General features: G+C 41.9%; 1 protein-coding gene across 1 annotated transcript; it reads left to right on the top strand.

Annotated features, from left to right (window-relative positions):
* The first annotated feature begins 230 nt into the window (after nucleotides 1–230).
* Nucleotides 231–55,609, top strand: LOC139761754 (uncharacterized). Its single transcript, XM_071686188.1, has 4 exons — nucleotides 231–369; nucleotides 15,540–15,665; nucleotides 24,073–24,210; nucleotides 55,480–55,609. Coding segments are annotated over exons 1-4 (309 nt in total). The 5' UTR covers nucleotides 231–367; the 3' UTR covers nucleotides 55,523–55,609.
* Nucleotides 55,610–60,948: the final 5,339 nt, after the last annotated feature.

The following is a 60,948-nucleotide window of genomic DNA, read 5'->3' as shown; positions in this document are numbered from 1 at the left end:
TATCCATATAATATAACTTTGCCAAGTGCATGTCCAAACTTGTGTTTTATCCAGTTTTGTAGTTTTCATTTTGTTTGTTATCATTTTAGGTGTAAGGGCTGCGGTAGTTACAGTTTTATGATAGTTTACCAGATAATTATATAGTTTTCTATAAAAATATAAAGAGTCAAACCAAAGTATAAACTAGCGATGTTATGATCTAAATCTACATAGGTATTCAGTAAAGGTAACTTTTATATTACTATTCATACAGTTCCATAACTCGAATAATTTTTGATATTAATGATAAATGTTGTTTAGATCTCGCTTGATCAAGTGGTGATCAACTACGTTTGTAAACAAACTAGTATGGAGACAAGCAGCTAAGATGTAAGTTATATATCCTTATATATTGATGTAATCCTTAGGTCTTACATACTAATTATAAACTACAATTTGATATTAAGTTATATATCCTCATATATTGATGTCGTCCTTAGGTCTTAGATAATAATGATAAATTACAATTTGATATTAAGTTATATATCCTCATATATTGATGTCATCCTTAGGTCTTATATAATGATAATAAACTACAATTTAATATTATTATTAAGTTATATCTCATATATTGATGTATTCCTTGTGTCTTGTTTCATAAAAAACTACAATTTATTATTATTATTATTATTATTATAAGTCAGACATTACTATGTGTAGTAAAACCTTGGATAATACAACCGCCCTCAATGCATTATTGTTTCTCCTGATGTATTGTTGTAGTAATAGATCTTATCGTCAAGTAGACTGTTGTATTGTTGTAGTAATAGATCTTATCGTCAAGTAGACTATGAATAACAAAAGTTTGTTTGTCTAAACTTAATTATTATCTGGAGATCATCATCTCCAGACCCCAAGATTCAACACCACACTATTTTCTACCCACTTAGAAATTAATGTTATACAGAACAACGTCATCAAAATTCGTGTTATTTAGAACGTAAGTGGGAACACTGCTAGAGGCCCATGCAGGTTCTGTCCACCCTACAATCAACGGCCTGAACCCATAAATACATCCAACCTTCCTATAAAGCCTCACGTACTTCCACTACTATACCCGTCAACTTGTTCCATTACCATCTTCCGGGACCAATATTTACCCACATCAGCCATGAATATTTTTTCTTAATTTAAATCTGTTATTTCTTGTCCTCTTCGGTGGCACCATCATAAGAACTTTATTCATGTTACTTTTATGCCCTTCACCCAGTCATATCCCCCCCTGGCCCTCCTCCTCTTAGGTGAGTGTAGATTCAGGCTTTTTAACCTTTCTTCATGAGTGAGTCTCTAATTCCAGGGATCATTTTTGTCATTCACCTTTGTACTCTCTCTAAACAATGTATATCATCTGTATAGTATAAATCCCTTTCACATTGTTTTATCAATAGTAAATTGTCCAGTTTGTAATCAGTGTTCCTGTCTTTACCCACACTAAGTGTTGTGCATTTATCTACGCTGAATTCCATTTTCCATGTACGCGCCCATTCTGATAATCTGTTTAAGTCTCTTTGCAAATTCTATGAATTTTCATCTGAGTCAATTATGGGCCCTGTTTTTGTATCATTGCCAAATTTACTTAAGTTGCTGGTTGTTTCCATATCCAAATTGTTAATATATATAACCAAAGTGGTCCCAAGACTGACTCCTGAGGAACACGACTAGGCTACATTACCCCAGTCCAATGTAACTCCATTGATGCATACCCTCTGTTTTCTGTCAGTGAGCCATATCCTAATCCAGTTAAATAAACTACTCCAGATGCCATGTGCCACTATTTTTCTAAGCAGATGCTCTTGAGGTACTCTGTCCAAAGCCTTACTTAAGTATATAACTTACCCTGATCAACAGTTACAAATGCTTTATTAAAGAAGGAGAGAAGGTTACTGTGATATGACTTCCCTTATGTAAACCCATGTTGAGAATCCCTAGTGAGATGATGATTCTTCAAGTGTTCCCGGCTTTGGTCTGCAATAATTGATTTGAGAAATTTCCCCACAATATGATGTCAAGCTGACAGGATGATAATTAAAAGCAATGGATTTATCCCCTTTCATTAAGATGGGAACAGTATTTGCTGTTCTCCATTGCTTAGGAACTACGCCTGACTCCAGAGACTGTTTGAGCACTTCAAGTATTTTGTTTCTCTGGGAATAAGTTGATACAGTAGCAGTTAAACCAGTGATGTAATCCTCACTTGGGTCAAGTTGATACACTTGCAATTAAACCAATGATGTAATCCTCACTTGGGTCAAGTTGATACACTTGCAATTAAAGCAAAGATGTAATCCTCACTTGGGTCAGGTTGATACACTTGCAATTAAACCAATGATGTAATCCTCACTTGGGTCAAGTTGATACACTTGCAATTAAACCAATGATGTAATCCTCACTTGGGTCAAGTTGATACACTTGCAATTAAAGCAAAGATGTAATCCTCACTTGGGTCAGGTTGATACACTTGCAATTAAACCAATGATGTAATCCTCACTTGGGTCAGGTTGATACACTTGCAATTAAACCAATGATGTAATCCTCACTTGGGTCAAGTTGATACACTTGCAGTTAAGCCAATGATGTAATCCTCACTTGGGTCAAGTTGATACACTTGCAATTAAACCAGTGATGTAATCCTCACTTGGGTCAAGTTGATACACTTGCAATTAAACCAGTGATGTAATCCTCACTTGGGTCAAGTTGATACACTTGCAATTAAACCAGTGATGTAATCCTCACTTGGGTCAAGTTGATACACTTGCAATTAAACCAGTGATGTAATCCTCACTTGGGTCAGGTTGATACACTTGCAATTAAACCAATGATGTAATCCTCACTTAGGTCAGGTTGATACACTTGCAATTAAACCAATGATGTAATCCTCACTTCGGTCAGGTTGATACACTTGCAATTAAACCAGTGATGTAATCCTCACTTGGGTCAAGTTGATACACTTGCAAATTTAACCACCAATGATGTAATCCTCACTTGGGTCAAGTTGATACACTTGCAATTAAACCAATGATGTAATCCTCACTTGGGTCAGGTTGATACACTTGCCAATTAAACCAATGATGTAATCTCACTTGGGTCAGGTTGATACACTTGCAATTAAACCAGTGATGTAATCCTCACTTGGGTCAAGTTGATACACTTGCAGTTAAACCAATGATGTAATCCTCACTTGGGTCAGGTTGATACACTTGCAATTAAACCAATGATGTAATCCTCACTTGGGTCAAGTTGATACACTTGCAATTAAACCAATGATGTAATCCTCACTTGGGTCAGGTTGATACACTTGCAATTAAACCAATGATGTAATCCTCACTTGGGTCAGGTTGATACACTTGCAGTTAAACCAATGATGTAATTCCTCACTTGGGTCATGTTGATACACTTGCAATTAAACCAATGATGTAATCCTCACTTGGGTCAGGTCTGATACACTTGCAATTAAACCAGTGATGTAATCCTCACTTGGGTCAGTTGATACACTTGCAGTTAAACCAATGAGTAATCCTCCACTTGGGTCAGGTTGATACACTTGCATTAAACCAATGATGTCAAATCCTCACTTAGGGTCAGAATAATGATACACTTGTCAATTAAACCATGATGTAATCTCACTTGGGTCAAGTTGATACACTTGCAATTAAACCAATGATGTAATCCTCACTTGGGTCAGGTTGATACACTTGCAATTAAACCAATGATGTAATCCTCACTTGGGTCAGGTTGATACACTTGCAATTAAACCAATGATGTAATCCTCACTTGGGTCAGGTTGATACACTTGCAATTAAACCAATGATGTAATCCTATATTGGATCAAGTCAGCTTAATCTGCCACAAAGACAATGAGGGATGAAGCCATCTACTGACCATTTCATTTACTTAAGGGAAAGTTAACATAACAATTGTAGTTTGTCGGTGTAATAATGTCATTCATGAAATGTCAGAAGAATCATTTCAGCAAAATTATGGTAACTTCTGTACTTGGTAAACTCGTTGGAAACCATCAGTTGTGATAATTGTGTAACCCATGTATAAAGTTCTCAGTTTAGTGGCCTATGTATGATAGTACAACCATGTACAAGATCACCATATATACAGTTCTCAGCTTGGTGACCTATGTATGATGATACAACCATGTACAAGATCACCATATATACAGTTCTCAGTTTAGTGGCCTATGTATGATAGTACAACCATGTACAAGATCACCATATATACAGTTCTCAGCTTGGTGACCTATGTATGATAGTACAACCATATACAGGATCACCATGTATACAGTTCTCAGCTTGGTGCCCCATGTATGATAGTACAACCATGTACAAGATCACCATATATACAGTTCTCAGTTTAGTGGCCTATGTATGATAGTACAACCATGTACAAGATCACCATATATACAGTTCTCAGCTTGTTGACCTATGTATGATAGTACAACCATGTACAAGATCACCATATATACAGTTCTCAGCTTGGTGACCTATGTATGATAGTACAACCATGTACAAGATCACCATATATACAGTTCTCAGCTTGGTGCCCCATGTATGATAGTACAACCATGTACAAGATCACCATGTATACAGTTCTCAGCTTGGTGCCCCATGTATGATAGTACAACCATGTACAAGATCACCATGTATACAGTTCTCAGCTTGGTGCCCCATGTATGATGATACAACCATATACAAGATCACCATATATACAGTTCTCAGCTTGGTGCCCCATGTATGATAGTACAACCATGTACAAGATCACCATATATACAGTTCTCAGCTTGGTGACCTATGTATGATAGTACAACCATGTACAAGATCACCATATATACAGTTCTCAGCTTGGTGACCTATGTATGATAGTACAACCATGTACAAGATCACCATATATACAGTTCTCAGCTTGGTGACCCATGTATGATAGTACAACCATGTACAAGATCACCATATATACAGTTCTCAGCTTGGTGCCCCATGTATGATAATACAACCATGTACAAGATCACCATATATACAGTTCTCAGCTTGGTGCCCCATGTATGATAGTACAACCATGTACAAGATCACCATATATACAGTTCTCAGCTTGGTGACCTATGTATGATAGTACAACCATGTACAAGATCACCATATATACAGTTCTCAGCTTGGTGCCCCATGTCTGATAGTACAACCATGTACAGGATCACCATATATACAGTTCTCAGCTTGGTGACCTATGTATGATAGTACAACCATATACAGGATCACCATGTATACAGTTCTCAGCTTGGTGCCCCATGTATGATAATACAACCATGTACAAGATCACCATGTATACAGTCATTAGCTTGGTGCCCCATTTATGATGATACAACCATGTACAGGATCACCATGTATACAGTTTGCAGCTTGGTGTCCCATGTATGATGATACAACCATGTACAAGATCACCATGTGTACAGTTCTTAGCCTGGTGCCCCATTTATGATGTTACAACCATATACAAGATCACCATGTATACAGTTATCAGTTTGGTGCCCCATGTATGATAGTACAACCATGTACAAGATCACCATGTATACAGTTCTCAGCTTGTTGCCCCATGTATGATGGTACAACCATATAAAAAATCACCATGTATGCAGTTATCAGCTTGGTGCCCCATGTATGATAATACAACCATGTCCAGGATCACCATGTATACAGTTCTCAGCTTGTTGCCCCATGTATGATAATACAACCATGTACAAGTTCACCATGTATACAATTCTCAGCTTGGTGTCCCATGTATGGTAATACGTCTATGTGCAATATCACCACGTATACAGTTATCAGCTTGATGCTCCATGTATGATAATACAAATCTATGTGCAGGATCACCATGTATACAGTTCTCATCTTGGTGCCCTATGTATGATAATGCATCCATATACAGGATCACCATGTATACATTTCTCAGCTTGGTGCCCCATGTATGATAATACAACCATGTACTGGATCACCATGTATACAGTTATCAGCTTGGTGCCCCATGTATGATAATACATCTATTTACAGGATCACCATGTATACAGTTATCAGCTTGGTGCTCAAAGTATGATAATACATGTGTACAGGATCACCATAGTTACAGTTCCCAGCTTGGTGCCCTATGTATGACAGTATTGGTAGAATTTTAGAATATGATTGTGCATTTTGGAGAAGATTGAATTAAAGAAAATTGAGACTAATGTACTCCTTATATCGTGTATAGTTGATATAGAAGTTGGTTTAGAACTGCCTGACTCCATTAATTTAATGAATGGCTTTGAAGTAAAGGGAATTTGTAAAGTTAAAGCATTTATGATACCACAATTGAGATTATAATACATTTCTGGTACATTCTTTAAATAATAAATGAGTGGGAGAGATTCCTATACGTCCCAATGGCCCCATGTGACCGTCCTGCAGATAAAAAACTTTCTCCTGTGCATGTTTCGATTCTCATTAGCTTTTTGAAGTCTGTATGTCAGCACATGAATGAATCTATAATAGTATGAGATCTTGCCAGACAAGTCTAGGAATGCATATAATCCTTAATTATTTATGCATCCCATTCAGTCTGCCAAGCATTGTAAAGCTTGAATCCGTCTTAATCAGAATTTTACAAATACATTGGGTGAGTTCAGATGTGTGTATAGATTTTGGGATCTAATTGATGCTCATGAGATCCGTCCCACACAGGATCAAACTCTTACATCTCTAAAGATATCTGAAAACTTGCTGCTCACCTTTCAAACCTAACAAATCACGAGGCAGTGAAATGGTTATGATGATGAAACCAATATTGGATGCCAAAAGACAACAAGCATTAAAATAGAGAGGTGAGTTTGAATGGAGAAAAACTGGAGGAAGTGAAGTGCTTTAGATATCTGGGAGTGGATCTGTCAGCGGATGGAACCATGGAAGCGGAAGTGGATCATAGGGTGGGGGAGGGGGCGAAAATTTTGGGAGCCTTGAAAAATGTGTGGAAGTCGAGAACATTATCTCGGAAAGCAAAAATGGGTATGTTTGAGGGAATAGTGGTTCCAACAATGCTGTATGGTTGCGAGGCGTGGGCTATGGATAGAGATGTGCGCAGGAGGATGGATGTGCTGGAAATGAGATGTTTGAGGACAATGTGTGGTGTGAGGTGGTTTGATCGAGTAAGTAACGTAAGGGTAAGAGAGATGTGTGGAAATAAAAAGAGCGTGGTTGAGAGAGCAGAAGAGGGTGTTTTGAAATGGTTTGGGCACATGGAGAGAATGAGTGAGGAGAGATTGACCAAGAGGATATATGTGTCGGAGGTGGAGGGAACGAGGAGAAGAGGGAGACCAAATTGGAGGTGGAAAGATGGAGTGAAAAAGATTTTGTGTGATCGGGGCCTGAACATGCAGGAGGGTGAAAGGAGGGCAAGAATTAGAGTGAATTGGAGTCATGTGGTATACAGGGGTTGACGTGCTGTCAGTGGATTGAAGCAAGGCATGTGAAGCGTCTGGGGTAAACCATGGAAAGCTGTGTAGGTATGTATATTTGCGTGTGTGGACGTGTGTATGTACATGTGTATGGGGGGGGGGGGTTGGGCCATTTCTTTCGTCTGTTTCCTTGCGCTACCTCGCAAACGCGGGAGACAGCGACAAAGTATAAAAAAAAAAAAAAAAAAAAAAAAAAATGTTTATGTTTGTATATTTTTATTTTCTTTATTATTTTGCTTTGTCGCTGTCTCCCGCGTTAGCGAGGTAGCGCAAGGAAACAGACGAAAGAATGGCCCAACCCACCCACATACACATGTATATACATACACGTCCACACATGCAAATATACATACCTATACATCTCAGTGTACACACATATATATACACACACAGACATATACATATATACACATGTACATAATTCATACTGTCTGCCTTTATTTATTCCCATCGCCACCTTGCCACACATGGAATAACAATCCCCTCCCCCCTCATGTGTGCGAGGTAGCGCTAGGAAAAGACAACAAAGGCCCCATTTGTTCACACTCAGTCTCTAACTATCATGTAATAATGCACTGAAAATACAGCTCCCTTTCCACATCCAGGCCCCACAGAACTTTCCATGGTTTACCCCAAACGCTTCACATGCCCTGGTTCAATCCATTGACAGCACATAGACCCCGGTATACCACATCGTTCCAATTCACTCTATTCCTTGCTCACCTTTCACCCTCCTGCATGTTCAGGCCCCGATCACTCAGAATCTTTTTCACTCCATCTTACCACCTCCAATTTGGTCTCCCACTTCTCCTCGTTCCCTCCACCTCTGACACATATATCCTCTTGGTCAATCTTTCCTTACTCATCCTCTCCATGTGACCAAACCATTTCAAAACACCCTCTTCTGTTCTCTCAACCAGTTTCTTTTTATTTCCACACATCTCTTTTACCCTATTATTACTTACTCAATCAAACCACCTCACACCACATATTGTCCTCAAACATCTCATTTCCAGCACATCCACCCTCCTGCGCACAACTCTATCCATAGCCCACGCCTCGCAACCATACAACATTGTTGGAACCACTATTCCTTCAAACATAGCCATTTTTGCTTTCCGAGATAATGTTCTCGGCTTCCAAAAATTCTTCAAGGCTCCCAGAATTTTTGCCCCCTCCCCCACCCTATGATTCACTTCCGCTTCCATGGTTCCATCCACTCCCAGATATCTAAAACACTTTACTTCCTCCAGTTTTTCTCCATTCAAACTTACCTCCCAATTGACTTGACCCTCAACACTACTGTACCTAATAACCTTGCTGTTATTCACATTTACTCTTAACTTTCTTCTTTCACACATTTTACCAAACTCAGTCACCAGTTTCTGCAGTTTTCCACATGAATCAGCCACCAGCGCTGTATCATCAGTAAACAACAACTGACTCACTTCCCAAGCTCTCTCATCCCCAACAGACTTCATACTTGCCCCTCTTTCCAAAACTCTTGCATTCACCTCCCTAACAACCCCATCCATAAACAAATTAAACAACTATGGAGACATCACACACCCCTGCCGCAAACCTACATTCACTGAGAACCAATCACTTTCCTATCTTCCTACTTGTACACATGCCTTACATCCTCGATAAAAACTTTTCACTGCTTCTAACAACTTGCCTCCCACACCATATATTCTTAATACCTTCCACAGAGCATCTCTATCAACTCTATCATATGCCTTCTCCAGATCCATAAATTCTACATACAAATCCATTTGCTTTTCTAAGTATTTCTCACATACATTCTTCAAAGCAAACACCTGATCCACACATCCTCTACCACTTCTGAAACCACACTGCTCTTCCCCAATCTGATGCTCTGTACATGCCTTCACCCTCTCAATCAATACCCTCCCATAGAATTTACCAGGAATACTCAACAAACTTATACCTCTGTAATTTGAGCACTCACTTTTATCCCCTTTGCCTTTGTACAATGGCACTATGCAAGCATTCCGCCAATCCTCAGGCACCTCACCATGAATCATACATACATTAAATAACCTTACCAACCAGTCAACAATACAGTCACCTCCTTTTATAATAGATTCCACTGCAGTACCATCCAGACCTGCTGCCTTGCCAGCTTTCATCTTCCGCAAAGCTTTTACTACCTCTTCTCTGTTTACCAAATCATTTTCCCTAACCCTCTCACTTTGCACACCACTTCGACCAAAACACCCTATATCTGCCACTCTATCATCAAACACATTCAACAAACCTTCAAAATACTCACTCCATCTCCTTCTCACATCACCACTACTTGTTATCACCTCCCCATTAGCCCCCTTCACTGAAGTTCCCATTTGCTCCCTTGTCTTACGCACTTTATTTACCTCCTTCCAAAACATCTTTTTATTCTCCCTAAAATTTAATGATACTCTCCCACCCCAACTCTCATTTGCCCACTTTTTCACCTCTTGCACCTTTCTCTTGACCTGCCTCTTTCTTTTATACATCTCCCACTCATTTGCATTTTTTCCCTGCAAAAATCGTCCAAATGCCTCTCTCTTATCTTTCACTAATAATCTTACTTCTTCATCCCACCACTCACTACCTTTTCTAATCAACCCACCTCCCACGCTTCTCATGCCACAAGCATCTTTTGCACAAGCCATCACTGCTTCCCTAAATACATCCCATTCCTCCCCCACTCCCCTTACCTCCTTTGTTCTCACCTTTTTCCATTCTGTACTCAGTCTCTCCTGGTACTTCCTCACACAAGTCTCCTTCCCGAGCTCACTTACTCTCACTACTCCCTTCACCCCAACATTCTCTCTTCCTTTCTGAAAACCCCTACAAATCTTCACCTTCGCCTCCACAAGATAATGATCAGACATCCCTCCAGTTGCACCTCTCAGCACATTAACATCCAAAAGTCTCTCTTTTGCACTCCTGTCAATCAACACATAATCCAATAACGCTCTCTGGCCATCTCTCCTACTTACATACGTATACTTATGGATATCTCGCTTTTTAAACCAGGTATTCCCAATCACCAATCCTTTTTCAGCACATAAATCTACAAGCTCTTCACCATTTCCATTTACAACACTGAACACCCCATGTATACCAATTATTCCCTCAACTGCCACATTACTCACCTTTGCATTCAAATCACACATCACTATAACCCGGTCTCGTGCATCAAAACCACTAACACACTCATTCAGCTGCTCCCAGAACACTTGCTTCTCATGATGTGTTCTAATAAAAAGTGTGGTTGAGAGCAGAAGAGGGTGTGTTGGAATGGTTTGGACATATGGAGAGACTGAGAAAGGAAAGATTGATGATGAAGATATATGGGGGAAAGGGAAAATGTGGGATAAGATAATAACTTAGTGGTAAAAGTCTAGAATAGAGACACACCACTCTTGTAGGTTCAATATCTTACATTTTCACTTATGATTTCTTTGTCGCTAATGTAAGGAATGATATAAGAGTTTGGAATTTTGTTTCAATACCTTTCAAAATCACCTTTCGACATTTATGTGTTAACGGTAGGGTCATGCTGGAAAGGTAAAATGTGGGGTAAAATAACAGTGCTATAATACTGTAATAAATGGAAATCAAAGATTAGGCTTTTTTCACAATTGCTTTTCATTATTAAGTGTTTTTATGAAAAAATAAACTGTACTCCACTTCTCTCTGCCATACTCTTTCATTTGGTTGGAAATGTAAACAGCAATTTCAGATGTCTAAAGAGACAACAGTCTGAGCCTGTGCAGGGAAGATCTCATGAGCACTAATTCATGCCTTAAATTCATGAAGACACCTAAACTCACCAAACTTAGATTCGCTGTTTATGAGGCGTGGTGGCATTTACTGGAATGTATAAGTAATAAAAGGATGATATATAATTCTGCATGCAAGATTTCTTGTTTTGTTACAGCATCATTCACTTTCCATACTGAAATACTATCAGTATAATACTCTACAGAGTCTGTATAAGTGCCAGGTGAATGTTATTGGGCACCCATCTTCAGCATGCTATGAGGATGTTTGTTAATCATTTGCAAGATTTCATCAAAAGTATTATGAATGCATCACTAAATCTGTCCATTATTTTCATTGTTTTTACCCCACAAATTCCCTGTGCTTAAAAACCCAGTTAAGAGTGAATGTGAATAAGAGCAAGGTTATTAGGTACAGTAGGATTGTAGGTCAAGTCAATTGAGAGTTAAGTTTGAATGGAGAAAAACTCGAGGAAGTAAAGTGTTTTAGATATCTGGGAGTGGATCTGGCAGCGGATGGAACCATGGAAGCAGAAGTGAATCATAGGGTGGGGGAGGGGGCGAAAATTCTGGGAGCCTTGAAGAATGTGTGGAAGTCGAGAACATTATCTTGGAAAGCAAAAATGGGTATGGTTGAAGGAATAGTGGTTCCAACAATGTTGTATGGTTGCGAGGCGTGGGCTATGGATAGAGTTGTGCGCAGGAGGATGGATGTGCTGGAAATGAGATGTTTGAGGACATTATGTGGTGTGAGGTGTTTTGATCGAGTAAGTAATGTAAGGGTAGGAGAGATGTGTGGAAATAAAAAGAGCGTGGTTGAGAGAACAGAAGAGGGTGTTTTGAAATGGTTTGGTCACATGGAGAGAATGAGTGAGGAAAGATTGACCAAGAGGATATATGTGTCGGAGGTGGAGGGAACGAGGAGAAGTGGGAGACGGAGACCAAATTGGAGGTGGAAAGATGGAGTGAAAAAGATTTTGAGTGATCGGGGCCTGAACATTGAGGAGGGTGAAAGGCGGGCAAGGAATAGAGTGAATTGGATCGATGTGGTATTCCGGGGTCGACGTGCTGTCAATGGAGTGAATCAGGGCATGTGAAGCGTCTGGGGTAAACCATGGAAAGTTGTGTGGGGCCTGGATGTGGAAAGGGAGCTGTGGTTTCGGGCATTATTGCATGACAGCTAGAGACTGAGTGTGAACGAATGGGGCTTTTGTTGTCTTTTCCTAGCGCTACCTCGCACACATGAGGGGGGAGGGGGATGTTATTCCATGTGTGGCGAGGTGGCGATGGGAATGAATAAAGGCAGACAGTGTGAATTGTGTGCATGTGTATATATGTATGTCTGTGTGTGTGTATATATGTGTGTACATTGAGATGTATGGGTATATATATTTGCGTGTGTGGACGTGTATGTATATACATGTGTATGGGGGTGGGTTGGGCCATTTCTTTTGTCTGTTTCCTTGCGCTACTTCGCAAACACGGGAGACAGCGACAAAGCAAAATAAATAAATAGATAAATATTTCTCACTCTTTCATTACTTACTCAATCAAACCACCTCACACCACATATTGTCCTCAAATATTTAATTTCCAACACATCCACCCTCCTCCACATGCACAACCCGCAAGGACACAGACGAAAGAATGGCCTAACCCACCCACATACACATGTATACACATACACTTCCACACACGCACATATACATACCTATACATCTCAACTTATACATATATATACACACACAGACATATATACATCCATATATATCCATTCCCATCGCCATCGAAATAACAACCCCCTCCCCCCGCATGTGCACGAGGTAGTGCTAGGAAAAGACAACAAAGGCCACATTCATTCATGCTCAGTCTCTAGCTGTCATGTAATAATGCACCGAAACCACAGCTCCCTTTCCACATCCAGGCCCTACAGAGCTTTCCATGGTTTACCCCAGATGCTTCACATGCCCTGGTTCAATCCATTGACAGCACGTCGACCTCGGTATACCACATCGTTCCAATTCACTCTATTCCTTGCATGCCTTTCACCCTCCTGCATGTTCAGGCCCTGATCACTCAAAATCTTTTTCACTCCATCTTTCCACCTCCAATTTGGTCTCCCACTTCTCGTTCCCTCCACCTCTGACACATATATCCTCTTTGTCAGTCTTTCCTCACTCATTCTCTCCATGTGACCAAACCATTTCAAAACACCCTCTTCTGCTCTCTCAACCACACTCTTTTTATTACTACTCATCTCTCTTACCCTATTATTACTTACTCTATCAAACCATCTCACACCACATATTGTCCTCAAACATCTCATTTCCAGCACATCCACCCTCCTCTGCACATGTCTATCTATAGCCCACGCCTTGCAACCATATAACATTGTTGGAACCACTATTCCTTCAAACATACCCATTTTTGCTTACCGAGATAATGTTCTTGACTTCCACACATTCTTCAATGCTCCCAGAACTTTTGCCCCCTCCCCCACCCTATGATTCACTTCTGCTTCCATGGCTCCATCCGCTGCGAAATCCACTCCCATAAATATTCTATTTCATCTGCAAATGACTATATGAAACAGTGGCTTGTATTCATGTGAGAAACTGCAGAAGCTGGTGACTGAGTTTGGTAAAGTGTGTGAAAGAAGACAGTTAAGAGTAAATGTGAATAAGAGCAAGGTTATTAGGTACAGTAGGGTTGAGGATCAAGTCAATTGGGAGGTAAGTTTGAATGGAGAAAAACTGGAGGAAGTAAAGTGTTTTAGATATCTGGGAGTGGATCTGGCAGGGGATGGAACCATGGAAGCGGAAGTGAATCATAGGGTGGGGGAGGGGGCGAAAATCCTGGGAGCCTTGAAGAATGTGTGGAAGTCGAGAACATTATCTCGGAAAGCAAAAATGGGTATGTTTGAAGGAATAGTGGTTCCAACAATGTTGTATGGTTGCGAGGCGTGGGCTATGGATAGAGTAGTGCACAGGAGGGTGGATGTGCTGGAAATGAGATGTTTGAGGACAATATGTGGTGTGAGGTGGTTTGATTGAGTAAGTAACGTAAGGGTAAGAGAGATGTGTGGAAATAAGAAGAGCGTGGTTGAGAGAGCAGAAGAGGGTGTTTTGAAATGGTTTGGGCACATGGAGAGAATGAGTGAGGAAAGATTGACCAAGAGGATATGTGTCGGAGGTGGAGGGAACGAGGAGAAGTGGGAGACGGAGACCAAATTGGATGTGGAAAGATGGAGTGAAAAAGATTTTGAGTGATCGGGGCCTGAAAATGCAGGAGGGTGAAAGGCGGGCAAGGAATAGAGTGAATTGGATCGATGTGGTATACCGGGGTCGACGTGCTGTCAGTGGATTGAATCAGGGCATGTGAAGCATCTGGGGTGAACCATGGAAAGTTCTGTGGGGCCTGGATGTGGAAAGAGAGCTATGGCTTCGGGCATTATTGCATGACAGCTGGAGACTGAGTGTGAACGAATGGGGCCTTTGTTGTCTTTTCCTAGCGCTACCTCGCACACATGAGGGGGAGGGGGATGTTATTCCATGTGTGGCGAGGTAGCGATGGGAATGAATAAAGGCAGACAGTGTGAATTGTGTGCATGTGTATATATGTATATGTGTGTATATATATGTGTACATTGAGATGTATGGGTATGAATATTTGCGTGTGGGGATGTGTATGTATATACATGTGTATGGGGGTGGGTTGGGCCATTTCTTTCGTCTGTTTCCTTGCGCTACTTCGCAAACGCGGGAGACAGCAACAAAGCAAAATAGATAAATAAAATAAAATGTATATCTCTCAATATGATATTAAATGAAATATATCTTTCAACTCTTACTATGCTAACCTGAGTTTCTGATCTCCACATTCTTGAACACCCTTGTTAGGACCTAGTGGTCAGTTGTTGTTTGAATTCGTTTGTATTTCTTTTTAGTGGGAGCATATTACTAAGATTACAGTAAGTGCCTTTTGATCTAGTGTCAACATGCTTTACTAGGCAGCACTTACTTCTTTTTGTATTAGCATGAACCACACATGCTACAAGTCTTATATATATACATCCTTGTTCCACATGTCTCCATTGCTACTAAAGGTATGTATATAGTTTCATTATGACATTTATTGTGTGGAATATGGTGGTATTTGATGTTTATGGAAACCCAGTCAACTCCATAGTTTGCGCTAGATTAATGAATCATTGTGCGTTTCAGGGTTCTAAGTAGAAGTCGCAGTCGTTCAGCTTCCTCCAGCGGGACTGAAAAAGAGAGGAAGTCTCGTGACAAGGAAAAGAAGCCACGAAAGAAGTCTTCAAGTAGTGATAGCAGTTCAAGTAGGAGGTAAGTATGCTTATATGGGATTCACAGAAAACTAGTATTGTCTCATGAAAGTCTGTTATCTCTATATATCTCTGACACCTGTTCCAAATGGAACTCCCTCATTGAGTTGGCCAGGGGTAGAATCTCCATAACTATTGAACTCCATTGCTGCTTCTTAGGCTTTAGTGCCTTACTCTTAACTGCCATTGGCAGAGGGCAAGTCTAGTGCAGTGTTTGCAGTGGCTCCTACCTCCTAATTTCCCTTCCTATTACTACTACCTAATGCTCCTCCCTACTACTTCGTAATGTTTTCTTTCTTCCTAAAGCTGATGCCTAATGTTCCTATCTACTACTTCTCTCTACTGTTCCTGCCATTTTGCCAAAAGGCAGGGCTTGCGCATAGTTCTTACAGCAGGAAAATCTAGTTACAAGGAATGAGCCGTGTGAGTCAAGTGTTGTGTATGACAAGGAAAGATTACATGTTAGTGGACAGAATGCCAGTAGTCCACGTGTGGATGAGGCAGAGAGAAAGAGAGCTACCTGGGCATAGGAGTGCAACTTGGCAACCACTGAAGTCTTGGCTCACAAAGCAGCTGTCACTACCCCTCCCAAAACCCAGGCGGTTAGTAGTGGTAATATACCTCCCTGGTTGTTGGTTGCCTTCCATCTGCTACCTATTACCTGCACTCATGAAAGTGATTGATGAATGTTGTAACATTGTGAAATAAGTAAAGTTCATGTTGTGGGGTACCATAGAAAGTGATTCATGAATTTGGAAGAAATGCTTATTAAAGGAGGGTGAATTTAGTATAAGTGATGTAAACGAATGAGTGTGATTTTCAGCTTTTCTTTAATCTGTTTGATAACAATGAATAAATGATAGGGGATAGTTTTTATGGTCAAGGAAAACATATAGGTCAAAATTAAGTGAAACAGTACCTTGATTGAAATCAACAGAACTTTTGAAAACTGGTAATTCAGTTTTACTCCATATTACTTTAGCTTTGAAGAGTATGTGATTTTGTTCTGCACTGCTGTGTACACTACACAGCACTGCGGAACAGAATCACTGTAGAGGATACAATAACATTTACAGAGCATGATACAGAGCTTTATATTTAAAATATTGATTTTAGTTAAGGCAGTAGTAAGAGTTACTGGTATCAGGGAAAGTTTCATTAATTAACCCCTTTACTATGGGATGTGACAGCAACACCTAAGATATTTTCTGTTGACTGCAGGGTGTAGCTGTAGTAACACCTTCTTAAATTTTATTCATGAGGAATTTGCAGGAAGAAAAATGGTGACTATGAAGAAATGGCAATACATGAAACATGCCAAACAGTGAGCCAATTGTTTATTACACTTGAAGCTAGAGACTGAGTTTTAATGAATATGGCCCTTTTTGTCTGTATTTCTGACGCTGCTTTGCCAAAGTAGGGATAGCACTACTGTTTTCTGTGGAGCGGGGTAGTGACAGGAATGGATAATGGCATGCACGTATGGATATGCACATGTGTATGCAAGTAGTGTCTGTGTATATATATGTTGATATGTATATGTATGTATGTGTGCGTATGTGGGCGATCGATGATTGTGTATATATGTGTGTATATGAGTGGATGGTCCATTCTTGTTCTGTTTCCTGGCACTACCTCGCTGATGTGGGAAACAGTGATTATGTATAATAGTTGGATAAATGAATAAATGTATGTATGTATTTATTTACTTATATTTTTTATTTTATTATTTTATTATACTTTGTTGCTGTCTCCCGCGTTAGCGAGGTAGCGCAAGGAAACAGACGAAAAAATGGCCCAACCCACCAACATACACATGTATATACATACACGTCCACACACAGCACATATACATATCTATACATCTCAACATATACATATATATATATATATATATATATATATATATATATATATATATATATATATATATATATATATATATACACACACAGACATATACATATATACACTTGTACATAATTCATACTGTCTGCCCTTATTCATTCCCATCGCCACCCCACCACACATGAAATGAAAACTCTTTCCCCCTGCATGTGTCAAGGTAGCGCTAGGAAAAGACAACAAAGGCCACATTCGTTCACACTCAGTCTCTAGCCATCATGTATAATGCGCTGAAACCACAGCTCCCTTTCCACATCCAGGCCCCACAAAACTTTCCATGCTTTACCCCAGACGCTTCACATGCCCTGGTTCAATCCATTGACAGCATGTTGACCCCGGTATACCACATCGTTCCAATTCACTCTATTCCTTGCACGCCTTTCACCTTCCTACATGCTCAGGCCCCGATCACTCAAAATCTTTTTCACTCCATCCTTCCACCTCCAATTTGGTCTCCCACTTCTCCACATTCCCTCCACCCCTGACACATTTATTCTCTTTGTCAGTCATTCCTCACTCATTCTCTCCATGTGACCAAACCATTTCAAAACACCCTCTTCTGCTCTCTCAACCGAACTCTTTTTATTACCACACATCTCTCTTACCCTATCATTACTTACTCGATGAAACCACCTCACACCACATATTGTCCTCAGACATCTCATTTCCAGCACATCCACCCTCCTCCGCACAACTCTATCTATAGCCCACACTTCACAACCATATAACATTGTTGGGACCACTATTCCTTCAAACATACCCAATTTTGCTTTCCAAGATAACATTCTCGACTTCCACACATTTGTCAACGCTAACAGAACTTTCGACCCCTCCCCCACCCTATGATTCACTACCGCTTCTTTGGTTCCATCCGCTGCCAAATCCACTCCCAGATATCTAAAACACTTCACTTCCTCCAGTTTTTCTCCATTCAAACTTACCTCCCAATTTACTTGTCCCTCAACCCTACTGTACCTAATAACCTTGCTCTTATTCACATTTACTCTCAGCTATCTTCTTTCACACACTTTACCAAACTCAGTCACCAGCTTCTGCAGTTTCTCACCACGAATCAGCCACCAGCGCTGTATCATCAGCGAACAAACTCTCTCATCCACAACAGACTGCATGCTTGCCCCTCTTTCCAAAACTCTTGCATTCACCTCCCTAACAACCCCATCCATAAACAAATTAAACAACCATGGAGACATCTCACAACCCTGCCGCAAACCAACATTCACTCAGAACCAATCACTTTCCTCTCTTCCTATATGTACACATGCCTTACATCCTCGATAAAAACTTTTCACTGCTTCTAACAACTTACCTCCCACACCATATATTCTTAATACCTTCCACAGAGCATCTCTATCAACTCTCTCATATGCCTTCTCCAGATCCATGAATGCTACATACAAATCCATTTGCTTTTCTAAGTATTTCTCACCTACATTATGTGACATTCATTTTTTCATTTCATTTCAAGCTAGAAGTTTCAGTTTTCTAAATTGTTTCTTACATCTTTCACATGTATATATATGTATGTGTGTGTGTGTGTGTGTGTGTGTGTGTATGTGTGTGTATGTGTATATATATATGTATATTATCCCTGGGGATAGGGGTGAAAGAATACTTCCCACGCATTCCTCGCGTGTCGTAGAAAGCGACTAGAGGGGACGGGAGCGGGGGGCCAGAAATCCTCCCCTCCTTGTATTTTTTTTTTTTTTTTAACTTTCTAAAATGGGAAACAGAAGAAGGAGTCACGCGGGGAGTGCTCATCCTCCTCGAAGGCTCAGATTGGGGTGCCTAAATGTGTGTGGATGTAACCAAGATGTGAAAAAAGGAGAGATAGGTAGTATGTTTGAGGAAAGGAACCTGGATGTTTTGGCTCTGAGTGAAACGAAGCTCAAGGGTAAAGGGGAAGAGTGGTTTGGGAATGTCTTGGGAGTAAAGTCAGGGGTTAGTGAGAGGACAAGAGCAAGGGAAGGAGTAGCAGTACTCCTGAAACAGGAGTTGTGGAAGTATGTGATAGAATGTAAGAAAGTAAATTCTCGATTAATATGGGTAAAACTGAAAGTTGATGGAGAGAGATGGGTGATTATTGGTGCATATGCACCTGGGCATGAGAAGAAAGATCATGAGAGGCAAGTGTTTTGGGAGCAGCTGAATGAGTGTGTTAGTGGTTTTGATGCACGAGACCGGGTTATAGTGTTGGGTGATTTGAATGCAAAGGTGAGTAATGTGGCAGTTGAGGGAATAATTGGTATACATGGGGTGTTCAGTGTTGTAAATGGAAATGGTGAAGAGCTTGTAGATTTATGTGCTGAAAAAGGACTGATGATGGGAATACCTGGTTTAAAAAGCGAGATATACATAAGTATACTTATGTAAGTAGGAGAGATGGCCAGAGAGTGTTATTGGATTACGTGTTCATTGACAGGCGCGTGAAAGAGAGACTTTTGGATGTTAATGTGCTGAGAGGTGCAACTGGAGGGATGTCTGATCATTATCTTGTGGAGGCTAAGGTGAAGATTTGTATGGGTTTCCAGAAAAGAAGAGTGAATGTTGGGGTGAAGAGGGTGGTGAGAGTAAGTGAGCTTGGGAAGGAGACTTGTGTGAGGAAGTACCAGGAGAGACTGAGTACAGAATGGAAAAAGGTGAGAACAATGGAAGTAAGGGGAGTGGGGGAGGAATGGGATGTATTTAGGGAATCAGTGATGGATTGCGCAAAAGATGCTTGTGGCATGAGAAGAGTGGGAGGTGGGTTGATTAGAAAGGGTAGTGAGTGGTGGGATGAAGAAGTAAGAGTATTAGTGAAAGAGAAGAGAGAGGCATTTGGACGATTTTTGCAGGGAAAAAATGAAATTGAGTGGGAGACGTATAAAAGAAAGAGACAGGAGGTCAAGAGAAAGGTGCAAGAGGTGAAAAAAAGGGCAAATGAGAGTTGGGGTGAGAGAGTATCATTAAATTTTAGGGAGAATAAAAAGATGTTCTGGAAGGAGGTAAATATAGTGCGTAAGACAAGGGAGCAAATGGGAACTTCAGTGAAGGGCGCAAATGGGGAGGTGATAACAAGTAGTGGTGATGTGAGAAGGAGATGGAGTGAGTATTTTGAAGGTTTGTTGAATGTGTTTGATGATAGAGTGGCAGATATAGGGTGTTTTGGTCGAGGTGGTGTGCAAAGTGCGAGGGTTATGGAAAATGATTTGGTAAACAGAGAAGAGGTAGTAAAAGCTTTGCGGAAGATGAAAGCCGGCAAGGCAGCAGGTTTGGATGGTATTGCAGTGGAATTTATTAAAAAAGGGGGTGACTGTATTGTTGACTGGTTGGTAAGGTTATTTAATGTATGTATGACTCATGGTGAGGTGCCTGAGGATTGGCAGAATGCGTGCATAGTGCCATTGTACAAAGGCAAAGGGGATAAGAGTGAGTGCTCAAATTACAGAGGTATAAGTTTCTTGAGTATTCCTGGCAAATTATATGGGAGGGTATTGATTGAGAGGGTGAAGGCATGTACAGAGCATCAGATTGGGGAAGAGCATTGTGGTTTCAGAAGTGGTAGAGGATGTGTGGATCAGGTGTTTGCTTTGAAGAATGTATGTGAGAAATACTTAGAAAAGCAAATGGATTTGTATGTAGCATTTATGGATCTGGAGAAGGCATATGATAGAGTTGATAGAGATGCTCTGTGGAAGGTATTAAGAATATATGGTGTGGGAGGCAAGTTGTTAGAAGCAGTGAAAAGTTTTTATCGAGGATGTAAGGCATGTGTACGTGTAGGAAGAGAGGAAAGTGATTGGTTCTCAGTGAATGTAGGTTTGCGACAGGGGTGTGTGATGTCTCCATGGTTGTTTAATTTGTTTATGGATGGGGTTGTTAGGGAGGTGAATGCAAGAGTTTTGGAAAGAGGGGCAAGTATGAAGTCTGTTGGGGATGAGAGAGCTTGGGAAGTGAGTCAGTTGTTGTTCGCTGATGATACAGCGCTGGTGGCTGATTCATGTGAGAAACTGCAGAAGCTGGTGACTGAGTTTGGTAAAGTGTGTGAAAGAAGAAAGTTAAGAGTAAATGTGAATAAGAGCAAGGTTATTAGGTACAGTAGGGTTGAGGGTCAAGTCAACTGGGAGGTGAGTTTGAATGGAGAAAAACTGGAGGAAGTGAAGTGTTTTAGATATCTGGGAGTGGATCTGGCAGCGGATGGAAACATGGAAGCGGAAGTGGATCATAGGGTGGGGGAGGGGGCGAAAATTCTGGGAGCCTTGAAGAATGTGTGGAAGTCGAGAACACTATCTTGGAAAGCAAAAATGGGTATGTTTGAAGGAATAGTGGTTCCAACAATGTTGTATGGTTGCGAGGCGTGGACTATGGATAGAGTAGTGTGCAGGAGGATGGATGTGCTGGAAATGAGATGTTTGAGGACAATGTGTGGTGTTGAGGTGGTTTGATCGAGTAAGTAACGTAGGGGTAAGAGAGATGTGTGGAAATAAAAAGAGCGTGGTTGAGAGAGCAGAAGAGGGTGTTTTGAAATGGTTTGGTCACATGGAGAGAATGAGTGAGGAAAGATTGACCAAGAGGATATATGTGTCGGAGGTGGAGGGAACGAGGAGAAGAGGGAGACCAAATTGGAGGTGGAAAGATGGAGTGAAAAAGATTTTGTGTGATCGGGGCCTGAACATGCAGGAGGGTGAAAGGAGGGCAAGGAATAGAGTGAATTGGATCGATGTGGTATACCGGGGTTGACGTGCTGTCAGTGGATTGAATCAAGGCATATGAAGCGTCTGGGGTAAACCATGGAAAGCTGTGTAGGTATGTATATTTGCGTGTGTGGACGTATGTATATACATGTGTATGGGGGTGGGTTGGGCCATTTCTTTCGTCTGTTTCCTTGCGCTACCTCGCAAACGCGGGAGACAGCGACAAAGCAAAAAAAAAAAAAAAAAAGAAATTTCAAAGCAAACACCTGATTCACATATCCTCTACCACTTCTGAAACCACACTGCTCTTCCCCAATCTGATGCTCTGTACATGCCTTTACCCTCTCAATCAGTACCCTTCCATATAATTTCCCAGGAATACTCAACAAGCTTTACTCAAATTACTCTGTAATTTGAGCACTCACTCTTATCCCCTTTGCCTTTGTATAATGGCACTATGCAAGCATTCCGCCAATCCTCAGGCACCTCACCATGAGTCATACATATATTGAATAACCTTACCAACCAGTCAACAATACAGTCACCCCCTTTTTCAATAAATTCCACTGCAATACCATCCATACCTGCTGCCTTGCTGGCTTTCATCTTCCGCATAGCTTTGACTACCTCTTCTCTGTTTACCAAATCATTCTCCCTAACCCTCTCACTTTGCACACCACCTCGACCAAAACACCCTATATCTGCCACTCTATCATCAAACACATTCACCAAACCTTCAAAGTACTCACTCCATCTCCTCACATCACCACTACTTGTTATCACCTCCCCATTAACCCCCTTTACTGAAGTTCCCATTTGCTCCCTTGTCTTACGCACTTTATTTACCTCCTTCCAAAACATCTTTTTATCCTCCCAAAAATTTAATGATACTCTCTCACCCCAACTCTCATTTGTCCTCTTTTTCACCTCTTGCACCTTTCTCTTGATCTCCTGCCTCTTTCTTCCAAATGCCTCTTCTCTTTCACTAATAATCTTACTTCATCATCCCACCACTCACTACGCTTTCTAATTTGCCCACCTCCCACGCTTCTCATGCCATAAGCATCTTTTGCACAAGCCATCACTGCTTCCCTAAATACATTCCTTTCCTCCCCCACTCCCCTTACGTCCTTTGTTCTCACCTTTTTCCATTTCGTACTCAGTCTCTCCTTGTGGTGTATGAGAGATTTGTTATGGCAGAGAATGCAAAGGGAATGAAGTTTGGAATGGCAGAGTGGGTGACACATATCACTGTGAGGTGGTTTGGGCATGTGGTAAGAATGCAAGATGGTAAGTTTACAAGGAAAGTGTGTGCTAGTGCAATGAAAGTGTTTGGTGTGAGAGGAAGACCACCTGTGACATGGGTAAATAGAGTGGTAGAATATCGGAGGTGGAGAAATGGTGAAAGAATATGACGGAGGCATGTAAGGACAAGGATAAGTAGAGACTATTTTGATGTGGGTGTAAGAGATACTCATGCTTCCCAACTTACAATTGGGTTATGTTCCAATAAACCCATCGTAAGTTGATGATACATTTAATACTGTACATCACATCTACTAAACATCATGGCTTAGCCTAGCCTACCTTAAACATTCTCAGAACACTTGCATTATCCTATAGTTGGAGAAAATCATCTAAGACTAAGCCTTATTTATAATAGTGTTGAATAGTGCACCATAGTAAAGTCAAAAAATCGTAAGTCAAACCATCATAAGTCGGAGCATCTGTATAGATAGAATAGTAAGGGTATTTGATAAGTCCTTCAACTTGTAAATGGAGATGGTGATTGTTATGTCACTTGTATTACAGTTCATCAAGAAGCTCATCAGGGTCATCAGCCAGTTCAGACAGCTCATCTAGTAGTAGTTCATCTTCACGTTCCTCATCTTCTTCTTCATCTTCTTCTTCTTCACGATCAAGATCAAGAGATAAGGAGAACAAACAAAAGTAAGTCAGCTTTTTCTAATAATTTATTTATTAAAAGTTGTTTCTTGAAGGAACTTTGACTGCTTTTTCTATAGAATTTATCATCCTTCGATATTATAAGATAAAATGGTGCCTTTATATCCCCACACTTATTGGCCATTTCCAGTATTGCTGAGGTAATGTCAGGAACAAATGAAGAAAAGGCCTCTGTTTTCCTGCTGTCATGTGTAAAGCATGGAAATCACAGCTCCCTATTCATAACCAGGCCTTACAGACCTCTTTGTAGTTTCTTTAGCTGCTTTATATACTGTGGTTCAGTCTGTTGACAGCATGTTGCCCCCTTTATTCCACATTGCTCCAATTTACTGTCCCATGCACTTGTTTCACCCTCTTGTATGTTCAGGCCCAGAGCACTCAAAATATTATTGGCTCCCAATTCCTATCCCCGATATTTTCTTCTTCTAGTCCCCTCTATCTCACAAATATATGTTTTTCACCTCACTTCACTCATTCTCTCCATGTGTCCGGCTGTGCTATTACCACATATCTCATTACCTCTCATTACTCAAGGAGCCCTCCTCACTTCATGTATTGTCCTCAGACATTTCATTTTCCAAACATTAACTCTAATCTGTACATTCTCATCTGTAGTCCATGTCTTGTATCCATAGAGCTTTGTTTGGACTACTATCCTTTCAAGCATACCCATTTTCACCCTCCCAGATAACACCCTTTCTTTCCACACATTCCTCAGTGCTCCCTGAACCTTCACCTTTCTCACCCATCCACCGGATGAGTCACCACATCTGCCATTGTTTCATTTCCTGCCATGTCCACCCTAGGGAATTTAAGCACCCCGCTTACTCCTCCAAGTTTTTTCCATTCAAACTGACACCACAACTAACCTGTCTCTTAGCACAGCTAGACCAAAGAACCTTGCTGTTATTCACACTAATGCTCATTTTCCTCCTGTCACACTCTGTTTCAAGCACCAACTTCTATAGATTGTCTCTCAAATCTGCCAGCAGTGCTATGGCATCAGCAGACAACAACTGCCTGACTTTCCAGGCCCCCTCAGCTCCAGATTGCATACCTGACCTTCTTGCAAAGACCCTTGCATTTACCTCCCTCACCACCTCATTCATGTACCAGTTTAAAAAAAGCCATGGTGACATCACACAACCCAGCTGCAGACCCACCTTCACCAGGAGCCAGTCACCCTCCTTTCTACCTACTTGCACACATGCCATACACTCATAAACTCCTTATTGTCTCTGATAGCTTTCCTTGCACACCATATATTCCTAACACTTTCCTCAAAGCAAGTGTGTTGACCCTATCATTTACTTTCTCTAGATCCATGTATGCCACTTACATGTCCCTCTGTTGTACTAAGTATTTCTTTCACATTCTTCAAGCAAGCACCTGACCCAAACATCCACTACCTCTCCTGAAACCACATTGTTTCTCCCTGATCTGCTGCTCTTTGCATGTCACTACCTTAACCAGTCATCCATACAGCATAGCAGGTACCCTCATCAAACTAATACCTCTGTAATTTGACTGCTCACCTTCTGCTAATCCTTAGGCACCTCATCATAATCCATGAACCCACTGAAAATCGTAACTAACCGGTCAACAAAACAGTCACCTCCATTCTTATAGAAATTCAAATGAAATACCATTCACTCCAGTCACATTGTTGCATTTTTCATTTGTTGTAAGACTTTCACTACCTCTTCTCTTTTCACCACACCACACATTCATTACTAGGAGATGAAAGCCCAGTCATCATCTCCCAAATCATAATGCAAACTGGTGTCATTAACCCCAACGCTGGATCCAACAGTACCAAATGCTCATCACCAAAAAGCATTACTTCATTGGAAGTTCATCAGAAGCTCAGACTTCATTCATTGGTATCATCTCCACTCCACATCACTGTCAACCTAATATAAGAGACTGCTGAGAACATTTGAGAAGCAGCAACCACTCAGATAGCAACTTCCAAAATCATCAGAAATGCCAAAAAAAAAAAAAAAACCACGGAATGCTTTGTGAGAAGACTTAGAAAATATAGTGTGGGTAGAAAGCAGACTAAAAAGGGTAGTGAGTGGTGGGATGAAGAAGTAAGATTATTAGTGAAAGAGAAGAGAAGAGGCATTTGGATGATTTTTGCAGGGAAATAATGCAAATGACTGGGAGATGTATAAAACAAAGAGGCAGGAGGTCAAGAGAAAGGTGCAAGCAGTGAAAAAGAGGACAAATGAGAGTTGGGGTGATAGAGTATCATTAAATTTTAGGGAGAATAAAAAGATGTTTTGGAAGGAGGTAAATAAAGTGCGTAAGACAAGAGAACAAATGGGAACTTCAGTGAAGGGGGCTAATGGGGAGGTGATAAAAAGTGATGGTGATGTGAGAAGGAGATGGAGTGAGTATTTTGAAGGTTTGTTGAATGTGTTTGATGATGAGTGGCAGATATAGGGCGTTTTGGTTGAGGTGGTGTGCAAAGTGAGAGGGTTAGGGAGAATGATTTTGTAAACAGAGAAGAGGTAGTCAAAGCTTTGCGGAAGATGAAAGCTGGCAAGGCAGCGGGTTTGGATGGTATTGCAGTGGAATTAATTTAAAAAGGGGGTGACTGTATTGTTGACTGGTTGGTAAGGTTATTCAGTGTATATATGACTCATGGTGAAGTGCCTGAGGATTGGCAGAATGCGTGCATAGTGCCATTGTACAAAGGCAACGGGGATAAAAGTGAGTGCTCAAATTACAGAGGTATAAGTTTGTTGAGTATTCCTGGTAAATTCCATGGGAGGGTATTCATTTAGAGGGTGAAGGCATGTACAGAGCACCAGATTGGGGAAGAGCAGTGTGGTTTGAGAAATGGAAGAGGATGTGTGGATCAGGTGTTTTTTTTGAAGAATGTGTGTGAGAAATGCTGAGAAAAGCAAATGGATTTGTATGTAGCATTTATGGATCTGGAGAAGGCATATGATAGAGTTGATAGAGATGCTCTGTGGAAGGTATTAAGAATATATGGTGTGGGAGGTAAGTTGTTAGAAGCAGTGAAAAGCTTTTATTGAGGATGTAAGGCATGTGTACGTGTAGGAATAGAGGAAAGTGATTGGTTCTCAGTGAATGTTGGGTTGCGGCAGGGGTGTGTGATGTCTCCATGGTTGTTTAATTTGTTTATGGATGGGGTTGTTAAGGAGGTGAATGCAAGAGTTTTTGAAAGAGGGGCAAGTATGCAGTCTGTTGTGGATGAGAGAGCTTGGGAAGTGAGTCAGTTGTTGTTCGCTGATGATACAGCGCTGGTGGATGATTCATGTGAGAAACTGCAGAAACTGGTGACTGAGTTTGGTAAAGTGTGTGAAAGAAGAAAGCTGAGAGTAAATGTGAATAAGAGCAAGGTTATTAGGTACAGTAGGGTTGAGGGACAAGTCAAATGGAGGTAAGTTTGAATGGAGGAAAACTGGAGGAAGTAAAGTGTTTTAGATATCTGGGAGTGGATTTGGCAATGGATGGTACCAAGGAAGCAGAAGTGAATCATAGGGTGGGGGAGGGGGCAAAAGTTCTGGGAGTGTTGAAGAATGTGTGGAAGTCGAAAGCGTTATCTCGGAAAGCAAAAATGGGTATGTTTGAAGGAATAGTGGTTCCAACAATGTTATATGGTTGTGAGGCATGGGCTATAGATAGAGCTGGTCAGAGTAGGGTGGATGTGCTGGAAATGAGATGTTTGAGGACAATATGTGGTGTGAGGTGGTTTGATCAAGTAAGTAATGAAAGGGTAAGAGAGGTGTGTGGTAATAAAAAGAATATGGTTAAGAGAGCAGAAGAGGGTGTTTTGAAATGGTTTGGTCACATGGAGAGAATGAGTGAGGAAAGATTGATCAAGAGGATATATGTGTCAGAGGTGGAGGGAACGAGGAGAAATGGGAGACCCAATTGGAGGTGGAAAGATGGAGTGAAAAAAATTTTTAGTGATCGGGGCCTGAACATGCATGAGGGGAAAGGCGTGCAAGGAATAGAGTGAATTGGAACTATGTGGTACACCTGGTTCGACATGCTGTTAATGGATTGAACTAGGGCATGTGAAGCGTCTGGAGTAGACCATTGGAAGTTCTGTGGGGCCTGGATGTCGAAAGGGAGCTGTGGTTTCAGTGCATATACAGGACACCTAGAGACTGAGTATGAACGAATGGGGCCTTTGTTGTCTTTTCCTAGCGCTGCCTCATGCATATGCGGGGTGAGAGGGTTGGTATTTCATTACGTGGCGGGATGGCGAAGGGAATGAATAAGGGCAGACAGTATGAATTATGTACATGTGCATATTTGTATATGTCTGTGTCTGTGTATATATATGTATACGTTGAGATGTATAGGTGCATATGTGGACGTGTATATATATACATGTGTATGTGGGTGGGTTGGGCCATTCTTTCATCTGTTTCCTTGTGCTACCTCGCTAATGCGGGAGACCATCAACAATACAGTCACCACCTTTTTTAATAAATTCCACTGCAATACCATCCAAACCCGCTGCCTTGCTGGCTTTCATCTTCTGCATAGCTTTTACTACCTCTTCTCTGTTTACCAAATCATTTTCCCTAACCCACTCACTTTGCACACCACCTCAAGCAAAACACCCTATATCTGCCACTTTATCATCAAACACATTCAACAAACCTTCAAAATACTCACTCCATCTCCTTCTCACATCACCACTACTTGTTATCACCTCCCCATTAGCCCCCTTCACTGAAGTTCCCATTTGCTCCCTTGTCTTATGCAATTTATTTACCTCCTTCCAAAACATCTTTTTTTTTTATTATTTATTATACTTTGTCGCTGTCTCCCGCGTTTGCGAGGTAGCACAAGGAAACAGACGAAAGAAATGGCCCAACCCACCCCCATACACATGTATATACATACGTCCACACACGCAAATATACATACCTACACAGCTTTCCATGGTTTACCCCAGACGCTTCACATGCCCTGCTTCAATCCACTGACAGCACGTCAACCCCGGTATACCACATCGCTCCAATTCACTCTATTCCTTGCCCTCCTTTCACCCTCCTGCATGTTCAGGCCCCGATCACACAAAATCTTTTTCACTCCATCTTTCCACCTCCAATTTGGTCTCCCTCTTCTCCTTGTTCCCTCCACCTCCGACACATATATCCTCTTGGTCAATCTTTCCTCACTCATCCACTCCATGTGCCCAAATCACATCAAAACACCCTCTTCTGCTCTCTCAACCACGCTCTTTTTATTTCCACACATCTCTCTTACCCTTACGTTACTCACTCGATCAAACCACCTCACACCACACATTGTCCTCAAACATCTCATTTCCAGCACATCCATCCTCCTGCGCACAACTCTATCCATAGCCCACGCCTTGCAACCATACAACATTGTTGGAACCACTATTCCTTCAAACATACCCATTTTTGCTTTCCGAGATAATGTTCTCGACTTCCACACATTCTTCAAGGCCCCCAGGATTTTCGCCCCCTCCCCCACCCTATGATCCACTTCCGCTTCCATGGTTCCATCCGCTGCCAGATCCACTCCCAGATATCTAAAACACTTCACTTCCTCCAGTTTTTCTCCATTCAAACTCACCTCCCAATTGACTTGACCCTCAACCCTACTGTACCTAATAACCTTGCTCTTATTCACATTTACTCTTAACTTTCTTCTTCCACACACTTTTCCAAACTCAGTCACCAGCTTCTGCAGTTTCTCACATGAATCAGCCACCAGCGCTGTATCATCAGCGAACAACAACTGACTCACCTCCCAAGCTCTCTCATCCCCAACAGACTTCATACTTGCCCCTCTCTCCAAAACTCTTGCATTTACCTCCCTAACAATCCCATCCATAAACAAATTAAACAACCATGGAGACATCACACACCCCTGCCGCAAACCTACATTCACTGAGAACCAATCACTCTCCTCTCTTCCTACACGTACACATGCCTTACATCCTCGATAAAAACTTTTCACTGCTTCTAACAACTTTCCTCCCACACATATATTCTTAATACCTTCCACAGAGCATCTCTATCAACTCTATCATATGCCTTCTCCAGATCCATAAATGCTACATACAAATCCATTTGCTTTTCTAAGTATTTCTCACATACATTCTTCAAAGCAAACACCTGATCCACACATCCTCTACCACTTCTGAAACCACACTGCTCTTCCCCAATCTGATGCTCTGTACATGCCTTCACCCTCTCAATCAATACCCTCCCATATAATTTACCAGGAATACTCAACAAACTTATACCTCTGTAATTTGAGCACTCACTCTTATCCCCTTTGCCTTTGTACAATGGCACTATGCACGCATTCTGCCAATCCTCAGGCACCTCACCATGAGTCATACATACATTAAATAACCTTACCAACCAGTCAACAATACAGTCACCCCCTTTTTTAATAAATTCCACTGCAATACCATCCAAACCTGCTGCCTTGCCGGCTTTCATCTTCCGCAAAGCTTTCACTACCTCTTCTCTGTTTACCAAATCATTTTCCCTAACCCTCTCACTTTGCACACCACCTCGACCAAAACACCCTATATCTGCCACTCTATCATCAAACACATTCAACAAACCTTCAAAATACTCACTCCATCTCCCTCTCACATCACCACTACTTGTTATCACCTCCCCACTTGCGCCCTTCACCGAAGTTCCCATTTTTATTCTCCCTAAAATTTAATGATACTCTTTCACCCCAACTCTCATTTGCTCTCTTTTTCACCTCTTGCACCTTTCTCTTGACCTCCTGCTCTATCTTTTATACATCTCCCACTCAATTGCATTTTTTCCCTGCAAAAATCGTCCAAATGCCTATCATCTCTTCACTAATAATCTTACTTCTTTTTTCTCGCATACATTCTTCAAAGCAAACACCTGATCCACACATCCTCTACCACTTCTGAAACCACACTTCTCTTCCCCAATCTGATGCTCTGTACATGCCTTCACCCTCTCAGTCAATACCCTCCCATATAATTTACCAGGAATACTCAACAAACTTATACCTCTGTAATTTGAGCACTCAACCTTATCCCCTTTGTCTTTGTACAATGGCACTATGCAAGCATTCCGCCAATCCTCAGGCACCTCACCATGAATCATACATATATTAAATAACCTTACCAACCAGTCAACAATAGAGTCACCCCCTTTTTTAATACATATCCACTGCAATACCATCCAAACCCACTACCTTGCTGGCTTTCATTTTCTGGAAAGCTTTTACTACCTCTTTTCTGTTTTCCCAAATCATTTTCCCTAACCCTCTCACTTTTCACATCCCCTTGAGCAAAACACCCTATATCTGCCACTCTATCATCAAGCACATTCAACAAACCTTCAAAATACTCACTCCATCTCCTTCTCACACCACCACTACTTGTTATCACCTCCCCATTAGCCCCCTTTATTAAAGTTCCCATTTGCTCCCTTGTCTTACGCACTTTATTTACCTCCTTCCAAAACATCTTTTTATTCTCCCTAAAATTTAATGATACTCTCTCACCCCAACTCTCATTTGCCCTCTTTTTCACCTCTTGCACCTTTCTCTTGACCTCTTGCCTCTTTCTTTTATACATCTCCCACTCATTTGCATTTTTCCCTGCAAAAATTGTCCAAATGCCTCTCTCTTCTCTTTCGCTAATAATCTTACTTCTTTTTTCTCGCATACATTCTTCAAAGCAAACACCTGATCCACACATCCTCTACCACTTCTGAAACCACACATCTCTTCCCCAATCTTATGCTCTGTACATGCCTTCACCCTCTCAATCAATACCGTCCCATATAATTTACCAGGAATACTCAATACAGGAATACTGTAATTTGAGCACTCAATCTTATCCCCATTGTCTTTGTACAGTGGCACTATGCAAGCATTCCGCCAATCCTCAGGCACCTCACCATGAATCATTTTTTTTTTTTTTTTGGTCGCTGTCTCCCGCGTTTGTGAGGTAGCGCAAGGAAACAGACGAAAGAAATGGCCCAGCCCACCCCCATACACATGTATATACATACGTCCACACACGCACAGCTTTCCATGGTTACCCCAGACGCTTCACATGCCCTGATTCAATCCACTGACAGCACGTCAACCCCGGTATACCACATCGATCCAATTCACTCTATTCCTTGCCCTCCTTTCACCCTCCAGCATGTTCAGGCCCCGATCACACAAAATCTTTTTCACTCCATCTTTCCACCTCCAATTTGGTCTCCCTCTTCTCCTCGTTCCCTCCACCTCCGACACATATATCCTCTTGGTCAATCTTTCCTCACTCATTCTCTCCATGTGCCCAAATCATTTCAAAACACCCTCTTCTGCTCTCTCAACCACACCTTTTTATTTCCACACATCTCTCTTACCCTTACATTACTTACTCGATCAAACCACCTCACACCACACATTGTCCTCAAACATCTCATTTCCAGCACATCCATCCTCCTGCACACAACTCTATCCATAGCCCACGCCTCGCAACCATACAACATTGTTGGAACCACTATTCCTTCAAACATACCCATTTTTGCTTTCCGAGATAATGTTCTCGACTTCCACACATTCTTCAAGGCTCCCAGAATTTTCGCCCCCTCCCCCACCCTATGATCCACTTCTGCTTCCATGGTTCCATCCGCTGCCAGATCCACTCCCAGATATCTAAAACACTTTACTTCCTCCAGTTTTTCTCCATTCAAACTTACCTCCCAATTGACTTGACCCTCAACCCTACTGTACCTAATAACCTTGCTCTTATTCACATTTACTCTTAACTTTCTTCTTTCACACATACATACATACATTAAATAACCTTACCAACCAGTCAACTATAGAGTCACCCCCTTTTTTAATAAATATCCACTGCAATAAAAAAAGGGGGTGACTGTATTGTTGACTGGTTGGTAAGGTTATTTAATGTATATATGACTCATGGTGAGGTGCCTGAGGATTGGCGGAATGCTTGCATAGTACCATTGTACAAAGGCAAAGGGGATAAGAGTGAGTGCTCAAATTACAGAGGTATAAGTTTGTTGAGTATTCCTGGTAAATTCTATGGGAGGGTATTGATTGAGAGGGTGAAGGCATGTACAGAGCATTAGATTGGGGAAGAGCAGTGTGGTTTCAGAAGTGGTAGAGGATGTGTGGATCAGGTGTTTGCTTTGAAGAATGTATGTGAGAAATACTTAGAAAAGCAAATGGATTTGTATGTAGCATTTATGGATCTGGAGAAGGCATATGATAGAGTTGATAGAGATGCTCTGTGGAAGGTATTAAGAATATATGGTGTGGGAGGCAAGTCGTTAGAAGCAGTGAAAAGTTTTTATCGAGGATGTAAGGCATGTGTACGTGTGGGAAGAGAGGAAAGTGATTGGTTCTCAGTGAATGCAGGTTTGCGGCAGGGATGTGTGATGTCTCCATGGTTGTTTAATTTGTTTATGGATGGGGTTGTTAGGGAGGTGAATGCAAGAGTTTTGGAAAGAGGGGCAAGTATGAAGTCTGTTGTGAATGAGAGAGCTTGGGAAGTGAGTCAGTTGTTGTTCGCTGATGATACAGCACTGGTGGCTGATTCATGTGAGAAACTGCAGAAGCTGGTGACTGAGTTTGGTAAAGTGTGTGAAAGAAGAAAGTTAAGAGTAAATGTGAATAAGAGCAAGGTAATTAGGTACAGTAGGGTTGAGGGTCAAGTCAATTGGGAGGTAAGTTTGAATGGAGAAAAACTGGAGGAAGTAAAGTGTTTTAGATATCTGGGAGTGGATCTGGCAGTGGATGGAACCATGGAAGCGGAAGTGGATCATAGGGTGGGGGAGGGGGCGAAAATCCAGGGAGCCTTGAAGAATGTGTGGAAGTCGAGAACATTATCTCGGAAAGCAAAAATGGGTATGTTTGAGTGAATAGTGGTTCCAACAATGTTGTATGGTTGCGAGGCGTGGGCTATGGATAGAGTTGTGTGCAGGAGGGTGGATGTGCTGGAAATGAGATGTTTGAGGACAGTGTGTGGTGTGAGGTGGTTTGATCGAGTAAGTAACGTAAGGGTAAGAGAGATGTGTGGAAATAAAAAGAGCGTGGTTGAGAGAGCAGAAGAGGGTGTTTTGAAATGGTTTGGGCAACTGGAGAGAATGAGTGAGGAAAGATTGACCAAGATGATATATGTGTCGGAGGTGGAGGGAACGAGGAGAAGTGAGAGACCAAATTGGAGGTGGAAAGATGGAGTGAAAAAGATTTTATGTGATCGGGGCCTGAACATGTAGGAGGGTGAAAGGAGGGCAAGGAATAGAGTGAATTGGAGCGATGTGGTATACCGGGGTTGACGTGCTGTCAGTGGATTGAATCAAGGCATGTGTATGGGGGTGGGTTGGGCCATTTCTTTCGTCTGTTTCCTTGCGCTACCTCGCAAACGCGGGAGACAGCGACAAAGCAAAAAAAAATATATATATATATATGGAACTGCTAGTGAGGAAGACCGAAAACGCCGTGGATCAACATCAATCTTTGTTAATGCTCTTGGACACAGTACTCAGAAAGCAAGTTGTTGTGGGGATTCAGCTTCTTCTACCATTCAGTACCTTAATAACAACATACAAATGTAAAGAGTTTTTTAGTAGATAATAACATTTTAGATTTTTTTTTTCATATGTAATTGCTTTTTCCAACTTTGTATAGGAAACATCAGGAATGTGATAATACTGGCCTCACTTACACATCTCCACTCTCCAGCTGTCAAGTATGATTTACTGAAACCAGCACTTACCATCCACAACCAGGTCTTTTAGATTGCTTCATATGCTCTGGATCAGTCCATTACCATCTTGTTGATCCTATATTTCACATGAATCCAGTTCATTCTATCCTATGCATGCCCTTCATTTTCCTGAATGTTTAGGCCCCAGTACCCCAAAGCCTCCTTCAGTCATTCCTTTCATCTCCTTCTAGGTCTCCCTATTCCCATTTGTTTCATCTGCTTTTAATATTAAGATCCTCTTAGTCAGTCTTTCTTTGCTCATCTTTGTTATATATATATATATATATTTTTTTTTTTTTTTTATACTTTGTCGCTGTCTCCCGCGTTTGCGAGGTAGCGCAAGGACACAGACGAAAGAAATGGCCCAACCCCCCCCATACACATGTATATACATACGTCCACACACGCAAATATACATACCTACACAGCTTTCCATGGCTTACCCCAGACGCTTCACATGCCTTGATTCAATTCACTGACAGCACGTCAACCCCGGTATACCACATCGCTCCAATTCACTCTATTCCTTGCCCTCCTTTCACCCTCCTGCATGTTCAGGCCCCGATCACACAAAATCTTTTTCACTCCATCTTTCCACCTCCAATTTGGTCTCCCTCTTCTCCTTGTTCCCTCCACCTCCGACACATATATCCTCTTGGTCAATCTTTCCTCACTCATCCTCTCCATGTGCCCAAACCACTTCAAAACACCCTCTTCTGCTCTCTCAACCACGCTCTTTTTATTTCCACACATCTCTCTTACCCTTACGTTACTCACTCGATCAAACCACCTCACACCACACATTGTCCTCAAACATCTCATTTCCAGCACATCCATCCTCCTGCGCACAACTCTATCCATAGCCCACGCCTCGCAACCATACAACATTGTTGGAACCACTATTCCTTCAAACATACCCATTTTTGCTTTCCGAGATAATGTTCTCGACTTCCACACATTCTTCAAGGCCCCCAGAATTTTCGCCCCCTCCCCCACCCTATGATCCACTTCCGCTTCCATGGTTCCATCCGCTGCCAGATCCACTCCCAGATATCTAAAACACTTCACTTCCTCCAGTTTTTCTCCATTCAAACTCACCTCCCAATTGACTTGACCCTCAACCCTACTGTACCTAATAACCTTGCTCTTATTCACATTTACTCTTAACTTTCTTCTTCCACACACTTTACCAAACTCGGTCACCAGCTTCTGCAGTTTCTCACATGAATCAGCCACCAGCGCTGTATCATCAGCGAACAACAACTAACTCACTTCCCAAGCTCTCTCATCCCCAACAGACTTCATACTTGCCCCTCTTTCCAAAACTCTTGCATTTACCTCCCTAACAACCCCATCCATATGCTTAATATATTCCCTGGGGATAGGGGAGAAAGAATACTTCCCACGTATTCCCTGCGTGTCGTAGAAGGCGACTAAAAGGGAAGGGAGCGGGGGGCTGGAAATCCTCCCCTCTCGTTTTTTTTTTTTTTTTTAATTTTCCAAAAGAAGGAACAGAGAAGAGGTCCAGGTGAGGATATTCCCTCAAAGGCCCAGTCCTCTGTTCTTAACGCTACCTCGCTATCGCGGGAAATAGCGAATAGTATGAAAAAAAAAAATATATATATATATATATATATATGTATATATATATATATATATATATATATATATATATATATATATATATATATATATATATTTGCCCTTTTTTTCACCTCTTGCACCTTTCTCTTGACCTCCTGTCTCTTTCTTTTATACTTCTCCCACTCAATTGCATTTTTTCCCTGCAAAAATCGTCCAAATGCCTCTCTCTTCTCTTTCACTAATACTCTTACTTCTTCATCCCACCACTCACTACCCTTTCTAAACAGCCCACCTCCCACTCTTCTCATGCCACAAGCATCTTTTGCGCAATCCATCACTGATTCCCTAAATACATCCCATTCCTCCCCCACTCCCCTTACTTCCATTGTTCTCACCTTTTTCCATTCTGTACACAGTCTCTCCTGGTACTTCCCCACACAGGTCTCCTTCCCAAGCTCACTTACTCTCACCACCTTCTTCACCCCAACATTCACTCCTCTTTTCTGAAAACCCATACTAATCTTCACCTTAGCCTCCACAAGATAATGATCAGACATCCCTCCAGTTGCACCTCTCAGCACATTAACATCCAAAAGTCTCTCTTTCGCACGCCTGTCAATTAACACGTAATCCAATAAAAAAAAAAAAAAAAGGGCAAATGAGAGTTGGGGTGAGAGACTATCAGTAAATTTTAGGGAGAATAAAAAGATGTTCTGGAAGGAGGTAAATAGGGTGCGTAAGACAAGGGAGCAAATGGGAACTTCAGTGAAGGGCGTAAATGGGGAGGTGATAACAAGTAGTGGTGATGTGAGAAGGAGATGGAATGAGTATTTTGAAGGTTTGTTGAATGTGTCTGATGACAGAGTGGCAGATATAGGGTGTTTTGGTCGAGGTGGTGTGCAAAGTGAGAGGGTTGGGGAAAATGATTTGGTAAACAGAGAAGAGGTAGTAAAAGCTTTGCGGAAGATGAAAGCCGGCAAGGCAGCAGGTTTGGATGGTATTGCAGTGGAATTTATTAAAAAAGGTGGTGACTGTATTGTTGACTGGTTGGTAAGGTTATTTAATGTATGTATGACTCATGGTGAGGTGCCTGAGGATTGGCGGAATGCGTGCATAGTGCCATTGTACAAAGGCAAAGGGGATAAGAGTGAGTGCTCAAATTACAGAGGTATAAGTTTGTTGAGTATTCCTGGTAAATTATATGGGAGGGTATTGATTGAGAGGGTGAAGGCATGTACAGAGCATCAGATTGGGGAAGAGCAGTGCGGTTTCAGAAGTGGTAGAGGATGTGTGGATCAGGTGTTTGCTTTGAAGAATGTATGTGAGAAATACTTAGAAAAGCAAATGGATTTGTATGTAGCATTTATGGATCTGGAGAAGGCATATGATAGAGTTGATAGAGATGCTCTGTGGAAGGTATTAAGAATATATGGTGTGGGAGGCAAGTTGTTAGAAGCAGTGAAAAGTTTTTATCGAGGATGTAAGGCATGTGTACGTGTAGGAAGAGAGGAAAGTGATTGGTTCTCAGTGAATGTAGGTTTGCGGCAGGGGTGTGTGATGTCTCCATGGTTGTTTAATTTGTTTATGGATGGGGTTGTTAGGGAGGTAAATGCAAGAGTCCTGGAAAGAGGGGCAAGTATGAAGTCTGTTGGGGATGAGAGAGCTTGGGAAGTGAGTCAGTTGTTGTTCGCTGATGATACAGCGCTGGTGGCTGATTCATGTGAGAAACTGCAGAAGCTGGTGACTGAGTTTGGTAAAGTGTGTGGAAGAAGAAAGTTAAGAGTAAATGTGAATAAGAGCAAGGTTATTAGGTACAGTAGGGTTGAGGGTCAAGTCAATTGGGAGGTGAGTTTGAATGGAGAAAAACTGGAGGAAGTGAAGTGTTTTAGATATCTGGGAGTGGATCTGTCAGCGGATGGAACCATGGAAGCGGAAGTGGATCATAGGGTGGGGGAGGGGGCGAAAATTTTGGGAGCCTTGAAAAATGTGTGGAAGTCGAGAACATTATCTCGGAAAGCAAAAATGGGTATGTTTGAAGGAATAGTGGTTCCAACAATGTTGTATGGTTGCGAGGCGTGGGCTATGGATAGAGTTGTGCGCAGGAGGATGGATGTGCTGGAAATGAGATGTTTGAGGACAATGTGTGGTGTAAGGTGGTTTGATCGAGTAAGTAACGTAAGGGTAAGAGAGATGTGTGGAAATAAAAAGAGCGTGGTTGAGAGAGCAGAAGAGGGTGTTTTGAAATGGTTTGGGCACATGGAGAGAATGAGTGAGGAAAGATTGACCAAGAGGATATATGTGTCGGAGGTGGAGGGAACGAGGAGAAGAGGGAGACCAAATTGGAGGTGGAAAGATGGAGTGAAAAAGATTTTGTGTGATTGGGGCCTGAACATGCAGGAGGGTGAAAGGAGGGCAAGAAATAGAGTGAATTGGAGCGATGTGGTATACAGGGGTTGACGTGCTGTCAGTGGATTGAATCAAGGCATGTGAAGCGTCTGGGGTAAACCATGGAAAGCTGTGTAGGTATGTATATTTGCGTGTGTGGACGTGTGTATGTACGTGTGTATGGGGGTTGGGCCATTTCTTTCGTCTGTTTCCTTGCGCTACCTCGCAAACGCGGGAGACAGCGACAAAGTATAAAAAAAAAAAAAAAAAAAAATATATATATATATTTCTTTCTTTTCTTTCAAACTATTCGCCATTTTACCGCATTAGCAAGGTTGCGTTAAGAACAGAGGACTGGGCCTCTGATGGAATATGCTTACCTGGCCCCCTTCCCTGTTCATTCTCTTGGAAAGTTAAAAAAAAAAAAAATAAGGGCAGGATTTCCAGCTCCCCGCTCCCTCCCCTTTTAGTCGCCTTCTACGACACGCAGGGAATACGTGGGAAGAATACTTCCCACATATTCCCTCCCCTCTCGTTTTTTTTTTTTTTTAATTTTCCAAAAGAAGGAACAGAGAACGAGGTCAGGTGAGGATATTCCCTCAGAGGCCCAGTCCTCTGTTCCTACCGCTACCTTGCTACTGCGGGAAGTGGCGAATAGTTTGAAAGAAAAAATATATATATTTTATTTATTTTTATTTTGCTTTGTCGCTGTCTCCCGCGTTAGCGAGGTTGCGCAAGGAAACAGACGAAAGAAGGGCCCAACCCGCCCACATACACATGTATATACATACACGTCCATACACGCAAATATACATACCTATACATCTCAATGTACACATATACACACACTGACATATACATATATACACATGTACATAATTCTTACTGTCTGCCTTTATTCATTCCCATCGCCACCTCGCCACACATGGAATAACAACCCCCTCCCCCCTCATGTGTGCGAGGTAGCGCTAGGAAAAGACACCAAAGGCCCCATTCGTTCACACACAGTCTCTAGCTGTCATGTAATAATGCACTGAAACCACAGCTCCCTTTCCACATCCAGGCCCCACACAACTTTCCATGGTTTATCCCAGAAGCTTCACATGCCCTGGTTCAATCCATTGGCAGCACGTCGACCCCGGTATACCACATTGTTCCAATTCACTCTATTCCTTGCATGCCTTTCACCCTCCTGCATGTTCAGGCCCTGATCACTCAAAATCTTTTTCACTCCATCTTTCCACCTAAAATTTAGTCTCCCACTTCTTGTTCCCTCCACCTCCGACACATATATCCTCTTGGTCAATCTTTCCTCACTCATTCTCTCCATGTGAGTTTGGTTTGCAAACCATTTCAAAACACCCTCTTCTGCTCTCTCAACCACACTCTTCTTATTTCCACACCTCTCTTACCCTTACATTACTTACTCGATCAAACCACCTCACACCACATATTGTCCTCAAACATCTCATTTCCAGCACATCCACCCTCCTGCGCACAACTCTATCCATAGCCCACGCCTCGCAACCATACAACATTGTTGGAACCACTATTCCTTCAAACATACCCATTTTTGCTTTCCGAGATAATATTCTCGACTTCCAAACATTCTTCAAGGCTCCCAGAATTTTAGCCCCCTCCCCCACCCTATGATTCACTTCCGCTTCCATGGTTCCATCCACTGCCAGATCCACTCCCAGATATCTAAAACACTTTACTTCCTCCAGTTTTTCTCCATTCAAACTTACCTCCCAATTGACTTGACCCTCAACCCTACTGTACCTAATAACCTTGCTTTTATTCACATTTACTCTTAACTTTCTTCTTTCACACACCTTACCAAACTCAGTCACCAGCTTCTGCAGTTTCTCACATGAATCAGCCACCAGTGCTGTATCATCAGCGAACAACTGACTCACTTCCCAAGCTCTCTCATCCACAACAGACTGCATACTTGCCCCTCTTTCCAAAACTCTTGCATTCACCTCCCTAACAACCCCATCCATAAACAAATTAACCATGGAGACATCACACAACCCTGCCCCAAACCTACATTCACTGAGAACCAATCACTTTCCTCTCTTCCTACACGTACACATGCCTTACATCCTCGATAAAAACTTTTCACTGCTTCTAACAACTTGCCTCCCACATCATATATTCTTAGTACCTTCCACAGAGCATCTCTATCAACTCTATCATATGCCTTCTCCAGATCCATGAATGCTACATACAAATCCATTTGTTTTTCTAAGTATTTCTCGCATACATTCTTCAAAGCAAACACCTGATCCACACATCCTCTACCACTTCTGAAACCACACTGCTCTTCCCCAATCTGATGCTCTGTACATGCCTTCACCCTCTCAATCAATACCCTCCCATATAATTTACCAGGAATACTCAACAAACTTATACCTCTGTAATTTGAGCACTCATTCTTATCCCGTTTGCCTTTGTACAATGGCACTATGCAAGCATTCCGCTAATCCTCAGGCACCTCACCATGAGTCATACATACATTAAATAACCTTACCAACCAGTCAACAATACAGTCACCCCCTTTTTTAATAAATTCCACTGCAATACCATCCAAACCTGCTGCCTTGCCGGCTTTCATCTTCCGCAAAGCTTTTACTACCTCTTCTCTGTTTACCAAATTATTTTCCCTAACCCTCTCACTTTGCACACCACCTCGACCAAAACATCCTATATCTACCACTCTATCATCAAACACATTCAACAAACCTTCAGAATACTCACTCCATCTCCTTTTCACATCACCACTACTTGTTATCACCTCCCCATTAGCCCCCTTCACTGAAGTTCCCATTTGCTCCTTTGTCTTACACACTTTATTTCCCTCCTTCCAGAACATCTTTTCATTCTCCCTGAAAATTAATGATACTCTCTCACCCCAACTCTCATTTGCCCTCTTTTTCACCTCTTGCACCTTTCTCTTGACCTCCTGCCTCTTTCTTTTATACATCTCCCACTCATTTGCATTTTTTCCCTGCAAAAATCGTCGAAATGCCTCTCTTTTCTGTCTCACTAATAATCTTACTTCTTTATCCCACCACTCACTACCCTTTCTAATCAACCCACCTCCCACAAGCATCTTTTGTGCAAGCCATCCGTGCTTCCCTAAATATATCCCATTCTTCCCCCACTCCCCTTACCTCCTTTGTTCTCACCTTTTTCCATTCTCTACTCAGTCTCTCCTGGTACTTCCTCACACAAGTCTCCTTCCCAAGCTCACTTACTTTCATCACCCTCTTCACCCCAACATTCTCTCTTCTTTTCTGAAAACCCATACAAATCTTCACCTTAGCCTCCACAAGATAATGATCAGACATCCCTCCAGTTGCACCTCTCAGCACATTAACATCCAAAAGTCTCTCTTTTGCGCGCCTGTCAATTAACACGTTATCCAATAACGCTCTCTGGCCATCTCTCCTACTTACATACGTATACTTATATATCTTTTTTTTCCTGTCTCCCCCGTTTGCGAGGTAGCACAAGGAACAGACGAAAGAATTGGCCCAACCCACCCCCATACACATGTATATACATACATCCACACATGCAAATATTCATACCTACACAGCTTTCCATGGTTTACCCCAGACGCTTCACATGCCCTGATTCAATCCACTGTCAGCACGTCAACCCCGGTATACCACATCGATCCAATTCACTCTATTCCTTGCCCTCCTTTCACCCTCCTGCATGTTCAGGCCCCGATCACACAAAATCTTTTTCATTCCATCTTTCCACCTCCAATTTGGTCTCCAACTTCTCCTCGTTCCCTCCACCTCCGACACATATATCCTCTTGGTCAATCTTTCCTCACTCATTCTCTCCATGTGCCCAAACCATTTCAAAACACCCTCTTCTGCTCTCTCAACCACACTCTTTTTATTTCCACACATTGTCCTCAAACATCTCATTTCCAGCACATCCATCCTCCTGCGCACAACTCTATCCATAGCCCACGCCTCGCAGCCATACAACATTGTTGGAACCACTATTCCTTCAAACATACCCATTTTTGCTTTCCGAGATAATGTTCTCGACTTCCACACATTCTTCAAGGCTCCCAGGATTTTCGCCCCCTCCCCCACCCTATGATCCACTTCTGCTTCCATAGTTCCATCCGCTGCCAGATCCACTCCCAGATATCTAAAACACTTTACTTCCTCCAGTTTTTCTCCATTCAAACTTACTTCCCAATTGACTTGACCTCACTTGACCCTCAACCCTACTGTACCTAATTACCTTGCTCTTATTCACATTTACTCTTAACTTTCTTCTTTCACACACTTTACCAAACTCAGTCACCAGCTTCTGTAGTTTCTCACATGAATCAGCCACCAGCGCTGTATCATCAGCGAACAACAACTGACTCACTTCCCAAGCTCTCTCATCCCAACAGACGTCATACTTGCCTCTCTTTCCAAAACTCTTGCATTCACCTCCCTAACAACCCCATCCATAAACAATTAAACAACCATGGAGACATCACACACCCCTGCCGCAAACCTACATTCACTGAGAACCAATCACTTTCCTCTCTTCCTACACGTGCACATGCCTTACATCCTTGATAAAAACTTTTCATTTCTTCTAAGAACTTGCCTCCCACACCATATATTCTTAATACCTTCCACAGAGCATCTCTATCAACTCTATCATATGCTTTCTCCAGATCCCTAAATGCTACATACAAATCCATTTGCTTTTCTAAGTGTTTCTCACATACATTCTTCAAAGCAAACACCTGATCCACACATCCTCTACCACTTCTGAAACCACACTGCTCTTCCCCAATCTGATGCGCTGTACATGCCTTCACCCTCTCAATCAATACCCTCCCATATAATTTACCAGGAATACTCAACTAACTTATACCTCTGAAATTTGAGCACTCACTCTTATCCTCTTTGCCTTTGTACAATGGCACTATGCACTCATTCCACCAATCCTCAGGCACCTCACCATGAGTCATACATACATTAAATAACCTTACCAACCAGTATACTTATGTATATCTCGCTTTTTAAACCAGGTATTCCCAATCACCAGTCCTTTTTCAGCACATAAATCTACAAGCTCTTCACCATTTCCATTTACAACTCTGAACACCCCATGTATACCAATTATTCCCTCAACTGCCACATTACTCACCTTTGCATTCAAATCACCCATCACTATAACCCGGTCTTGTGCATCAAAACCACTAGCACACTCATTCAGCTGCTCCCAAAACACTTGCCTCTCATGATCTTTCTTCTCATGCCCAGGTGCACATGCACCAATAATCACCCATCTCTCTCTATCAACTTTCAGTTTTACCCATATTGATCTAGAATTTACTTTCTCACATTCTATTATATACTCCCACAACTCCTGTTTCAGGAGTAGTGCTACTCCTTCCCTTGCTCTTGTCTTCTCACTAACCCCTGACTTTATTCCCAAGACATTCCCAATATATTATTATTATCCCTGGGGATAGGGGAGAAAGAATACTTCCCACATATTCCCTGTGTGTGGTAGAAGGCAACTAAAAGGAGAGGGAGTGGGGGGCTGGAAATCCTCCCCTCTTGTGTTTTTTTTTTTTTTTTTTAAAGAAGGAGCAGAGAAGGGGGTCAGGTGAGGATATTCCCTCAAAGGCCCAGTCCTCTGTTCTTAATGCTACCTCGCTAATGCGGGAAATGGTGAATAGTTGAAAGAAAAGATATATATTTTTTTATTTTTTTTTTTATTTTTTTTTTATACTTTGTCGCTGTCTCCCGCGTTTGCGAGGTAGCGCAAGGAAACAGACGAAAGAAATGGCCCAACCCCCCCATACACATGTACATACACACGTCCACACATGCAAATATACATACCTACACAGCTTTCCATGGTTTACCCCGGACGCTTCACATGCCTTGATTCAATCCACTGACAGCACGTCAACCCCTGTATACCACATCGCTCCAATTCACTCTATTTCTTGCCCTCCTTTCACCCTCCTGCATGTTCAGGCCCCGATCACACAAAATCCTTTTCACTCCATCTTTCCACCTCCAATTTGGTCTCCCTCTTCTCCTCGTTCCCTCCACCTCCGACACATATATCCTCTTGGTCAATCTTTCCTCACTCATTCTCTCCATGTGCCCAAACCATTTCAAAACACCCTCTTCTGCTCTCTCAACCACGCTCTTTTTATTTCCACACATCTCTCTTACCCTTACGTTACTTACTCGATCAAACCACCTCACACCACACATTGTCCTCAAACATCTCATTTCCAGCACATCCATCCTCCTGCGCACAACTCTATCCATAGCCCACGCCTCGCAACCATACAATATTGTTGGAACCACTATTCCTTCAAACATACCCATTTTTGCTTTCCGGGATAATGTTCTCGACTTCCACACATTTTTCAAGGCTCCCAAATTTTTTTTTTTTTTTTTTTTTTTTTTGTCGCTGTCCCGCGTTTGCGAGGTAGCGCAAGGAAACAGACGAAAGAAATGGCCCAACCCACCCCCATACACATGCCTTGATTCAATCCACTGACAGCACGTCAACCCTGGTATACCACATCGCTCCAATTCACTCTATTCTTTGCCCTCCTTTCACCCTCCTGCATGTTCAGGCCCCGATCACACAAAATCTTTTTCACTCCATATATACATATATATATATATTTTGCTTTGTTGCTGTCTCCCGCTTTAGCAAGTTAGCGCAAGGAAACAGACGAAAGAATGGCCCAACCCACCCACATATACATGTATATACATACACATCCACACATGCAAATATACATACCTATACATCTCAATGTATACATATATATTCACACAGACATATACATATATACACATGTACATGATTCATACTGTCTGCCTTTGTTCATTCCCATCGCCACCCCGCCACACATGAAATAACAACCCCCTCCCCCCTCATGTGCACGAGGTAGCGCTAGGAAAAGACAACTAAGGCCACATTCGTTCACACTCAGTCTCTCGCTGTCGTGTATATTGCACCAAAACCACAGCTCCCTTTCCACATCCAGGCCCCACAGAACTTTCCATGGTTTATCCCAGACACTTCTCATGCCCTAGTTCAATCCATTGACAGCACGTTGACCCCAGAATACCACATCATTCCAATTCACTCTATTCCTTGCATGCCTTTCACCCTTCTGCATGTTCAGGCCCCGATCACTCAAAATTTTTTTCATTCTATCTTTCCACCTCCAGTTTGGTCTCCCACTTCTCGTTCCCTCCACCTCTGACACAGTAACCTCTTTGTCAATCTTTCCTCACTCATTCTCTCCATGTGACCACACCATTCAAAACTCCCTCTTCTACTCTCTCAACAACACTCTTTTTACTGCTACACATCTCTCTTACCCTTCCATTACTTACTCGATCAAACCACCTTACACCACATATTGTCCTCAAACATCTCATTTCCAGGACATCCACCCTCCTCCGCACAATTCTATCTATAGCCCACGCCTCGCAACCATATATCATTGTTGGAGCCACTATTCCTTCAAACATACCCATTTTTGGTTTGGCAAGTAAGGCACACGACCTCATTAGGTAAGTGTCACGCACATAAGTCAAGTAAGGAATGTGTTCCCAAGGGCAAAGATTGGTTCAGCAAAAGGAAGTGATCATTGTTAAGGGTGGGTGACAAGAAGATAAGTTTTAGGTGACGAAGGACTGGTGTTGGGTCATGTCATAACTCCTAAACTTGTACAGTATGACAATTCTTTTGATTATGAATGGATCCAAGTTGTACATACCGAGGATGATGTTTAAGATTATTGTGAAAGCTGTGTATAGTGAGCCAACACTTATGTGGTTGTCAAGTTGCATTTCTCTGACCTGGGTAGCTGTCTTTTCTTTCTGCCTCACTAACGTATGGACTACTGGCACTCTGTCCACAAACATGTAATCTCTCCTTGTCATTGTAACACTTAACTCACACAGTTCATACTTCATAACTCTAGATTTTCCTGTTGTGAGCATTATGCACTAGCCCTGCCTTTTGGCAAAGTTGTAGGAGCAGAAGATAGAAATAGTCGGTAGAAGCATTTATGCAGGATTGTCAGGTAGAAGTAGTATGTAGGAGCTTTAGATAACCATAGTCGTAAAGAAAATTAGATAGGAGGCTCTGCAAACACTATGCTAAACTTGCTCTCTGCCAGTGGTGTATTAAGGATGAGGCACTAGAGTTCTTTAGTTATGGAGACTCTGTTGCCATGGCCACCCCTTTGTGGGAATTCCAGTTGGAACAGGTATCAGAGATATAGATAGATAGTTATTCCAAACATCTGTAATAATGGAAAGTGGAACTTGATCAATTTACAGTTTAAGACTTCATCGTTGCATTCAAAAGTGGCATGCATGTTGGGCACTTGCATATCATCAGAGAGAGATTACTTTGAAGGGACTGCTTTTTGATATAACATGTATGTACACAGCTCTTTAAAATGGAGGCTAAGTCTCTGTACTTTTTGATCACACCTCATATATAAGGAACACATGCTACTCTCAGTCTGAAAGCAAAGGGACAGAATGATATCTCAAACAGAAAATCTGAATCAGATAGCAGCGATGCACCCAAGTGGCAGTTTGTGTGCAGTTGCATATTTGTACATGTATGGGGAAGTTGTGTGATGAGCCCCATCTCTTGGACTTTATATCTTTGTAAACTTGTGTATACTGTCAGGATTCACAGTTTTATCACTCGGTGTATTCCATTCTGCCACAGCTGTAATTTTAAGATCATTTCTTAATGTTTTATCTATCAGTTACTTACATAATCCCAGGATCCCTCTATGGAGCTCTTGTAGCTTCAAGGTGCACTTCATGTGGGACCAGGGTAAGGTGGGTTTGTTTGGAGCTGGAATGTCCTCACAGAACCTGTATTACTTTTGGTTCTTTACCAATGACACAGCTTTATTGAAGCTAATTTCTAAATTGCAGTGTTACCACTTGCAGATGAAGCCTGGGAATGCCATTTCTTGCACCCTTTATCATTTTGTTTTCTAGCTGCTTTCTGTGCTTCTTTAGGGCCATGAATGATTAAAGCAAGCCCCCCAAAAAACTGTGGGACAAGTATAAGCATGTGCCCTCATGATTGACCAAATTGATTGATTAGAGTCAAATCACATGCTTGATTTATGTATATGTGTGTCATTAGTAAAGTAGTGCCATGTTTGATTGTCTTACCAGAATGAGGGAATCTTTTTCCCAAGACAGTGAACAGTTCAATAGCAACTTTCCTTGTGCTAGACTTTATACCATATCATTTAGTCAAGTGTATGCTGAGCTTACTGTCAGGTTCATATTTGAACTTAGACTGAACACGCTGACAGTACATGTGTTACCTGTTGACAGATCTTATGTATTGGATAAACAAATTGTAACATGATTTTAAGCTGTAAATGGGGTAGACCCTCTTTTAGCAGGCTCTTAATATAGTAGTGATTTGTTTATTTCTTATGTTAGTTGGTAAGGTGAGGAATAGGATGCATTTAGGGTAGCAGTGATGGCATGTGCAACAGATGCCTGTGGCATGAGAAATGTGGGAGATGGGCTGATCAGAAAGGGAATTGAGTGGTGGAATGAAGAAGTAGTGTTGTTAGTGAAAGAGGAAAGAGAGGCATTTTAACATTACTTAAATGAAGGGAGTGCAAATGACTGAGAAATGAATAAAAGAATGCGACAGGAGGTCAAGAGGAAGGTGTAAGGGTTGAAAAAGAGGACAAATGAGAGTTGGGGTGAAAGAGTATCATTAAACTTAAGGGAGAATAAAAAGATGTTTTGAAAGAGGTAAATAATGTGCGTAAGGCAAGAGAACAAATGGGAACATCAGTGAAGGGGGCAAGTGGGGACCTGATGACAGGTAGTGATTAAGTGAGGAGATGGATTGAGTATTTTGAATGTTTGTCGAATGTGTTTGATGATAGAGTGGTAGATGTAGGGTGTTTTGGTTTGGATGAAGTGCAGTGAGAGTGTCAGGGAGAATGGTTTGGTTATAGAGGGAAAAGGTTATAAAAGTTTTGTGGAAGATGAAATCCAACAAGGCTGCGGGTTTGGATGGTATTGCAGTTGAATTTATTAAGAAAGGGGGTGACTGTGTTGTTGACTGGTTGGTAAGGATATTCAGTGTATGTATGGATCATGATGAAGTGCCTGAGGATTGGTGGAATGCATGAATAGTGCCATTATACAAAGGCAAAAGGGATAAAGGTGAGTGTTCAAACTACAGAGGCATAAGTTTGTTGAGTATTCCCGGGAAATTGTATGGGAGGGTATTGATTGAGAGGATGAAGGCATGTACAGAGCATCAGATTAGGGAAGTGTAGTGTGGTTTCAGAAGTGGTGGAGGATGTGTGAATCAGGTGTTTGCTTTGAAGAATGAATGTGAGAAATACTTAGAACAACAGATGGATTTGTATGTAACATTTATGGGTTTGGAGAAGGCATATGATAGTGTTGATAGAAATGCTATGTGGAAGGTCGTAAGAGTATTTGGTGTGGGAGGTAAGCTGCTAGAAGCATTGAAAAGTTTTTACCAAGGATGTAAGGTATGTGTAAGAGTAGGAACAGGAGAGTGATTGGTTCCTAGTAAAGGTCGATCTGTGGCAGGGGTGTGTGATGTCCCCATGGTTGTTTAATTTTTTATAGATGGGGTGGTGGGGTGGTTAGGGAGGTAAATGCAAGAGTTTTGGAGAGAGAGAGAGAGAGAGAGAGAGAGAGAGAGAGAGAGAGAGAGAGAGAGAGAGAGAGGGGGGGGGAGTATGCAGTCTGTTGGGGATGAGAGGGCCTGGGAAGTGAGTCAGTTGTTATTTGCCGATGATATCGAACTGGTGGCTGATATGAGTGAGAAAGAGCAGAAGTTGGTAAGTGAGTTTGGAAAAGTGTGTGAATGGAGAAAGTTGAGAGTATATGTGAATAAGAGCAAGGTTATTAGGTTCAGTAGGGTTGAGGGACAAGTTAGTTGTGATGTGAGTTTGAATGGAGAAAAATTAGAGGAAGTGAAGTGTTTTAGATATTTGGGAGTGGACTAAGTAGCAAATAGACCCACGGAATCGGAAGTGAGTCACAAAGTGGGGGAGGGGGCGAAGGTTTTGGGAGCAATGAAGAATGTGTGGAAGGAGAGAACGTTATTTTAGATAACATGGATAACAAAAATGGATATGTTTGAAGGAATTGTAGTTCCAACAATATTATATGGTTGCAAGGCATGGGCTATAGAGAGGGTTGTACGAAGGAAGGTGGATGCATTGGCATTGAAATATTTGAAGACAATATATGGTGTGAGATAGTTTAATCAAGTAAGTAATGAAAGGGTAAGAGATATGTGTGGAAATAAAAAGAGTGGTTGAGAGAGCAGAAGAGGGTGTGTTGAAATAGTTTGGACATATAGAGAAAATGAGTGAGGAAAGGTTGACAAAGAGGATATGTCTGTCGGAAGTGGAGAGAACAAGGGGAAGCAGGAGGTGGAAGGATGGAGTGAAAAAAGATTTTCATCAGTTGGGGCTTAAACACACGGGAGGGTGAGAGGTGTGCAAGGAATAGAGTGAATTGGAACATTGTAGTATATCAGGTTTGATGTGCTGTCAGTGGACTGAACCAGGGCATGTGAAATGTCTGGGGTAAAACTATGGAAAGGTCTGTAGGGCCTGGATGTGGATAGGAAGCTGTGGTTTCAGTGCATTACACATGACAGTTAGAGACTGAGCATGAACGAATGTGGCCTTTTTTGTCTGTTTTTCTGGTGCTACCTTGCTGAAGCAGAGGGTAGCAATGCTGTTTCCTGTGAGGAGGGTGACACCAAAAATTGACAAAGGCAAGCATGTATGAATATGTACATGTATATATGTATAAGTCTGTGTCTGTGTATGCATATGTATGTAAGAACATGTGTGTATATGGGCATTTATGTATATATATATGTTGTTCGCTGATGATACAGCGCTGGTGGCTGATTCATGTGAGAAACTGCAGAAGCTGGTGACTGAGTTTGGTAAAGTGTGTGGAAGAAGAAAGTTAAGAGTAAATGTGAATAAGAGCAAGGTTATTAGGTACAGTAGGGTTGAGGGTCAAGTCAATTGGGAGGTGAGTTTGAATGGAGAAAAACTGGAGGAAGTAAAGTGTTTTAGATATCTGGGAGTGGATCTGGCAGCGGATGGAACCATGGAAGCGGAAGTGGATCATAGGGTGGGGGAGGGGGCAAAAATTCTGGGGGCCTTGAAGAATGTGTGGAAGTCGACAACATTATCTCGGAAAGCAAAAATGGGTATGTTTGAAGGAATAGTGGTTCCAACAATGTTGTATGGTTGCGAGGCGTGGGCTATGGATAGAGTTGTGCGCAGGAGGATGGATGTGCTGGAAATGAGATGTTTGAGGACAATGTGTGCTGTGAGGTGGTTTGATCGAGTGAGTAACGTAAGGGTAAGAGAGATGTGTGGAAATAAAAAGAGCGTGGTTGAGAGAGCAGAAGAGGGTGTTTTGAAGTGGTTTGGGCACATGGAGAGAATGAGTGAGGGAAGATTGACCAAGAGGATATATGTGTCGGAGGTGGAGGGAACGAGGAGAAGAGGGAGACCAAATTGGAGGTGGAAAGATGGAGTGAAAAAGATTTTGTGTGATCGGGGCCTGAACATGCAGGAGGGTGAAAGGAGGGCAAGGAATAGAGTGAATTGGAGCGATGTGGTATACCGGGGTTGACGTGCTGTCAGTGGATTGAATCAAGGCATGTGAAGCGTCTGGGGTAAACCATGGAAAGATGTGTAGGTATGTATATTTGCGTGTGTGGACGTATGTATATACATGTGTATGGGGGGGTTGGGCCATTTCTTTCGTCTGTTTCCTTGCGCTACCTCGCAAACGCGGGAGACAGCGACAAAGTATAATAAAAATAAATAAATATATATATATATATATATATATATATATATATATATATATATATATATATATATATATATATATATATATCTCCCTGGGGATAGGGGAGAAAGAATACTTCCCACGTATTCCCTGCGTGTCGTAGAAGGCGACTAAAAGAGGAGGGAGCGGGGGGCTGGAAATCCTCCCCTCTCGTTTTTTTTTTTAATTTTCCAAAAGAAGGAACAGAGAATTGGGCCAGGTGAGGGTATTCCCTCAAGGCCCAGTCCTCTGTTCTTAACGCTACCTCGCTAATGCGGGAAATGGCGAATAGTTTGAAAGAAAGAAAAGATATATATATATATATATATATATTCTTTTCTTTCTTTTCTTTCAAACTATTCGCCATTTCCCGCATTAGCGAGGTAGCGTTAAGAACAGAGGACTGGGCCTTGAGGGAATACCCTCACCTGGCCCAATTCTCCGTTCCTTCTTTTGGAAAATTAAAAAAAAAACGAGAGGGGAGGTTGTCCAGCCCCCCGCTCCCTCCCCTTTTAGTCGCCTTCTACGACACGCAGGGAATACGTGGGAAGTATTCTTTCTCCCCTATCCCCAGGGATAATATATATATATATATATATATATATATATATATATATATATATATATATATATATATATATATATATATATTTTTTGCTTTGTCGCTGTCTCCCGCGTTTGCGAGGTAGTGCAAGGAAACAGACGAAAGAAATGGCCCAACCCACCCCCATACACATGTACATACATACACGTCCACACACGCAAATATACATACCTACACAGCTTTCCATGGTTTACCCCAGATGCTTCACATGCCCTGATTCAATCCACTGACAGCACGTCAACCCCGGTATACCACATCGATCCAATTCACTCTATTCCTAGCCCGCCTTTCACCCTCCTGCATGTTCAGGCCCCGATCACTCAAAATCTTTTTCACTCCATCTTTCCACCTCCAATTTGGTCTCCCACTTCTCCTCGTTCCCTCCACCTCCAACACATATATCCTCTTGGTCAATCTTTCCTCACTCATTCTCTCCATGTGCCCAAACCACTTCAAAACACCCTCTTCTGCTCTCTCAACCACGCTCTTTTTATTTCCACACATCTCTCTTACCCTTACATTACTTACTCGATCAAACCACCTCACACCACACATTGTCCTCAAACATCTCATTTCCAGCACATCCACCCTCCTGCGCACAACTCTATCCATAACCCATGCCTCGCAACCATACAACATTGTTGGAACCACTATTCCTTCAAACATACCCATTCTTCAAGGCTCCCAGGATTTTCGCCCCCTCCCCCACCCTATGATTCACTTCCACTTCCATGGTTCCATCTGCTGCCACATATATATTTTTATTATTGTTATTATTTTGCTTTGTCGCTGTCTCCCGCATTTGCGAGGTAGCGCAAGGAAACAGACGAAGGAAATGGCCCAACCCACCCCCATACACATGTATATACACACACGTCCACACACGCAAATATACATACCTATACATCTCAATGTACACATATATATACACACACAGACACATACATATATACCCATGCACACAATTCACACTGTCTGCCTTTATTCATTCCCATCGCCACCTCGCCACACATGGAATACCATCCCCTCCCCCCTCATGTGTGCGGGGTAGCGCTAGGAAAAGACAACAAAGGCCTCATTCGTTCACACTCAGTCTCTAGCTGTCATGCAATAATGCCCGAAACCACAGCTCCCTTTCCACATCCAGGCCCCACACAGCTTTCCATGGTTTACCCCAGACGCTTCACGTGCCCTGATTCAATCCACTGACAGCATGTCAACCCCGGTATACCACATCGATCCAATTCACTCTATTCCTTGCCCGCCTTTCACCCTCTTGCATGTTCAGGCCCCGATCACTCAAAATCTTTTTCACTCCATCTTTCCACCTCCAATTTGGTCTCCCACTTCTCCTTGTTCCCTCCACCTCTGACACATATATCCTCTTGGTCAATCTTTCCTCACTCATTCTCTCCATGTGCCCAAACCATTTCAAAACACCCTCTTCTGCTCTCTCAACCACGCTCTTTTTATTTCCACACATCTCTCTTACCCTTACGTTACTTACTCGATCAAACCACCTCACACCACACATTGTCCTCAAACATCTCATTTCCAGCACATCCACCCTCCTGCGCACAACTCTATCCATAGCCCACGCCTCGCAACCATACAACATTGTTGGAACCACAATTCCTTCAAACATACCCATTTTTGCTTTCCGAGATAATGTTCTCGACTTCCACACATTCTTCAAGGCTCCCTGGATTGTCGCCCCCTCCCCCACCCTATGATTCACTTCCGCTTCCATGGTTCCATCCACTGCCAGATCCACTCCCAGATATCTAAAACACTTTACTTCCTCCAGTTTTTCTCCATTCAAACTTACCTCCCAATTGACTTGACCCTTAACCCTACTGTACCTAATAACCTTGCTCTTATTCACATTTACTCTTAACTTTCTTCTTTCACATACTTTACCAAACTCAGTCACCAGCTTCTTCAGTTTCTCACATGAATCAGCCACGAGCGCTGTATCATCAGCGAACAACAACTGACTCACTTCCCAAGCTCTCTCATCCACAACAGACTTCATTCTTGCCCCTCTTTCCAAAACTCTTGCATTCACTTCCCTAACAACCCCATCCATAAACAAATTAAACAACCATGGAGACATCACACACCCCTGCTGCAAACCTACATTCACTGAGAACCAATAACTTTCCTCTCTTCCTACACGTACACATGCCTTACATCCTCGATAAAAACTTTTCACTGCTTCTAACAACTTGCCACCCACACCATATATATATATATATATATATATATATATATATATATATATGTGTGTGTGTGTGTGTGTGTGGTTTTGTGGTTTTGGTGCATTACACATGACAGCAAGAGACTGAGTGTGAACAATTGTTGCCTCTTATGTCTGCTTTCCTGGTGCTACTTTGCTGAAGCAGGGGGTAGCAGTGCTGTTTCCTGTAGGGTGGATTGGTGCCAGGGATGGATGAAGGCAAGCAAGTATGAATATGTACATGTGTATATATGAATATGTGTGTGTTTGTGTATGTATGTATATGTTGATATGCATAAGTGTACATGTATGTATGTGTGCATATATGGGTGTTTATGTATATATTTGTGTATACGAGTGGATGGGCTTTTCTTCGTCTGTTTCCTGATGGTACCTTGCTGATGTGGGAAACAGTGATCAAGTATGGTATAATATATAATATAATGTCAGTTGGTTACTAATTTGATATGGTCATATATGGGAATTAGACCATTTTTCATCATTCTACTCATAAAGTGTACACATGGTGAGGCTCCTAAGAGGTGATTGATCTAACATTCACTTTCTCCTTTTTATTTGGGTTTATTATGAAATGCATTTTCATAAGTTATTGATCATCAGACTTTGTTTCTGTGGAATATTAGTGATCATAAAGTAGCTTGTTGTTGTTGCAGTGCACAAGCTATTTGATTAATCTGATTTTTTAATAAATTGTTCTTTCTTATAGGGAAAAGGAGAAGGACAAAGACAAGAAGGATGATAGTCGGTGAGTTACTGAATAGGTTTTGATCCACGTTTGTCATTTATATCGTTTTTTTGTGGTAAACCATGTGCGAAGATGCATAACATCAGGTGTTGTGTAAAGTATCATTTCCATTACTGGATCATAGTAGTGCAGGAAAGCTGAACATAAGAAATTTGTCATAAATGTAGACCTAGCTAAGCATTTATTGCTCAAAAATTCATTTGTATAATCATCAATCTATTTGTACATATTTTGAGTTTTGACTTTTGCTTTGAAACCTCTCTCTGTGCTTTAAAGGAATACAAATAGCAGCAGACCACTGGGTCCTTTGGAGTTTTTTGTGATTGTGGAGATTAGAATCATGGGCGTTTATTAGTAAGAGAAGAAAAGCAAACAGGTAACTTAAGGAGGTATGCCTGTAATTTTATATGTGATTAGGTAAGGCGTTAAAGCAAAGTATTTATCAAAATACATTTTAAGAATGTATGGCGTGGGAGGTAAGCTGCTAGTAGCAGTGAGAAGTTTTTATCGAGGGTGTAAGGCATGTCTACAAGTAGGAAGAGAGGAGAGAGATTGGTTCCCAGTGAAAGTTGGTCTGCAGCAAAGGATGTGTCATGTCACCATGGTTATTTGATTTTTTTTGTGGATGAAATGGTGAGGGAGGAGGTAAATGCAAGAGTTTTGGAGAGAGGGGTAAGTATGCAGTCTGTTGGGGATGAGAGGGCCTGAGAAGTTAGTCAATTGTTGTTCGCTGATGATTCAGCACTGGTGAATGATTCGAGTGAGAAACTGCAGGAGTTGGTGAGTGAGTTTGGAAGAGTGTGTGAGAGGAGAAAGTTGAGAATAAGTGTGAGTAAAAGCAAGGTTATTAGGCTCATCAGGGTTGAGGGACAAGTTAATTGGGATGTAAGTTGGAATGTAGAAAAATTGGAGTAAGTGAAGTGGTTTAGATATCTGGGAGTGGACTTAGCAGTAATGGAAGTGGAAGTGAGTCATAAAGTGGGTGTAGGGGCGAAGGTTCTGGAATCAATGAAGAATGTGTGGAAGGAGATATCTTGGAGAGCAAAACTGGGTATGTTTGAAGGAATAGTAGTACCAACATTGTTTTATGGTTGCAAGGTATGGGCTATGGATAGGATTGTACAGAGGAGGGTGGATGTGTTGGAAATGAAATGTTTGAGGACACTGTGGTGTGACGTGGTTTGATTAAGTAATGAAAGGGTAAGAGAGAGGTGTGGTAATAAAAAGAGTGTGGTAAAGAGAGCAGAAGAGGGTATGTTGAAATGGTTGGGAGATATGGAGGGAACAAGACGTGGGAGACCATATTGGAGGTGGAAGGATGGAATGAAAATGATTTTGAGTGATTGGGGCCTGAACATGCAGGAGAGTGAAAGGCATGCACAGATTAAAGTGAATTGGAACATTGTGGTATACTGGGGTCGACATGCCATCAATGGACTGAACTAGGGCATGTGAAATATCTGTGGTTAACCATGGAAAGGTCTGCGAGGGCCTGGATATAGATAGGGAGTTGTGGTTTCGGTGCATTACACACGAGATAGAGAATGTATGTGAGCAGATGTAACCTTTGTTTGTTTGTTTCCTGGCACTACCTTGCTGTCACATGCTATTTCCTGTGAGGTGAGGTGGCATCAGGAATAGATAAAGGCTAGTGAGATTTGATATGTGCACGTTTGTATATTTATTTTTTATTATGCTTTGTCGCTGTCTCCCGCGTTAGTGAGGTAGCGCAAGGAAACTGACGAAAGAATGGCCCAACCCACCCACATACACATATATATACATGAACGCCCACACACGCACATACACATACCTATACATTTCAACGTATATATACATATCCATACACAGACATACATATATACTTTTTTCTTTTCTTTTAAACTATTCGCCATTTCCCACGTTAGCGAGGTAGCGTTAGGAACAGAGGACTGGGCCTTTTTTGGAATATCCTCACCTGGCCCCCTCTGTTCCTTCTTTTGGAAAATTTAAAAAAAAAGAGAGGGGAGGATTTCCAGCCCCCCGCTCCCTCCCCTTTTAGTCGCCTTCTACGACACGCAGGGAATACGTGGGAAGTATTCTTAATCCCCTACATCCCCTACATTCATTCCTGCCACCACCCCACCACACATAAAATGACACCCCCTTCTCCCTGCGTGTGCGCTAGGTAGTGCCAGGAAACGACAACAAAGGCCACATTCGTTTACACTCAGTTTCTAGCTGTCATGTGTAATGCACTGAAATCACAGCTCCCTTTCCACATTCAGGCCCCACAAAACTTTCCATGGTTTACCCCAGATGCTTTACATGCCCTGGTTCAATCCAGGAGGGTGAAAGGCATGCAAGGAATAGAGTAAATTGGAACGATGTGGTATACTGGGGTTGACGTACTGTCATTGGATTGAACCAGGGCAAGTGAAGTGTCTGGGTTAAACCATGGAAAGTTTTGTGGGGCCTAGATGTGGAAAGGGAGCTGTGGTTTCGGTGCATTATACAATACAGCTAGAGACTGAGGGTGAACGAATGTGGCCTTTGATTTTTCCTATCGCTACCTCGTGCACATGTGGGGGAGGGGGTTGTCGTTTCATGTGTGGCAGGGTGGCGACAGGAATGAATAAGGGCAGACTATGAATTATGTACATATGTATATATGTATATGTCTGTGTGTGTATTTATATATATATATATGTTGAGAAGTATAGACATGTGTATATGCGTGTGTGGACGTGTATGTATATACATGTATATGTGGGTGGGTTGGGCCATTATTTCAATTGTTTCCTTGCGCTGCCTTGCTAATGTGGGAAACAGCGACAAAGTATAATATGAAAAAAGAGGGAAAACAGAAGGAGTCACTCGGGGAGTGCTCATCCCCCTCGAAAGCTTAGAATGGGGTGTCTAAATGTGTGTGGATATAACCAAGATAAGAAAAAAGGAGAGTTAGGTCGTATGTTTGAGGAAAGGAACCTGGATATTTTGGCTCTTAGTGAAATGAAGCTCAAGGGTAAAGGGGAAGAGTGGGAATGTCTTGGCAGTAAAGTCAGGGGTTAGTGAGAGGACAAGAGCAAGAGAAGGAGTAGCACTACTCCTGAAACAGGAGTGGTAGGAGTATGTGATAGAGTGTAAGAAAGTAAACTCTAGATTGATATGGGTAAAACTGAAAGCGGATGGAGAGAGATGGGTGATTATTGGTGCATATGCACCTGGGCGTGAGAAGAAAGATCATGAGAGGCAAGTGTTTTGGGAGCAGCTGGGTAAGTGTGTTAGTAGTTATGATGCACGAGACCAGGTTATAGTGATGGGTGATTTGAATGCAAAGGTGAGTAATGTGGCAGTGGAGGGAATAATTGGTGTACATGGGGTGTTCAGTGTTGTAAATGGAAATGGTGAAGAGCTTGTAGCTTTATGTGCTCAAGGAGTGGTGATTGGGAATACCTGGTTTGAAAAGAGAGATATACATAAGTATACGTATGTAAGTAGGAGAGATGGCCAGAGAGTGTTATTGGATTATGTGTTAATTGATAGGCACACGAAAGAGAGACTTTTGAATGTTAATGTGCTGAGAGGTGCAACTGGAGTGATGTCTGATCGTTATTTTGTGGAAGCAAAGGTAAAGATTTGTAGAGAATGTTGGGCTGAAGAGAGTGGTGAGAGTAAGTGAGCTTGGGAAGGAGACTTGTGTGAGGAAGTACCAGGAGAGACTGAATACAGAATGGTAAAAGGTGAGAGCAAAGGACATAAGGGGAGTGGGGGAGGAATGGTATGCATTTAGGGAAGCAGTGATGGCTTCCACAAAAGATGCTTGTGGCATGAGAAGCGTGGGAGGTGGGCAGATTAGAAAGGGTAGTGAGTGGTGGGATGAAGAAGTAAGATTATCAGCGAAAGAGAAGAGAGAGGCATTTGGACGATTTTTGCTGGGAAGTAATGCAAATGAGTGGGAGATGTATAAAAGAAACAGGCAGGAGGTCAAGAGAAAGGTGCAAGAGGTGAAAAAGAGGGCAAATGAGAGTTGGGGTGAGAGAATATCATTTAATTTTAGGGAGAATAAAAAGATGTTTAGGAAGGAGGTAAATAAAGTGCGTAAGAGAAGGGAACAAATGTGAACTTCAGTGAAGGGGGCTAATGGGAAGGTGATAACAAGTAGTAGTGATGTGAGAAGGAGATGGAGTGAGTATTTTGAAGGTTTGTTAACTGTGTTTGATGATAGAGTGGCAGATATAGGGTGTTTTGGTCGAGGTGGTGTGCAAAGTGAGAGGGTTAGGGAAAATGGTTTGGTAAACAGAGAAGAGGTAGTAAAAGCTTTGCGGAAGATGAAAGCCGGCAAGGCAGCGGGTTTAGATGGTATTGCAGTGGAATTTATTAGAAAATGGGGTGACTGTATTGTTGACTGGTTGGTAAGGTTATTCAGTTTATGTATGACTCATGGTGAGGTGCCTGAGGATTGGCAGAATGCTTGCCTAGTGCCATTGTACAAAGGCAAAGGGGATAAAAGTGAGTGCTCAAATAACAAAGGTATATGTTTGTTGAGTATTCCTGGTAAATTATATGAGAGGGTATTGATTGAGAGGGTGAAAACATGTACAGAGCATCAGATTGGGGAAGAGCAGTGTGGTTTGAGAAGTGGTAGAGGATGTGTGGATCAGGTGTTTGCTTTGAAGAATGTATGAGAGAAATACTTAGAAAAGCAAATGGATTTGTATGTAGCATTTATGGATCTGGAGAAGGCATATGATAGAGTTGATAGAGATGCTCTGTGGAAGGTATTAAGAATATATGGTGTGGGAGGCAAGTTGTTAGAAGCAGTGAAAAGCTTTTATTGAGGATATAAGGCATGTGTATGTGTAGGAAGAGAAGAAAGTGATTGGTTCTTAGTGAATGTTGGTTTTCGGCAGGGGTGCTTGATGTCTCCATGGTTGTTTAATTTGTTTATGGATGGGGTTGTTAGGGAGGTAGGGAGGTAAATGTAAGAGTTTTGGAAAGAGGGGCAAGTATACAGTCTATTGTGGATGGGAGAGCTTGGGAAGTGAGTCAGTTGTTGTTCGCTGATGATACAGCGCTGGTGGCTGATTCATGTGAGAATCTGCAGAAGCTGGTGACTGAGTTTGGTAAAGTGTGTGAAAGAAGAAAGCTGAGAGTAAATGTGAATAAGAGCAAGGTTATTAGGTACAGTAGAGTTGAGGGACAAGTCAAATGGGAGGTAAGTTTGAATGGAGAAAAACCGGAAGAAGTGAAGTGTTTTAGATATCTGGGAGTGGATTTGGCAGCGGATGGGACCATGGAAGCAGAAGTGAATCATAGGGTGGGGGAGGGAGCGAAAGTTCTGGGAGCGTTGAAAAATGTGTGGAAGTTGAGAACGTTATCTTGGAAAGCAAAAATTGGTATGTTTGAAGGAATAGTGGTTCCAGAAATGTTACATGGTTGAGGTGTGGG

This window comes from Panulirus ornatus, chromosome 41, assembly GCF_036320965.1.
Source record: "Panulirus ornatus isolate Po-2019 chromosome 41, ASM3632096v1, whole genome shotgun sequence".
Lineage (NCBI taxonomy): Eukaryota > Metazoa > Arthropoda > Malacostraca > Decapoda > Palinuridae > Panulirus > Panulirus ornatus.
This window is presented reverse-complemented; position numbering and strand designations above follow the sequence as displayed.

Bases quoted from the DNA above. Each gene is read 5' to 3' on its own strand.
- LOC139761754 (XM_071686188.1), top strand. The intron at 15,666-24,072 runs GTAAGTATGCTT...CTTGTATTACAG, and splicing joins GATAGCAGTTCAAGTAGGAG to TTCATCAAGAAGCTCATCAG. The intron at 24,211-55,479 runs GTAAGTCAGCTT...TCTTTCTTATAG, and splicing joins GATAAGGAGAACAAACAAAA to GGAAAAGGAGAAGGACAAAG.